Source organism: Ammospiza caudacuta, chromosome 16 (genome assembly GCF_027887145.1).
Source record: "Ammospiza caudacuta isolate bAmmCau1 chromosome 16, bAmmCau1.pri, whole genome shotgun sequence".
Lineage (NCBI taxonomy): Eukaryota > Metazoa > Chordata > Aves > Passeriformes > Passerellidae > Ammospiza > Ammospiza caudacuta.
In genome coordinates, this window is record NC_080608.1 from 12,407,164 (window position 1) to 12,477,999 (window position 70,836).

Below are 70,836 nucleotides of genomic sequence, written 5' to 3' on the forward strand. Positions count from 1 at the left end.
TCACGAAGAAACAATACATGTCCAAGCACAAGGACAAACAGGCAAACCCACGCTCAGTAGCCTCAGTGCCCCTCTCTGGTCAGAGATTCCAGGCAGTGCTGGCCAGTCTTTCTGGGATACAGCACGGGGCGTGCAGCTGCATCAGTGTGGGACTGGGACAGCCACGGGGACAAGGCTGTGCACACAATCCTCAGGGCAGGGTCCCCCTTGCTTGTGCGCACACAGCCCAGCTGGGCAGCCTGCTTTGAGTCTGTGGGCGGTTCCTGCTGTAAGAAACCTTGTTGCTTGGTTTTTCTACACAAATTATTTTTTCTTTTTTTTTTTTTTTTTTCCCCTTGGACTTCTGTTAGCCAGTCAGGGATGTGCTGGTGGGACCAGCTGCATTCCCTCTTCTCTCCCCCAGTGTCAGGGAGCAGACATGAAGAGGGTTTGCACCAGCTGATCCATTCCACGAACAAACTGTTGGCTTGATGCAAGCCCTTGGAGCCAGATCTGGGAGCAGGGAGCCTCTGTACCCCACAAGGGGCACTGCCAGGCTGTGCACTGCTAATCCTTCCACACCTTTCTCCTCCATGACTGCTGCCATACCTGCAGTGCTTGCCCTCCTCCTCCTCATCCTCCCCATGGCCAGGAAGCCTGGCGTGGGAGGAGGCAGCATGGTGCTGGAGGCAGTCCCCTCGGTGAGGAGGCAAGTTAGTCACTGGCATCCCAGGAGCATCCTCCATGTCCCAGCAGTGCCTGGAGCATCTCCCCTCCATCTGCAGCAGGAGCACCATGGAGGGCAGCGAGGGGAAAGATCCAGCCAAAATTACAACCCAGCCATGCAGGGGGGGATGCTGCAAGCTGAGAGTGACACACACAAGCCTCCCTTCAGCAGCGTGTGCCAGCCCCCTGCCCTCTGTTCTGTGTGGAAACTTCTCTCCTCATCCCAGGAGCAAGCCCCGCTAGAACATCACCTCCTCACAGCTCCCATAGTCACTCTCCACCATGTCAGAGCCCTCGTAGTTGGGTGGTGGCAGGGGCTGGGCTCGGATGCTGGGCTGGTGGCCCAGCTCGCAGTCGGCGTAGGAGGGCTGGGCCACGCTCAGGCGCATGCTGACCCGCTTGTAGCCCGGCTCGGACTGGAACGGGACCCCCTCGCCCTGCACCAGCTGCGCTGGGTAGTAGCTGATGGCCGTGTACTCGTTCTGGCACTGGGATGCCCCCACGTCCACGGGGCCCAGCGGCAGGAAGTCCTCCAGGTTCTGGTTGCTGTAGCGGGGCGGGATGGGGGCGCGCTTGTTGCTCTGGTCCAGCGGGAAGGGGAAGCCCCCGTAGAGAGCGACCGGCTCTGCGTCTGCCGGGGGAGGGGGCGGCGGAGGGAGAGGAGGGTGAGAGGAGGAGGCAGGGGGGCCCTGGATGATCTCGTAGTGGGAGTACTCCTGCACATCTGATGACAGGTACCGGGGCGGCCAGTAGGTGGTTTCTGCTGGGTAGACTGGAACGAAAGACAGTCATGTTAGATGCAGCTCTAGCAGCTGGTGCCTCTCTCTTGCCCTCCTGCAAATTCTCTCTGTAGGTAGGCTCTGAGCCTGTAGATGTGGCAGACTAGGAAAGAGAGATGTGGTCGCTAATTTGGGAATTGTGGAAACCTGAGATCACCCCTGGCCGTGCTGAGGCTGTGTCCCCACCAGCCTACAGATATCCACTACTGCAGCACCCAAAAGACACACTTCATCATTATGTTTGGATGCAAGAAACCCATGTTACGAAGGGACTGGGGCAGTGATGCCTTGGATCTCTCCCTTTCCCTGCAGTTACCTTTGTGAGGAACTCCTGCATGGGGTAACCTTGCTGTCCAGAGCCATTCAAGGTGTTTCCCTGAGAATGTGATCCCTCTGCCCAGGAGCACTGATGCAAATGTCTTCACTAAAACTCCTACTGACTTTTAGGATCTTAACTTTTTTTTCCCAATTTTTCTCTTTTACGGGTTTTCTTTTTGACCCAGGATCACAGCTTGCTGTGCATTAATGGTTTCCCTGCTGACTGTGTACAAAACCAAGCAGAAAAAAGCAGAAAACTGGGATGTAGTGGTGAACCAGGAGGAAAGAGCCAATGAAAGCCCTACAGCAGGGCTGGGGCAGCATTTGCCCCTACTTTGTGGAGGAGATCGAATATAAGAGAGATAGAATGTAAGAAAATAAAGATAGTGTGGAAGGTAATCTCACCCCTGAGGAGTTGCAGCTGTACTAATTACCAAAGATTCGGACAGGCCTTCACTTAACAGGCCACAGCTGTGTCCAATAAGGATGAGTGCTATAAAAGAGGGGGTTAGCTGGGTGAGAAGGAAGCTGGAGTTTGTTGGCTGTGCTGTGAAGGAGTCAGTGTGGAAGGAGTCAGTAAGGTAATGCCCATGAGAAATCACCAAGATGATATGGAACTTTTGAGATAAGATGACAACACTACTTTGCTTCAGCCAACACCATTTTCCCTCCATGTTTTCAAACCTCAGATCCCCTTCCCAAGGGAAGGAGGGGTATGTAAGAACAAGAAGAAGCGGTGGCTACTGACCCATCTCCTCCCTGGCCCAGGTGCACTTGATGAAGGACTCGTTGTCGGAGTTGGATGGGGGTGCGGCGGGGGGCAGGTTGGGGGCCACGCTGCACACGATGGTGCCGCGGTGCTTGGGGGCGTTGGCCGAGTTGAAGGTGACGAACTCGGGGGTGCCGGCGCCCTTGCGCGGCTCAGGCGCGGCCCGGTCCAGGTTGTTGTGCGCCGCGTCGCCCAGGATGTTGAGCTCGATGGGGGGCACGGGCTGGGTGCCCACGCCCACGCTCTTGGAGAACTCGCTCTTGGAGAGCAGGTCGGGGTCCTCGCGGGCCACCGGCTTGTGCGCCTTGGCGCGGTGGCAGCAGCGCTTGCGCACCAGCACGAACACCGTGGCCAGGATGGCCGCCCCCAGCACGCCGGCCGCGATCTCCGCGATCTCCTCGGGGCCCAGCGCCCAGTGCGTGGGCACGATGGCCGGGGTGATGATGGGCTGGGTGCAGTACTCCCCCTGGTAATCGGACGGGCAGATGCAGTACACGGAGCCCTGGCTGCTCACGCAGCGCCCGGCGTTGCGGCACGGGTTGTCTGGGCACTCCTCTGCCAGCTTCTCGCACCTGTGCGGAGAAAGGGATGGAGATGAGCCCTGTCAGCCTGGGATGCACCAGAACTGCCTGATCCTGGTCAGGCTCTGGCTTACACCACCCACAGATGCCCTGTCCTGGTCTGCTGTCCCTCCCTCGCTGGATTCTTGCTACCTGCTGATCCTGGCAGAAGATCCTTGAGTATAAAATGATGGTTTTCAAGAGGCCATGTTTTACAGGGTGGTCCTATTTTTCAGTTGTACACCCAAATTAAAATAGGGGGCTTTCTGCCTCAGAGCAGTGTTTGGAATTCTAGGGCTAACACTGCATAGAGAGATGCTCCCATCCTGTTAAATTAGGAAGCCCAGGGTCAGTATGAGGTGTGTTAACCTCTTATGAAGTCTCCCATGTCCTCCAAGCTCTGTGGAGCCTCTGGATGGTCTGTGGATATCTGCAGGTTACAGAAAACATTTGGGAAAAGACCACCATGTGAGATGGTGAATGGACACCCTTGCTGAAGAGGCTTTTTGACATTTTATAGAGCATCTGCAGAACTGAGATGGTATTTCTGATTCTCTGTCCTGGCCCCACCCACACACAACATGAATGTTTGCCAACAGTATAGGGGACCTTTCCTTCCAACAGCAATGGCCTCCCCATGCTGAAGGGAATATACAGTGCTTTAGTGGCTTTTCCTCCCTTTTTTTGCTCTCATTACTGAACAAACTGTGAAGTCTGCACCGCTCTTGTTGTAGTCAGTGATTTAGGATGTGTGAGCTGGTGTGTGTGACATGTACCCACAGGCTCTGGCCGATGTCAGGTATTACACTGCCACCTAATGCTCAGCCACAGGCCTTTATTCCAAGAGCTGAACAGATAATTTCTGCTTTTGCCTTGATCCACAGGACCAGTGTCCATCCTGGCTAAATGGGCAAGGAAGAAGCATGAACTGGGTGTGATGGGCAAGGCAGAAGGATGAACTGGGTTTGATGCTGTTTGAGCCTGTGCTGGGAATCACTGACCAGGCTGGGCTGGAGGCAAGGTGGGGGTCTTAGAGGGGCTGCTGGGCTGGGGTGGTAATGCCCACTGTCTTGAGCTGGGATTTGAACTGGATGAATCACAGCTGTGAGCTGGGACAGAGATTTCTTTTGCATGAACCCCACAGAGTTCCCAGATAGAAACAACCCCTTTAGCACTCTGCAGGGTGGGTGTTGAGGCTACTGAAGCAGGGGGCACCTCACAGCTCTGCCAGCAGGTTCCCCCAGCCCCAGGGCCCCCTCCTGCCGCCCAGGGCAGCGCCTGCCTGTACCCTGCTGCCAGGCCCCCCATAACAGCCAAGATGTTCCCGTTGCTGCTGAACTCAGCTCCTGTCACAGGGAGCAGCAGTGTGTGCCAGCAGCACTGTGTCCCATCACAGAGAGCCTTTGCACTGCCCCACAGCACCTGTAGGCACCAAAATACTTGCAGGAAAGTTTCAGTTTTCCCTCCTGCTCAGAGGAGCAGTGGCCACACGATGGCAGAGTTATTTGTGTCCTGCCCTGCTCAGCTCTGCCCTCCAGCACCTCCTGGCTGCAATGCTCGGGCGCCTGCAGTTTGCAATTAATCCCGGAGTGTGTGGACCTGGTGAGCTCCAGGAAGGTGCAAGGCTCATGTTCTCAGCCCACCAGGGGACGTCACCTGTCCCAAAGCCCCGCCCCAGGCCTTACCTTTCGCCCAGGTACCAGTCAGGGCAGTGGCAGGAGTAGCCGGTGGCCGAGAGGGTGCAGGTTCCCCCGTGCAGGCAGGGCTTGGACTCGCAGGGACTGTCCCCAAGCTCACAGTGCTCACCAGAGAACAGCCCGGGGCAGATGCAGGTGTAACCTGGAGAGGGTGAGAGTGAACATATCCGTGAGGAAAAATGGGCAAGGACAGGGAGGAGCAGAGCCTGGTGCTGATGGCCCCCACAGGGGGCTCACACAGTATCCAGGCACAGGAATTTGCTGCTGCAGCAGATGCTGTGGGACACCCAGGCCATCCCTGGAGGCCTGATGGGTTCATTACAGGACCTGGTGTGGCTGCTGGAGGCTAGGTGGCTGTTCTGGAACAACACAGTGGCACTAGGGAGCTGATTGAGCAACAAGTCAAGCCCGTCCTCTCCTGACACAGATCAGGGATGCAGTCAGGGCATGGCTTCATTGCACGGAGAAGCTGAGGGACAAATCTGGGATAAAGGAAGGGGAACTTGGCTGGCTGATTCACAGTTTCTGACTCTGTTGAGTGCAATCCCCTGTAATTTGTTGTTCTCAGGAGTCTTTGGTCCTGCGAGTTCTCGTGGTATGAAGTGCCTGTCTCAACTTGCCGAGTTTCTCCTGCTTGCAGATGTCTGCTCACAGACAGAGAGAAACCCAGCAGAGCCAGGCACTCGGAGGGGCTCCTGCTGTTTGTGCTTTTGGCTGCTGTTTAGCATAGCCCCAAGCGTGGGAATGTCCCTGGCTGTGCTGAGCTCCTGCTCGTCACCTGGCTGGTGCTGCTGTGAGGGAAATTCAGAGTTTGCACCTTCCAGCACACTTGAAAAGTCTTTGCTACTCATCCACAAGCTGAACAGCCCTGCTTTAGAGCACAGGGCAAACAACCTGGGCCTGTTCCCACATGTGTGTCAGTGCCTGTACCAGAAGGACGTGCTGACACTGGTGCAGCAGGTGCTGGACATTGCCCACAGGGCTGTGTGTGCCCAAACACAGGTCCTGGATGTGGGGCTCACTTGTGTTTGTGGTCCTGGGGTGGTGCTGGGCTGGCCTGGGTGCTCTCCCCACAGCTGTGTTCTCACACGGCCACGTGGTTCCCCAGGCGAGTCCCTGCCTGTGCTGCAATCCCACGCTGAGATCCTGGGCACAGCTCTGCAGGAGCTCACTGAGATCCCTGGGCACAGCTCTGCAATCCTACACTGAGATCCCTGTGGGCACAGCTCTGCATGAACTTGGGCTGCCTGCCTGGGGTACCCAGGACTGAGCCCATGGCACTCAGGGAACCAGGATAACCTCACAAATAAACATCCCTTAGGCAATCCCTTCCCTGCAACAGTGCCCTGCCTGGGGCCATGTCCCACAGGCTCTTTCTTGGCCACCCGGGCCATTTGCAGAAGAAATTGTTCATCTTGGAAGGAAACTATGGGAAAGGTGCTGGATGATCATCAGGTTATTACTGAGAGAGTGATTTTTCACCTCCCCATCCCAACTGCATTCTCTCTGCAATGAAAGCAGGGGATGCCTTGACTTAGAGCAGAGATGTGTTTTCCCCTCCAGGGCTTTGAGCTGCTTCCAGCCCAGCAAGTGAGCTTTTCTGTGCAGAGGGTCTGAAGGCTGAGGTGTGAGTGCCAGCCAGACTAACTGTTCTGTACACTTACACCTGGTGTCAAACAAGTTCACCTGAACCAGGCAGCTGCTGAGTCGACAGGGCTGGGAATCTTGTTCCCAGAGGCAGCGGGCAGGGCAGGGGAAGGTGGTGCCTCCTCTGTCCTCACTTGCTCGCTGGGCAGGGTGTGCTTTGGCAAGGGCCCCAGAGAGCTGCAGGAGCAGCTTCTGCCCCACACAGAAGCGTGGGGAGAGTCCCACTGCCCCTCAGAGGGGCTGAGGCACAGGCAGTACCCATCTCATGGAGGGTGTTATGGGGTGCAGCCCTGCTGTGCTGGCAGCTACAAGGAGTTGTAGGGCAGTGACACAGGGTGGACATCACTGGGAGCAGCTCTTCTGCTCACAGCCCCTGTCCCTGTGACACAGGACACAGCTCACTGCAAGGAGCCCCTCTGAGGGCAGCAGGGACACTGCCTGGGGCAGAGCCTGCATCAAACCTCTTTTGGGCGTGTGTACCCCATGTTAGCCTGGGACTCTAGGATTTGAGCTTACGGTTTTCCCATATCCCTTTGCATAGCCCTGGGGAGTCGCTCACTGCAGTGGGAAGAGTCCAAGATCTTGGCTTGTTTCTGCCCAGATTCCATCACCACATGATTCCATCTTGCCTGATTCCAGCCTTGTTAACAGCTCCTTAAGCAAAAAGGATGCAGAGGGGTGGGTGGAATCTTTTGATTCTACATCCATTTGAGTTTTTGGCAACACTCTGCTCTCCTATGTCATGCGCACTCCTCAGAAACACCTTCCTGCCCTCTGGGCCCGTGGTCCACCGGTGAGAGCCAGGATGATGATCTCACAGCCTGCAGCTGCACTGAGTCACCTGAGGTCCCCTGGGATAGAGGATCTCTGCCTCCCCTCTGGAATAACCCCTCTACAGGGATAATAAAGTTGTTGCATCTTTCCCCCCGCTCAGTGCTTACTGCTCTGCACAGCCCTGTGTGGGATGTTCACGTACCTCCTCCATGAGTTTCGGAGCACATCCCGTTGTTGAGGCAAGGGTTGCTGCTGCAGGCACCGCTGGGGGAGCAGCACTGCCTTATCCCCACCTGCTCCAAGACTTCCTTCGACTGCCCTTTCCCTGGGAGGAGAACAACTTCTCTGCCGTTGATTGCAACCAGGTCCAGGCAGCCCCTGAACCCCCGAGTGACCCTCTGGGACTGCAGCGGCTTTGGGAGGCCCCCAAAGACCAGGTCTCTCCTGCCCTGGGGGACACCACAGGTCCCTGGCAGCTGGAGGGAGGCGTTGCCCAGGCCATCGACGAGCAGGCGGACGGAAGAATTCTTCACCTCCAGGAACACCGAGTGCCACTCGCCGTCGCTCACAAACCGTGAGGAGGACAGGTTCCCAGAGGAGCTCCCCTGGCAGCTGTAGCCAAGGTGAGGCACTCCATTAACCATCTGTAAAACATACAATCACAGGTAGCTGTGACACAGGTGGCTGAGGACTCATTTCTCCTGCTGCTTCATCCCCCTCTCCTGGCCTTCACACTGGCAGTTGAGATTACTCCCAATTTTCTGATTCCAAGAAGTACCAAAATGCAGCCCCTTTCACCTTTTTTAACCTATGTCTGGATGAATTAAGTGACTACAACTCCTTTATTTTGCAGAACACCCTCACCTCTCTGTCACAATTTCACCCGTGGTCCTTCCTGGCAGCCTTTGACCAGCATGCAAGGAAGGAAGCCCATCTTTCCATGTCATAGAGCCATGGGATCATACAGCTACTGCTGCAGCTGCTTGCCCTTTCTCCCACCCTCCTGAGCCTGATCAGAGCCCTGGCATTCAGACTATCCATAAGAGCATCACCAGTGACAGATGGGCTCTTGTTCTGCGCCACGTGGCTTTTGTTCTGTTCTCACTGTCTCATTGGTGGTGGGGAAGGTGCTGGAGCAGTTGTCCCTTTGGCAGGGCTGAGGGTGGTGAAAGAATCTTATTGAGGAGAAGCACTGGCAGCTTTCTCTGGGGGAAAAAGCAGGACTTGGGAGGCAGAGAAAGGAATTACTGTTGTACCCATGCTGGAAAACCAGGCCAAAGTTACTGATATGTGCTGCAATCCAATCCTTGATCTCCAACAGACTGGAGAGAGACAAGGTACTGAGCTGCTAAAAGTGAACCACACCAACGTCCTTTGCATTAAACTGGGACATCAGAAATTCCTATTTCTGGCCCAAGATTCATCTTTAAAAGTCATATAGACAGAGAAAGGAAAAGTTAGCTGTGTTGCTTCAGGGTGAAGTCAGAGTTAAACCCCTTTTTCACCTCTATCTCCCCAGTGCTTTGCTGATAAAACCTCTCTCTCACAGAAGCCAAGATCCTATGGAGAAGGACAAAAGGGATGGAATGAAGTGTTGGTGGGAAACCTGCAGAGCCTGCTATGTAACATCAAGCAACTGACCCTAGGCAGGAGAGATGTCCATGGGGGACATTAGAGACAGCAAGGAGGGTCTGATTCTTGGAAGGGGTTAGAAGAGTAGCAATGATTATGGGCTACCCTGACTTTAGAGAAACCCACACACAATATGAAGGGACTACTCTGGGGCAGAGCAGAACAACAGCTAACTCTTAGAGAGTTTATACCCCATGGTATACATCAATACCAGTGGGAGGAGATGGCAACTGCTGAAGAAAGAAAGAACAAGAAGAAGCTGGCACATGGCATGGAAGGGCCTCAGGGCAACATGTGTGTAAATCCCTTTGCACAACTGGCAAGCACACCAGAGAGCTTTGTCACTTCACTTCATCTGCAGGAACATGATTTCTCTTCAGATGGGTCTGTAGATTTGGCTTATCAATTTCTGGGGCTGGGAGACAGCTGAGAACTTGATTCCCTGGAGCAAGAACTGACACACTGCCAAGCCCTTCCCAGCTTGCCAGGTCTGCCATCCTCTTCCTGTAACCTATTTCTGAACATCAGGAGAGCTTAGAGAATGGAAAAGTGGTGATATGCATGCTCTTGGGAGAGCTCATCCTCTTCATCAAATCTACAAACCATCAGCTATGGTCCTTTCAAGGCTTTGGCTCATATCTGGAGTACTTCAGTCTAAAAAGTTTAAAATCTTGAGGGATTCCTTCATTTTTATCAGGCCAGGTCGTTTAGAAATCTTTTTATCCCTAAGATTTGCTAATAAAGTGAGTCAGGAAAGAAATTATTTACAGGCACTTTTATGGAGGAGGCTTTACGAATGTTTCCTATTGAAAAGATTGTGGAGACAAGCTTGGCCACAGGACATCATGGGCTCACTGAACTCCACCAATAATGAGTGTTTTCTCCCTTGACTCCCTGTGCTGGCCTGAATCAGTGGAGTCTCTTGTCATCTTGTACTTCCTGGGCACCACCCAACGTGCTGGATTCCTTCTGATGAGCTCTTTGGTGACTCCTTCCCAGAGGTGAGGTAGAAAGCATGAGACCCTTTATGAGAAGTTTTTCACACTGGCCCTTTAGAGTTCAGCCTAAAGTCACTCTCAGAGATGGGTACAGGACACATGCATGATATTTCTCTTCTCCTGCTCTTCAGGAGTGATGGCTGTGGCAGCTGGAGCTTGAAATATGTGCAAAAGGCATGTGCGTGGGGGTTGGCTGCTGTGCAGCTCCCTGTCTGAGTGGGTCTGAGTAACTGTGGAAAGATGGAACAACAGGAAGATGGGGTTGTGAAACCATGAGAAGGGATGGGGAAATCCAAGAACAGGATGAACACTTCCAGGTAGGTTATAGTGTGTAGATCTCAATGTGATCAGTCTCAAGGACAAATCTCTGTAAGCTAGTAAGCAGGTGCTGTGATCTTAGTCTCCAGTTAGTCTGAATTCAGTTGATGAGGAATATATAAAACAGCTTTTCTTTAGTAATTTGCTGCTTTCCTTCTGTTGGCCAAGTGGAAGAGTGAGATGATCTTTGAATGCTTTGGTAAGTTCAGTGCTCAGCTGAGGGGAGGAGAGTAATCAGAATGAAATACTCCTCTCTCTGCAGGTGTCTAAAATAGTGAAACCGTCTGAAGAAAGTGGTTGGAAAGAGGGGAGTTTGTGTGAAAAATACAATTTTGGATTCCTGTTCTTTCTTTTCTGTCCATTAGTGTAAAGAACCTGTAATTTGAGGTATGGGAGAAAGTTTGCCCTTTGCTAAAGTGGAAACAAACTGGTTTGGGAACAACTCCACCTGATAAATTCTTTGCCCTGAGAGGTGAGATGCAAGAGAGGAATGAAGAAACCAGAAAGAGGGTGATGTAGACCTGCTATGAGTGTCTGATGACTTCACCAGAAGTCACACCAGAGACCAATACATGCATTTACATGTATAGAGAACGATTTCCTGTTGTAGTTGCAGCAATTGCCAAACTCTGCTTGGCTCTCATTTGGTCTTCCCAAGTCTTGTATTTCACGGATTACTAAGGGTACATATTTTTGCATATTCTTTCTGTGATTCCCTTCCCTGAGAGAGTGAGGTTTTTGTGGCTGTGGAGAGCAGTCCCCTGCAGTGCCATACCCACCTCCAGCGTGGCGTGGTCGCTCCCGTTGGCGTGGAACACGACTGCGTGCTGCTGGTGGGTCTTGAGGCGAAAGTGCATGTGCCAGGAGCCAGCCTGGGAGTGCTGGTACCAGATGTAGCTGTGGCCCCCAAACCTCACAGCTGTTCCTGAAAGGAGAGTGAAAGAAAGGTCTCATCTCTGTGGCACTTTGAGGCTATGCACGGTATCAAGCCTTGCCTCTTTTGCTAGCCTGATGCCACAGCTGTTCAGGAGCTGTCCCATCCACAGCAACCCATGGATCCCTGCACTGCATCTCCCACAGCCCCACCAGGAACTCCCAGTATTTCTTCTATGCACTCAACTGTGAAGCACCCCTGAAATATCAACCTGGCTATTTCTGTCCTTCAAGGTGCCCTCAGTGTGGCCTACAAAACCCTTGAATTTCTCCGTCCTTAGTAAGTTTTTATATTATTCTGTGGTATCCCCTTATGTTCCTGCCCTAATGTCACTGATCTCTGCTCCCTCCAATTATTTCTTGAAATATCCTAGAACCAGTGTAACAAATATATTTTATTTGGCTTTCCTCAAATTTATTTGTTATTCTGTGCTTTGGTCCAGAATCAATACAAGAGATAAAAGATAAAAAATTCTAATCGCTGACCTTCATTTCCTGCTAAATATGAGTGACTTTTCCCAATCAGAGAGACAGATGTTGCTGCTATTAAATGCTACAGGAGATCAATTTTTAAAATGAGACTATATGAAACTTTCGGAGTTTAAAGTCTTTGAAGTTGTGGGCAGAACTGTTGGTCACTGGGCAAGCTAATTCCATGGAAAATCCAGGTGCTCTATAATGTACTGAAGGAGAACACAACATGCCCAGGTTTATAGAAGGATTGCTCACCATTGCACGAGCAGATCTGCTCCAGGCTGTGCCGTGGGGTGAGGACGCTGAGCCGGGCCGTGCTGTACGTGGACATCATGCCTGGGTCCAGCTGGATGGTCTCCTTGCAGACACGGTGGGCACAGTCTGACCCGTGACAAGGCACATGGATTGCTTTCTTCATCCGGAGCCCCACGAGCTGGTCCATCTCCCCAGCTGATCCAGTGAGCTTGCTGGCCAGCACCCGCGGCTCATACAAGGAGCCGTGTGGCTCTCCGACAGCCAGGAGCAGATCCACTCCATCCGAGGCAGCTGCAGGCTGCAGGCTGGCCATGTGGATGTTCTGGCGCCGGGTGACAAGGATGTTGCCCAGAAATCTCTGCAGGTTGCGCCAGTGGTCCCCCACAAACTCCTCGGGGGAGAGGTATCGGAAGTGCAGCACCACGGCCTTGTCCAAGGCCTCCTGCGTGAAGCACCACACGTGGACACTGACGCTTGTGGTGGCTGTGAACGTTCCGTCGCTCACTGTCACGTTCAGAAGGTAGTGCCCGTGGGGGAGCTTGTCCCCAGCAATGATCTTCCCATCTGCAGCCCCGACTGAGAAGAGCCCCTCCTTGGGCACCTGTGCCACCAGAGTGTACACCAGCGTGTCGTGGGGGTCCCGATCTGTGGCATGGATCTTGCCCAGAACGCCGCCTCGGAAGGCCTCCTCGTTGGTGGTGATGAATATTTCCAGGGGAAGGGCTGAGGGGGCGTATTGGCTCTGCTCAGTCACTTGGATGTTTATAAACGCAGATGAGGAGAGGGGAGGGATGCCGCTGTCAGAGACCTGGCAAGGAAAAGAGGAGGATCTGTTACAGCCACACACTGACTAACTTTCATCTCACCTGACTGGGGAGGTCTTGCAAAGGAGAGCGCCTTTCAGGGAGCAGTGAGGGGAAGCTCTCAGGCAGCAGGCAGGGAGTGAAGAAGGAATGAGAAAACTTGGCAGCAGTGTTGGAGCTCTGCCTGGAGAAAGCCCTAGGGAAAGGGCAGCTTCCCTGCCTTGGGGAAGGATGGAGGAGACTGAGGAGGCCTTGGAGACTGACTGAGGCCCTCTGCTAGTGATGGGGTCACACTCACTTCCCTTTGCATTCAGCAGGGCTGAGGCACCTCTGAGTGGCTCTGAATATTCCTGAGGGTTAATAATTTTTTGTGATGTTGCCAATCTTTGTGGTTCCTCGTGTAACTGAGTGTACAGAGATGTAAAGCAGTTATGCACATAAACACATTCGCTCACGTTCCAGGCTCTTTAAGCCCCTGTCCCACCTCTGACAATATCTGTCTAGCATTGAGTCAAGGAACCTCAAACAGAAAAATGCAAATAATCAGATTATGGGATAAATTTCTCCCTAATGCTAAGCAGTTAGAGGTTGAGGTTTGTAATATAATAGTACCCAGCTTTTGCAACAATTGCCATTACTGAAAAGTATGTACTTTACATGTTATTATCCTTTTGTTTGTAATGGACTATCCCTACTGATAACGTTGAAAAATAATGAATTCATTCTGCAACAATAGAAATCCTTTTTGAAGAGGAACTGAAACCACTTCTTAAATGACAAGGATAATTAGAGAAAGCTTGTAGGACCAGATCCAGGTCTCACTTTAAATTGCAATTCACTAGAATGATTATGGGGAAAGCATCTGTCTAAGGAAACTGCTGACAGAGTATTGTTCATGATCATATTATCTGATTTTATCAACACAGAAGCTGGCCCCCTGCTTCTTGTGGGCAGACTGTGTGGAGAAATGAGCTCTGCAGCTGGCTCCAAGCTGCAAAATTTGTGCCTGGATTGGATTTCTTCAAAGCCAGAGATGTTTTCATTTAGCTGGGCCATGCTAATCGCATTTTATTGCTACTTAAGCTCACTGGGGAATTCAGAGACCAGGACAGTAAGACAGGCTCTACCTGGACTTGCAATAGGTACTGTTCTTTCACTCTCCTGTTCAGGACAGACGATGTCACCAGCAGACCATTTTGGGTGACTTCAAAGGCTTTCCCATCATTGCCCTGGGTGATCTGGAACGAGTATGGTGGTCCATTTTCTGGAGAGTCTCTATCGCTCATAATCAGCTCCAGGACACTTGTCCCCACGGGAGCATTCTCCTGAAATGGGGAACAACACTATTGGAGGAAGGAGAGCAAAGAGAAATGGCCCAGGGGAGCCCACAGTGCCCCAGGAGCTGCTGGATCAGGAACAGGAAAACAAATCCCACCCTGCCCTAGAACACACAGAGTACAAAGCAGCGATGTGATTCATCACTGTCTCCCCACTTTACTCCAACAGCAGCCTAGGAATGAGTTCCTGAGTGCAATGACAGGGATTGAGAGAACAAACTGTCTCCTGGCTTACCTGCACCACCACACTGTAGTTGAGCTGGAAGAAGCGAGGAGGGTTGTCATTGACATCAGACACATGGATGTGCACAGGGACATCACTGAACTGAGCAGGCTGGCCATTGTCCGTGGCTCGAACTGTCAGCGAGTAACTGGGGATCTGGAGGATTTGTAGTGCAGGATTACTTGGAGAAATGGCAGAATGGTGGCTTTTTCACATCCCACTTTTATTCTGCTGCAGCTTGTTGAAATGCCCGAGGTCATGCGCCATGGCCACAACAGCCTTGCCTTTGGCTAAGGCTCTCCATCCATAAATCTCACTCAAAGCTCATTGCTAAACTAAATCAGCCTCACAACAGTTGGAGAAAAGAGAAACTTGGCAAAGATGGATGAAACTAAGCTGGGCAAACACCTGTCAATAGTGGTTTAAGAATCATACAATCACACAATAAGCTGAGCTGGAAGGGACCAATGAGGATCTTCTCCTGTTCCTGCACAGGACATCCCAAGAACTCCATCATGTGCCTCAGAGTGTTATCCAAAGGCTTCTCAACTCTGGCAGGCTGAGACAAGCTGCTGCTGTTTTATGAATAAGAGATTGTCCAGGTCACCTTTCTTCTCCCCACACCTGTTTTCTCTAATGCAGAGAAGCAGAACCCAACCATGTTGGTGTCCACAACCAACATTCTCAATATTGAGACCAAAACTCAGAGCTGTGGAAGGTGTCCCTGCCTACAGAAGGGGTTGGAAGTAGATGATGCTCAAAGTCCCTTCCAATCCAAACCATTCTATGATTCTATACTGCCTTTCCTAAAGCCCAGCCTTCCTACTGCAGTATCTGTGAGTCTAGAAAACAAATTATTGCCTTATCTTCTACCTACAATATTGTGAGTAAATAATTCAGAAAAGAGGAGGTAGCTGAGTAAGCTGTTCTCCCTCAAGACTTTTGGGGCACATCTGTTTCAGTCTTCCCATTCTCATTTTCATGAACTCACCTCCTCCCTGTCCAGATGCTTGGCAATGCTGATCTGCCCATTTTTGGGCTGAATGGCAAAATGTCCCAGTGGGTTCCCTTCCACAATGGAATATGTGATCTGATTGTTCATGGACCCATCCAAGTCATCAGCTGACACCTGTTTGGAGGAAAAACAACAAAACACTAGGATCCTTGGGCCAAAAAGGACATGCCATGGAGAAATGGGACCAGTTTGTCATTTTACGGTATTGGTTTGACCTTGCCTAAGTGAGGAGGGGGAAAGGAGGGTAGTTCAGATAAGTGTCATCCAATAGTTTTTTCAAAACAACATAGTTTCCTCAGCTTTCTCCTCATCCTTTTCCTGATTTTACCACCCCTGTGATGGTTATAGGCTGGACAGGGAACTCCACATCACCTTGGACTCTGCTATTCTGCCCAGGGGAGCCTCTGCCTTCCCCAAGCCACAAGAGCATCGTCCTTTTTCAGGCATTTTTGTTTTCTTGGGATGTTCTCTCAAAGCTCCTAAGCCTATCCTTAATTTTCACTTAAAGGTGTCTCATAAGGCAAAGCCTGCGGAGTTTCAGGAATTCTGCCAATCATCCTTTTTTAAAGTCATATTTTAATCTTAGATGCTGAACACCACAAGCCCACTGAGGTCATTGTGTCCAAGGAAAAGAAAAGTGCACAAGAGGAGTGAATATTGCATAGCACAAATAAGGAGGAGGTAAAGACAGCTGGCGTGGTTCAGCCATACCGTGAGGATGATCTCTCCAATGGCAGCATCCTCCCGAATGTCAGTGGAGTAGGGATCCTGGATGAACTCTGGTGCATGGTCATTAATGTCAGTGATGTTGATCACCACCATGGTCACATCACTGAGAGAGGCTGAGCCCTTCCTCGTGCCCTCAATGGACAGGTAATACTCATGACTTGCTTCAAAGTCCAGGCTCCCGTTGATGTATAAGGCACCTACGTTGAGAGATGGGGAGGAAAGGACAGAAAATACTTCAAATGAATGGCACGTGAGATTTCTTGGAATACTGCAGGTATGCCAAGGCAACTGCCAAACTGCCAGCTGAAACAGTAGTTGACCTAACTTTAACCCCCTTGATGAGGAAGAATTAGCAAGAGCCTTGTGACCAGAGAGGCTGAGGAGCCACTGATGAGGATGTTACAGCGAGGGCAGAAGGTCACTGCTGATGCAGCCAAGGGCTTGTTTCAGGGAGTTAGCACTGGCCTTCTGATAACAGCTCTTATCACATTGCTGTGCAAACAGTATAGGGCTTTATTTGGCTGGTAATCATGGGCTCAACACCTGCCCATGGTTAGAGTGCTATTATCTATGTTCATTGAGCACTACTGAATAAAGCTGCCTGTAACCCTGGGCAGCAGGTTCCTTGTGGGACCTTGATGGAAAGACTTTTTAAATGAAAACACTTTCTCCTGAATTTTGAAGTGGGAAAATTTTCTCATCCTGTTCTCCATGTATCCCTCATTCACACTGGACCTGTCTCAGACACACAGGAGGAATCTTTCTATCAATTTCAGTAAGATTTGGATCACTCCTTAAGTGACTTGAATGGCAAAATCTGAAGTAGAAAAGAAGACTGTATTCCCTACTCCTGTGCTGGGTAAAAACAGAGGTAAGCAGAAGTGGGAGCCAAACGGGGAAGAACCAGAGAAGATGCACACAAAGACATCCTTTGATGTTGGATCATCCTGGACCTGCTAGGGCACAAGATCATTTTACCTGTGTTTGAGTTGAGCTGAAATTTCCCGTGGTCATTGCCGTTCACAATTTCATACTTGATCTCTCTGTTTTCTGCGTTGTCCCTCGTCAGGACTGACAAGTTGAGGACCTCGGTGCCAACAGCCACATCTTCTTTCACCATGGCCACGTACTCAGGGGCCAGGAAAACAGGCAGGTACTCGTTGAGATCCACAACAGAGACAGTGACAGTGCCCAGGGAAGAGAGGGGCTGCGGGCTGCCCCGGTCGGTGGCACAGACTGTCAGCTCAAAGGCCGAGTGCTGGGAGTCCTTCAGGGGCTTTTCCAGCCGGATCACCCCCGTGGTTTCCTCAATTGAAAAGTGTCCATTGGCAGAGTCAGACAGAGAATAGACCACCTCAGCGTTGAGACCTGGAAGGGAAACAGACTGCAATAATTCATGGGCAGGGATGCTGTTTGGTTTATTTATTTATAATGCATTAGGATTATATGAACAGAATGAGCTTCAATTCCCAGGGAAAATGGAGGCTGTATGAACATCATACCAACATTGAGTGTGCTCCTGTCCATCTGCAGGTTCAGCCATCTAGCCAGCCCTCACCATTACCCACCAGTGTCAGCTGTCTGCACTTACTAGTGTTCCTCATTTTTAATTACCTTGTTTTCAAATGTAATTTCTCTTCATATCTGCTTCCAAAGAAGAGAAATATGATCTTTCTGTTCTAAATTCAGCCTCTGCTGGAGAAGTTCACTGAAAGTTCCTTTCTTAGGAGCCTTACCTATACTTCTGAGAATCTCTGTGTTTTCCGGAGGACCTCCCCATCCATATTACCTACCCCACCCATATCTAAAGCTCCTTTTCTCCTTTATTACACTCATTCTCAGTCCTCATCTTTGAACAAGTTTCTGTCCAGTTTGGATCCCTGCGTCACAGTTTGTGCTGTGCATCACAGCCACAGTTACTGAGCACATTCTCAAGGAAGGTCTGCATGTTTCTACAGATACTGTGCTCCCATCAGGGTCACAAAAATGCTGATGCCAGCCCAGTAGTCAAGAATATGTCAGCGATGAGATCCAGGCACATCTTCGCCAAGATTCAATCATCTAAACCCACTGCGGTAGCACTTCCCTGCATTTCAAAGGCTTCTCTTCAGAATGAAAGATGAACTCTACCAACACGTAAATCCCATTCTGACTCACCTTCATCAAGGTCCCTGGCAGCAACCACAGCGATGGGTGTCTTGGTTGTGGTGTTATCAAAGACGGCCACGGCGCAGTGGCTGGGGAAGAACCTGGGTGCGTTGTCATTGGTGTCCTCGATGATCAGTGTCACATCAGCCTGGCACGAACGGCCCCCGCCATCAGTGGCTTTGGCTACGAGGTGGTACACGGGCTTCTGCTCACGGTCCAGGGGTGCAGATGTGGTCAGCTCCCCTGTGGGAAAGAACAGGAGGTGGTCGTGTCTCCAGCAATCACAGCTGAAGCCTACAGGACCTCAGAGAGGTTCAGCTGTTTTCCTGGATGAACCGTGGGAGACAATAATTGAGCTAATAGTGGTGATGTGTCCACGCCACATTGCCCAGGGCTATCCTCGGATCATTGCCAGTCAGGGCCCTGGCAAGGCTTTGCATGGGCAGTCCTGCAAGTTCAGCTGAACTTCATCCAAGGGATGCCATCATGGGATAAAACTGTTCAGAAATAAATTGTACTTCTAAACTCCACTGCACTGAGCTTTCTGCAATGTAATGAACCCAAGTGATCTCTAGAACAATCATCAAGTCTGTTTGAGTAAATACACTGACCAAGACACAATAAGAGGTGTTTTGGGATTTAGAACTTGTGTCTTTGGCTCAAGCCAAATACTTGCTGCTCTTTCCTCCTTGAGACCTGGCTGCTAGCAATGGTGTCTGCTCTTCATTTTAACAAAACAGATAGAGCAAACAGGATGATGTAGAATTCCCTCTCCTCTATGCTGTGGCCATTCCTTCCTAGCTGGAATAAACATCTCCTTGTGTTGGCTGAGAGGAGGTCAGTGTAGAGCCATGTTGGGAGCTTGCATTTCTCAGGGGAGGGTAAGGAAGAGGATGAAAGCAGCCCTGCTCTCACCTGTGTGTGGGCCCAGCCGGAACTCCTCAGCACCAGGGCCGTGCAGGCTGTAGGTGATCTGAGCATTGCTGCCCACGTCGGGGTCGCTCGCTGATATCTTCAAAATTAAAAGACCTGGCCCAGCATCCTCAGAGACTCTCCCAGTGTAGAGTATCTGGCCAGGACAGAAGAAATCATTTGAGCTCTCTCCAAAATACCTCCACCCCATCTGAGCTCTCTCCAAAATACCTCATGGAAGGAGAACAGACCCACAGAAGCTTCACAGAGGATAAACTCTGTGTTTTATAGGGGAACACAATGTGCCTCCCATTCTTGGCTGCTGGGGTGTGGACTGGGACAAGTGAGCTCATTTCACACAAGCCTTTGAATCTCCTTTGGGAAGTAACCACCTCTGCTTGTTCTCACCACGGGTGACGTCCACACCAGCGATCAGCTCTCTACAGCAGCTAACCTCCTGATGGGAATCTCCCAGTTTAGCAGGATATAAAACTCAGTAATTTACATGCCCCTTCCCAGGAGGCTTCCTGGCATTGTTTATCTCCAAAAATTACTCTTCATAATGCTTAGGCTCTCACTTGCTGCTGGCAAACATGCTTGGAGGCTAGATTTAATATTCTTGCTTGACATGCTGCTTAATTAAAATTGTTAAGCATAATCAAAGCAACAGGATCGTGTGAGAAGAATTATGACAAGCCAAATCCTTTAACATGCTCTGCCTGTTCTTTCTTCTTTTCTATTGTTTTCTATCCCTCCCAGGATCTCCCTTTATGCCCCTGATGTCCCAGAACAGATGTCTTACCTGGCCACACTCAGGGCTATTGTCATTGATATCCAATACAAAAATTTCCACTTCCGTGGTAGCCTGAAATTTCCCATCAGAGGCCATAACCTTTAGGAGATATTTCTCTGTATCTTCTCTGTCCAGAGGCTTCTTGGAAGAAATTGTCCACTCGCCCTCAATTTGATCAACTGTGAACTGTCCCAGTACGTCTCCTTCTAGAAGGGGGCAGGAAGCAATTAAAAAAAGGCATTTACTAAGGGCTGAAAATCAGAAGGGGTAAGGAAACAGAATATGGGTGCGTCCACTGATGGCTCCTTGGGAGACCTGAAGGACCTGGATGCTCCTAGATGTCTTTTCCAACCCAAATGATTCCATGACTGACTCACACTGGTGGTGCAGAGAGGGCACTGGTGGCACATCCAGCAGGTGAGGAGCTTTTGGTCAACCTCACTGCACAGCTGGGAAATACCCTGCACAATTTAAGTTATTCCCCGTCTGCACATTACAGTGACAGAAGGAAACAACTGATTGCAGAAAAGTCAGTAATGTTCTGCAGATGTGCATATTCATTGACTCAAAACCACATTGTCTCACCTTCCCAGAGCCTGTCAGTCTTTTTTGTGCATGTTCCTAAAAGGATTCAAGAGCTGTAAACACCCTGCAGACACGGTTTGGATCTTACTGTTATGGTACCATGTACAGTTGTATTTCCTCTAATCTGTAGAAGTATTTAACATATAGCTTCGTTTTCTGGGGCTACTTTTTGTTTCTGTAAGAGCCAAATTATGAGAGACAGGTAAATCCAGACTAGGCATGCTCTCTGGTACACCAGATCCCTGCTGCTCCTACTGTTGTTACACATGCTGGATTTTAAACGGGCTGGATGCTGCCACAGGAGAATCCCTCTCTCCTGGGAAGGAGCTGGTGCTCTCTGCTGACCCAGGAGGAAACACAACAGGCAATGGGGGTCAGCGAAGAGAGCTGGCTGTGGAATCTGTTCATCCTGGACTCTGAAGGGTCTCACACAGTGGGATAAATTAAATACATTCCCTTTCTGCTTTCATTTGTGCTGCAGTGATGAGGTTGTGGAGGCACAATGGCACCTGATGCTGGGAAACACCAGCCCATGCCCAGATTTAGTTTCTGTGTGTTTGAAATCAGTGTGGACAGGGGGAAGCTGGACTCTGTGTTCACCTAATCCTCTCTTTTGCTGCATTTCCATGTTTATTTGTGAAGTCTGATCTGTGTTTGTACATGCAGAGCAGAGAGCACAAGGTGTTCACCCCTAACATAAGTGTGCATCCTCTCAGGTTTAAAGTACTTGAAAGTCACTACTACCTTTAAGATGGCAGAAACGTGAATACATAATGGATTAAATCTTTCCTCTCAAAGGCTTGCAAATACCTAGGCATGCCATAAACCAAATGAAAGCACCAGCATTCCTCCCCTGTTTCAGATGGTTACAACAATAGATAACAGGCTGCAGCATGATCTGGCCTAATGTTTTGACCCTGAAGGGTCCTCCTTTGAGCCTGAACAAACATTTTAATTTGAAGGATCTGCCCCAGGTCTTAGAAGGACCCTTTAGGGTCAAAAAATACCATAAAAGCAAGCTTCTACTTGTGCAAATGCAGAACAAACATTCCAGTGTAACTTTTTTGTTATTTTACAGCAGTGGTTAATTTTAGTTGGCATATGTGATGTTTCAGGGATGCAAGAGTAATTTTTAGTATTTCTTGTTAGCCAAAACCTTTTCTAAGATTGACGTGATAGTCTTAAATATTTCCCAGTGCAGAGTGACTATCTGCAGCCTTGTTATTAAGCCAACCTCCAAGTGGTTTTGTAGGAAACAACACTTAATACCATGAAGTTATACATAGTTATTAAAAAATACAAATAGGCTACAGGTACATATGTGATGTATAAACTGACTGCAGTGCTGGCAGGAGAAAAGGCTGGGTCAAATAACTTAAATACAGATCACAATATCTGTGTGAAAAAAATCTTCCTCCCTGCTGTACTGCCTCTCCTGTCCTTCCATTAGGCATTACAATTACGCTGTCTTAAATATTCCTCTCTTAAGAAAATGTAAATAAATATTTCTACAGTACAGTGTAATTACTAATATGTATTTTATTTATATTTTTTATTCCCAGAGAAATAGGACGATTCAGTGGTGAGACAGTTATTTTAATGATAATTTGTTTTTTAATGATCAACCCACTGCAGTTACATATAATTACTTATATGTATCTTATTTATTTATTCCCAGAGAAATAGGACAATTCAGTGGTGAGATAGTTATTTAATGGTCAACCTACTGCAGTTACTAAAGGGTTTTGTATTCCCCAGATTCATTTGAGTCCAGCTCACGACAGAGCTCAGCCACCATCTCCTGCATCTGACAGAACTGTCAGCGTAACACTATTTCTGTACTAACAACCTGTAAGACAAGGTCTCAAACCCTCACTTTGAGATGACACTCTCCCCTTGCCCACTGGAGATTTGAAGTCAGGAACTACTCACCGGTGATGTAGCAGGTGACGCGGCGGTTCTGCTCGGAAATGTCGGCGTCGATGGTGCTCAGGGTGACAACGACCTGCCCCGGCTCCGCGTTCTCAATGACCGACCCCCTGTAGAACTCTGAGGTGAACTGCGGGGCGTTGTCGTTTTCATCAGACACCGTGACCTCCACCAGGGTTTGGGAAGAGAGCTGCACCTTCCTGCCGTGGTCAGTGGCCACCACGTAGAAGCGGTAGATCTCCTGCTCCTCGCAGTCCAGCTCCTTCAGGGTGGTGATCCACCCGCTCTCGCCGTCGATGGTGAACAGCCCGCGGAGGTTGCCAGACTCTGCTTCCAGACTGTAGGTCACCTGCCCGTCACTTCCCATGTCCTGGTCATTAGCTGTCACTTGGATGACTGTGGTTCCTGAAGGCATGTTCTCCATGACAAATGCTCTGTAGGGATCTGCCTCAAAAACAGGCCTGTTGTCATTCACGTCCTGCACTTGGATATTCACAGAGACCAGAGAGACCAGCTCAGTCTCCAGATGTGAGCAGTGAGCCATGACATCCACCTGGTACCATTTGGTGGTCTCATGATCCATAGGTTTTTTGATTCTCAAAGCCCCTGTCTGTTCATCCAGTGTGAACACCTCGTCCTTGTTACTTTCTGTAGTGGTTCCTTTCACCAGGCTGTATATAATGGGGTCCTCTGCAAAAGCTTTGACTGACCCTATTTCTGACCCCTCTGGAAGATCCTCAGATGCAGAGAATGTATAAAGGGGCTCAGAAAACCTTGGCAATGTCACCTCCCTGGGGACAATCTGGAGATTCACTGGAACAAGGGAGTTCCAGTGAGGAGGTCTGCCATCTTCTGCCTTCACCTTGAAGTTAAAAGCTCTGTTTTCTAAACCAATAAGACTCTCCTTGACCTTAACAACCCCAGTGGCAGCATTGATCTCCACAAGGTCTTCTGCCACATCTTCCACAGAGTCAACAGAGTAAATGACATCTGCATTTGCACCTTCATCAGCATCATAAGCCAGCACCTGGATTACAGGGGAGCCTTTGCTGACATTGGACTGGATGGACAGGGTGTATTCAGAGGCTTTGAACAGAGGCGGGTTGTCATTCTCATCTGTAAGGATTATTTTGACAGTGCAGAAGGCCACCTTCCCACCCCCATCCTTGGCCATGACTTTAATGGCAATGACCCTCTCTGTGGAATTTTCCCTGTCCAGTTTTTGCAGTGTGGCAATACAGCCCTTACTGTCTATGGAGAACTTCTCATGGGCGAGTTTATTTATGATGGTGTAGTCTATGGTGCCATAGGGGCCACCATCTGGGTCAATTGCCAGCAGCTCAATCACTTTGGTTCCTATCTCAGCATTTTCTGCCAGCTCTGCCTCGTACACATTCTGCTGGAAAGAGGGGCTGTATTTGTTGGCATTTGTGGTATTGATATACACAGGCACAGTGCTCTTGAAAACTCCATCTGAAGCAGAAACTCTGAGATTGTAAGATGGCTCCAAGTCCTTTTTGCAGCGGTTGAACATGGATATTATCCCAGAAGTGCTGTTGATGGCAAAGTGCCTGTTGTCATTACCCGAGAGGATCACGTACTCCAGCCGGGTGGTGTCTCCACTGTCGGGGTCCAGGGCCTGGACTTTGATCACAATGTGCCCACACGTAGCCATTTCACTGACCTTGGCTTCATACTGAAGCTGGCTGAACTCAGGGGGATTGTCATTGATGTCTGTCACATCTACAATTACCAGGGCATCGCTACTGAGTGGAGGCACCCCGTGATCCACAGCTCTGACTTTCATGCGGAACTGTTGATTTGTTTCATAATCAAGTGCTTGAGCTGTTGTTATTTGCCCTGTGCTGGCATCAATATTAAAGAACTTGGCAGCATCTGAACCATCATCCATGATCTGATAGGAGACCACTTTATTTCTGCCAGAATCCTTGTCAGAGGCAAAGAGCTGGACAACAGGGGTCTGTGGTGGCAAACTCTCTGAGACAGACGCTGTGTAAACAATCTGAGAAAATATGGGAGGGTTGTCATTAATGTCCTCCACCTCCACCTCTACTCTGGCTTCTGAGAAGGATCCAAGTGCTGTGTCTGTGGCTCTGACAGTGAATGTGTGTTTTGTCTCTAGCTCATAGTCCAGCTGCCCTGTGACAGTGAGGACACCAGTTTTGAAGTCGGTGTTGAAGAGTTTCAGGGAATCTTCTTCCACAATGTTGTAGATGAGGCGCAAGCCTTCGGGGCTGCGGGCCTGGATGTGGAGGATAGATGTGTATGGGGGGACGTTTTCTGGCACCTTCACTCGGTAGTACAAACTCTGGAACAGAGGGTTGGATCTGTTCCTCACACTGATCACAACCTCCTCTTCAGCGTGCAGGGGAGGCTCTCCTTTGTCCTTAGCAATGACCCGAAGGTTGTATTTATTTAACGCTTGATAATCAAGAGGCCTCTTAAGGGATATGTCTCCAAGGTAAGGGTCAATCCAAAAGTATTTGTATTCCTCTGCAAATGAGTAGGTAACAGCTCCATTATCCCCTATGTCTTTGTCTGTTGCTGACACCTGAAAAAGGACATCCCCTGGCTCTGTGCCATCCTGCACCGAGGCGTAGTATGGCACATTCTCAAATTGTGGGGGGTTGTCATTGACATCCTCTACATAAACTCTGACTGTGGCTTGGGACACTCTTGGTGGCTTCCTGTTGTCCTTCACTTCCACAGCTACCTCGTGCATGTCTTGCATTTCGCGGTCAAATTTCACACCCTTGGTCTGAAGAACTCCAGAGGCCTGGATCATTTTGAACCTTTCCTTTTCATTCAACAGTGAGTAGAAAAGGGGCTCATTTAGCTGATATCCTTTGACCCCAAGAATGGTTAGAGTCTTCTCATCTGTAGAGTTCTCCATCACAGTTGCTGTATATACGTCTTGCTCAAATTTCAAGCTGGTACCTTGTGCCCGAGTTAAATTTAGCTTAACCAGAGCAGTGCTCTTATACAAGCCATCACCAGCTCTGACTGTGAGCTCTTGGTAGCTTCTCAGGCCAGTTGTGTTATGAATGGAGATGAGACCTGTTAGTGGATGGATATGGAATGCATTGTCAAGGTTCCCTTCCACGATGCTGTAGGTCACCTCCGAGTCTGCATCTTTCGCCTGCACTGACAAAAGCTCCATCCCTGGGTGGGCAGGTAACAAGACAGAAATGTCATAGGTGTCTTTGAGAAAGACTGGAGGTGAATCATTGACATCTTTAACGTGGATTGTGACCTTGGCAGGCTTGGATGCAAACAAGCTGGGACTTCCACTGTCATGCACATGTACACTGAAGTGGAAAACTGGGGTGAGCTCATAGTCTATATCAGCACGACTGGTCAGCGTCCCTGTGCTGGGATCCACGGTGAAGTATTTCAGTGCCTCTGGTTCCAAAATCTCATAGGTCAGCAAAGCATTGGAGTCTTGATCAGCATCTGTTGCATAGGTGACGAGGGGAGCGTTGCTTTCATCCAGAACCATGCTTTGGGATGGGGCATTCTCCATGATCCAGCCAACGAAGGAAGGCTTAACGAAGACTGGCACATTGTCATTCTCATCTATGACATAGATGAGCACCACTGTGTCCATAAATGCTCCAGCCATGTTGGTACCACGGATTTTCAACTGGTAAAAAGACACCTGCTCAAAATCTAAGTTCTTCTGAGTAGAAATAAGGCCTGACTGATAGTTCATGGAGAACACTCCATCTCCATTTCCATCTTTTATTTCATAGCTGACTGGTGACAAGCTTGTGGCTGAAACCTGGATCAGAGGAGAGCCAATAGCAGTGGATTCACTGATCTCTGTGATGTATTCAGCCTCTGGAAATTTTGGAGGGGTTCGATCCGAGGGTCTAATGTGGACATGTACTGTGGCAGAATCTTTAAGCTGAGGAAACCCCTGATCTTCTGCCTTTACAATGAGAGTAAATCGCTCCTGCCTGGATGGGTCCAGTTTCTGGGCAACTGTAACAATTCCAGAATATGGGTCGATGCTAAAGAAGCCTTCCCCATTACCTGCAAGAAGAGAAATTACAGAGTGAAGAATGCAGACATCTTACTGGTCTTTGTTTTCTACAACTCTTTTTCATAGATTCTCCTGACTACAGACCTGATTAACATCTGTTTCTTCTACTGAGAGAAATTAATTCATTTCTAAATAATTTTAATTGTAAGAACAACAAACCCATTGAGATCTGTGAGCTAACATTTGAATAAATCAAAATGTAAATTGGAGATAAACACTCTTCTAATTTAAACATATTTAGTGGTGGCAGAGCATGTGCTTGAAGCTTTTGCCTCGTGTGCAGAACATGGTAGCACAGACAGTACTAGTTCCTTCAAGCCCTGTCATGCTTGTAATTACCAATACTTCAGGGGCAATTAAATTCCTCAGTCCTTGATCTAAATTGCAGTGAGAAAGATGGAGCAAAGGATGGCTTGTCTCCTGCAAAGAGTTTACAGGCCAAATAGGCCGTGTGGCACAGACATAAATACTTCAGTTTTAACCTTCATAGTGAATGATAAAATATTTGCCCATTGAGCATGAATGACTCAAAACCACCACCAGTCAATGCTGAGAGGGTTCTCACCATTCCTTGAGGATGTATTTCTTGGTAGAAATAGTGGAATGGTGATGACTCCTGTGGGAATTGGGAGTACTTTTGCCTAACAACTGAATAGTTCCCATGGAAAAAGAGGAGCAGATTTTAGGCTGTTCTAACTCGTCCAGTCACTATTTTTCTTTGACCAGTGACTCAACATTAAGCTGTCTTCTTAAGAAAAGATGCTAATAATCCATAATATGGACATTACCTACTCACTCTGGATTTTTTCTGGGTAGGAAGAAAATCACATTTTAGAACTGTGCAACCATTTGATGTTCCTTGCAACAGCCAGAGAAAGCTGGTCAAGTGGCCACCAGTTAGAGCATGGTAATGCAGATATGATCACAACCTAAACCATCTTGTTGCATGGCTCTCACCTGCCTGAAGGGAATAGTGGATTTCAGCATTAGCTCCCTGGTCCTGATCAAGGGCTCTGACTTGTATGACCTCTGTGCCCACCACGGCAGAGTCCAGCACTTCTGCTTCATAATGGATGCTGCTGAACTGGGGAGGGTGAAGGTTGCAGCTGTCCACGTGCACGATGACTCGGACAAAGTTCCGCTTGATGGGCACCTCCTGGTCTCGCACCTGAATGGCAGAGAGAGAGCAGGAACAGTCACACCCAGGGATGAGCCAGTCTTGCCTGCACCATATTTCAAGTAACTCATCAGCACTCTTACAGAGATGGCTGTTTTGCAATGGTACCAACCACTTGGCTGGGAATGAGCCTGGAAGTTTCAGAACCAAACCTCAGCCTTGAATTTGAAAGCGAACATTAACTATTACACACTGTGTTTTCTTTTGTAAGAATCCAGTGGCCCTCCAAAGAAGGTGGTTAGAGGAATGCAGGGTGTTACCTACATTTAGCCATATAGTAAAGGTTAACACCCTGCTTTCCTCTTCCCTATTGCTCCAGACAAATCCTTCCTCAAAGACTAGAACCACTTTTAATTTCTCCAGTGACCCATATATCCTGGCCAAACCGGTGGACTCAGCTTGGCTGGGCTTGGTTAGGACTCACCATCACTGTGAGGGTGTGCTGAGGCATGGGCTGGGAACTGAAGCCTTCTGCTGTTGTGAGGGCTCCATTGCCTGGATCCAGCTGGAAAAGTCTTGTGCTTTTGGGGTCCACACTGCCATGGATGGTGTAGATAAGCCCCTTTCCTTTGTCCTTGTCTGTTGCACTGACTCGAAGGATTTCTCTCCCTGAGGGAGTATCTTCAGGAATCCTCACCTCGTAGTGGCTCTGAAGAAAGTGGGGACGGTGCTGGTTGATGTCAATCACGTGGATAAATGCCTGTGAGAGAGACAGCACAGTGAGTGCAGCAACTGGACAAGCGGCCATGTAAACTCTCAGCTCCCAATCCTTCCTGGGTGCTGACACACTCTGAGTGCCATAACCATCACAGTTTTCCAACTCTTGGAGCTTTGCCATCCGTGATGACCGAGAGCCCCTTTGTCCTTGATCCCAAGGAAAACCTGCTGTGCTTTCCCCTTTTGTGTTTTTCACTTTGCTTCCTCTCCTTGTTCAAAATCTCTCCAGTCTCTGGCAAGGCATTCAGAGTGAACATGCCTGCACTTGGCACATGGGGAAGCAGTCAGAGCCTGCCATGGAAAGCAGCAGCAGCTCAGTCATGGTGCCAGCTTTGCTGCTGGCTGGTGCCTACACAGCAACCCCCGCTATTTACTCAACAGAAAGCTGACAGAAGGGGATGTTTGGTTAAAGAAGGGAGGGTCTGGCCTATCTCAAGAGCAGCAACTGTGTGGAGAAGCAAAATTTCTGTTCTACCCTTTTTAGCCAAGTTTTCCTCTCTGCATTGAACAGCACATGCTGGGAATCCTGAATCCTGCTGGGGAAGTCACTGCTTTCTCCTGTGTGGTCTCCTACCCTGGCTGTCCTGCCCCTCCTACTGATGTGCCTCCTGCATCTTAGGAAGCCTCAACCAAGTGTAATAATTTGCTTCCTTCAGCAAACCTGAGCATGCCATGGGGGTTTTACACAAGCAGGTTTCTTGACATCTGCTAACGGCCTTGAGTGCCAAAATAAACGTGGGGATGAGATGCAAGGTGGCATGGAATGCACACTAGGCAAGGTGGGGCTTTGTTTGTTTATTTGGAACAATACTTGAAGACAGTTGAGACATGTGGCCATCTGTTAGCATCACGTTTCACAGGAATGGTGGAGTTCCTCACTCATCATCCCCCACAGAGAATTTCCCATGATAAGCATTACTGACAGGTGACTCACATCCTAGGTCTTCCTGTGCATTGAGGGCTGGATTTTTGGCTGCTTCTTATGCATGGAGAAAATGACTAGTGAAAGATCATGCCTTGAACACCCCTCCTCAGGGTAGTAAAGATGGGCAAAATCTCATCATTTTAGCCGGGGCTCAGGGACATGCCTGAGAGTGAAGTGCCTCCTTTTGGAGCTTGGCTGGTGTGGATGTGTCCCTGTGTGCTGCCTGGGATCAACAGGAAAGATCCAAGCTTTCCTAGACCAGCTGCGTTTCCAACAACATAAAAACAATCATAGCTCGGTGTAAGATCTGTGTACTGCAGGATCCTCCATTACACTGTCACTGTGTAATGGAGGATCACAGTGTGAGGACATTTCTGTGCCTGGCACGTGATCCAGAGCTCAGCAGATCCAGAGGAAAGGATCCCTTTGGCATATGCTCCTTCTCAACAGGGTCTCCACTAAAGAAAAAAACATTACCTGGGTTTTGATCGTACTGGACCCATCAGTGACTTCTACTGTGAGGTTATAGCTTGACTTCTTCCTTGCATCCAGAGGTCTTGCAATGACCATGCTGCCTGTGCTCTTTTCAATGTCAAAATCCATGTCATCGTCACCACCTGGGGCAGGGGGAGACAGGGAAACAGGAGGGCAGTTACAGTCAGCCAGACTGGGGACAGTGCCACAGGTAAGGTTCATTCCAAATCTGGAAACTCAAAATAACATGAGATAGATAGATGACAGATAGATAGATAGATAGATAGATAGATAGATAGATAGATGGATGCACACAGGAGATGGGGAGGACAAGGCAAAGAGGCAAAGCTGGACAAAGGGACAGTCACAGATGGTGACCAAGGAGTGTGAAAAGGAAGATGAGGGGAATGAGAGAAAATGAGGAGGAGGAGAAGAGAAGGGGAAAGGATGCACTTATGCATGTGATATCCTGGCTAGACTGGCAACAGGCCCATTTGAGCATTGATTTATTTGCACAAGGTTTCCAGCCATGCACCATCACTAGCTTAGCATGGAGCAGGGACCTGCTGGGCAGAACAGGGCTCTTGCTGGCTTCTGATTCAAGGTCACACTGTGGGCATATCAGCAATGGTCCCCATCATCATGGCTGGGAGCCTGTGAGCTCCCTGAATTCTCAACACTTCAACAGTTGGGGAGGCAGACGGTGCTTCCAGGGTGAGCAGAGCCTGTTGACTCCAACCCAGCTGGCTGAGAATGGCCAGGAACAGCAGGTCTGAGCAGCTCAGCAGCAGAAAGCTGTCCCTCACACTATTGCTGCTCAGCCCTGGCATGGCAGCTCCTCTCTCATGCCTCACTTGCTGGGGCCTGTTGGGCCCCTCTTGCACATTAAACCCTGCAAAGCTGCTCTGAGATATGGAGAAGCTGAAACAGTTTCCTGTAATTTATCTCAGGTCTCAACTTCTTCCTTCCTGGCTACTGGATGCTCTGGGTTCTGCTTTATTCTATTAAAATCTTTGCTGGTTGTAGAATTGCAAATCTTCCCTTGCTGGAGGAATGCAGTGCTCACCAGCCATCCAGACCACTGCTCTCTTGCTGGGAAGGAGACAGAAAGAAGCACAGACAGAGGGAAGAGAGACCCATGGATGTCTCTCCCCGAGAAAAGACAGAAGAGCACCCTGTGCACAGTGTCCAATGGAAAGAAGACGCCCAGAAAAGGAAAGAGATGAGGAGTGATGTTGCTTTGTCAGAGTTTTTCCAGACTCCATCAATCCCAGTGACAAAGTGATTGTGGTCTCGGGAAGCTTTGAATGAGATGCTGAAGGCTCCTGGACCTCTGCATCATCCCCTTGGTTGCCAGCTACCATGATGCTTTCCTTCCCTTGCAGGAAAAATAAAATCCTGTCCTTTTCCAGCAGGATAGAAACCAAGACAGCCTTCAGCATCACTTGGAGCTCTAGGAACTGGGAAAGATGAGGTCAAGCTACGCTCCAGCACTTAGCAGGGAAATGATGGGATAACATTCAGAGGAATACACCGTTAATTCTGCAGACCCAAGCAGACTCTACTAATGCCAGATAAACCTTGCACCGATATTTTCTTGCTTCTTGTAGTGTTGTATCTTTTGTTGGTTAATTGTATTTATACACCATTATCCTTGCCCTAACACAGTAAGGGGAGAAACTATTCACTTGCCCAATTAAGGCTTTGTCTGACAAGGACAGGCCCTGCAGGCAGTACCAGAGAAAGGCTGTGCAAGGCTGATTAGGGCACCACTTCAAAACATCAAATTACATGAGCACAATTGGCCCTTGTTGGTAGGACCAGTTCTGCACACAATGCCTGGAGAGTCCCCTGGGGGGACAGCCCACGTCCCCTCTGAATCCTGTGTCTTGAAGGAGGCCCTAGAGTTCTACATTCCATGTCTAAATCACCCCTGGGATGTGGTGAGGAAGAAGGGAGAGCCCCACAAGTTAGGGCAGACCAAGTCTTTGAGGAATGCTTCCTTCTCCATTCCCTGCTCAAGACTCAACAGGGAGAGAGATATGGGGGGTATCTGTAACACTCAGCCACACACCTGGATCCTCGCTGGCAGTTTTAACAAAACCAAGAGTGTCACTTGACTCCAGGAGGAGCTGGCACTGGCATGCCCTGCCTTTCGTGCGACATCGGAGAACACCTCAAACACAGGCAAGTTCCAGACTGCCATTAAAAAAATCATGTTGGGTAATTGCACTTGGCACCTGAGGCCTTGGATGGGCAGCTTTGTCTAATGGCTGTTTAAACCTCCTGGTGCCTGTGAGAAAGCTTTCCCTGTAGCTCACCTACACTTAAAGCAAACAATTCCATTAGCTCAGGCATGCGAGCGCTGAAAGCCAAGGGAGCCAGAGCAAACGCTCATGGACACTGCTCTGATTTCTGTGCCTCACCTGTGATATTAAACCACACTTGGCTGGGACCCATCTCGATGCTGATCACTCCCACCATGTGGTTCACAGGATCTGTTTCCATCACAGCGAAGTTGAAGTGGGGCTCATCAAAAGCCAGAGGCTCTGAGGAAGGGCCGGGCCGGGTGACCCAGCTGATGTGGAGCCTGACGTGGGAGGAGAGCGGGGGGCTGCCACCGTCTGTGGCCTTGACCTGCAGAGGAAGGCATGTGCACCCAGGGAGAAAGCTGAGTTAGCTCATGGGAGCTCCAGGGAAAGTTTCAGCTCCCAGTGTGCCCAAAATCCCATGAAACAGACCCTGAGGCAGTGGCTCATGCTCTGGTTGCTTCCAAGACAGAGCCATGCAGCTCAAATTCCTCTTTACTGTCAAGTAAATCTGCCAAGCTCTATCCATAGCAGAGACCTGGATCACAAGCCTTGTTTGCAAGTACTCACAGATTGTGGGAAGGCTTTGAACCCACATCCAAGCTCCATGACCTGATCAGAATGCCATATAGAGGCATGATGGAACCCAAAAACTGCTCAGGTTTGGGTCCACAGCCATATGGGATCATGGATCACTGTATTCCTCTCTGAAGATAGGTTGGACAATTAATTTTACATTTATTGTCCATTTTTAATAGCTTCCTACTGTCTGCACTTCCTACCATTCCCACTTTCTCTCCCTTAACACATTTGCCTTATTCAAGCTCTCCTCCTCTCCACTGCTGCATTCTCTCCATCTCTTTCATCTTTTCTCTTTCTGAACCCCTTTCTCTCTTTCCCGCTCCGCCTGTCTCTCCCCATCTGCTCTTTGCGCTTCCCCCTTCTCTCACCGTGAGTATGTTGTATTCAGAGGCAGGAAAAGCTTTCCTGGAGAAGACTGTGCCGGTTGTGGGGTTGATGGTGAAGATGCCCTCCTCCTCCTCCTCGATGGTGTAGGTGACCTGGCTGTTCTGGCCCTGGTCGCGGTCGGAGGCGATCAGCCTGTACACGGGCAGTGGGGTCTCTGAGGCCTCTCTCTCGGGGAGCTGCACCATGAACAGCTTGTGGGGGAAACTGGGAGGGCTGTCGTTGGCATCCAGCACCTGGATCACGACTCTGCTGGTGGACTTCAGGGCTGGCTCTCCGTTGTCAGAGACAGCCACCTGTCAGCAAGCAAAGGGAGTAGGTGACAGGGCTCTGAGGTGACCTAGAGTGTGACCAGCAAACCTCCATCCTGGAGAGCAAGGACTCAGCAACCAAAGGGAGTGGGTGACAGGGCTCTTAGGTGACCTAGAGTGTGACCAGCCAGCCTCCATCCTGGTGGGCAAGGACTCAGCAAGCAAAGGGAGTGGGTGACAGGGCTCTTAGGTGACCTAGAGTGTGACCAGCCAGCCTCCAGCCTGGTGGGCAAGGACTCAGCTAGGGGGTTTTGTGTGGGTCTGCATTTGTATCTCAGCATTTTCAGAGGCACTGCTCCTCTCTGCAGGGCAAAGCCTGGAGGCTGCAGCTGGCACTGTGCAGGGCCTGTCCATGATGAGTTTGCAGGGTTCCTGCCTCCAGCTGCTGTGGGCAGTGGGTCAGGTTGGTCTTTAGAGATCACACACAGATTAGAGATCTGAAAACATCTGTACTGCCACGGCTTGGCCAGGCACCAGCCATCCTCACCCTGCCCTGCCTGTGCACGCTCCCAGCATGTTGCACTGCAGACAGAAATGATAGACCCTGATAGGCTCAAAAACCTCCAGATCTCTCTGATGGGAATACTCATAGCTGTGAGCAGCTGGGGATGGGGGCTGGTGAGCAAAGCTACACAGCAACATCTGATACAATGAGATAAACAAGGGTGGGTTTCTCTGGCTTGTTCTTTCCCCCATGATGTATAAACCATCCTGCTAGAGGACAGTTCCAGTCCCCTTCCTGCATTCCCACAGCTTCCAGAACAGAACTTTTGCTCCAGTCCTCAGCAAGAAAATAATAAACCCTGCAGTACTGCTGCAGCTGTCTCTGGGGTTAACACACACCATTTAATTAAGTTTCCCAGCAGTTGGGAGCTGATGGGATGAGATTCTTTCTTTGTGCTCCAACTTGCAAGGAAAACCCTTTGAGGACTTAATACACTTGTAGGTAAATAAAGCTAATTACAATCATCATTACCCACCTCTAGGATATGTTCAGCCTTGTATTCTCGATCCAGCTGCCGTGAAGTCGTGGAAATCAGACCTGCCAAGAAAGACACCCTTTGAGCTCCAAGACTCAGCATGCAAGAAAAGCCGGGGCTGATCAGATCCCTGAATGCCCAGGATGAGCCTGCCCACCTGTCCCGTTTCAGGCTCCCTTTGTGATCAGAGGAGAAAAGCAGATACCCCCAGAGGGTAACCCATCCCCTCCCAGCCTGAATCCCTCTGTGGAGGTGTTGCTGCTGCTCTCTGATCACAGAGACCACGGAGGAGGGGGAACACCTACCAGATGCCTGCATCAGTTGAGGGTTGGCAAGGCATTAGGTGAGAAAAGCTGCAGGACCACGAAAACAAAACTTTTCTTATGCCTCTAAGTAAGAAACATTCTGCATGTGCTGGCACAAGTCTGGCCTCTTAACAAGTCTCTACTCCTGATTTTCCTCTGCTGAACCTTGCTCTCTGTAATTTACAGTGTTTTGACAAAAGTTTGTCTCCTGTCTTGGGAAATACCCTCTACTCAACTGCTAGAACAAATGCATTCAGGCTAAAAATAAGGTACACAGTAAAAAATAATGTTGGTATAATATTTAAGCCTTGCTGAGACAGAGGGTGAGTCCTCCAACAATTGCAAGATTTGAGGGATTTCTGAAAAATACACAGTAGTTTAGCCACAGGGAATAGGTTGGTTGCAGGAGGGAAGAACTTTGAGTTGAAACAAAATAGAGTTGAAACAAAAACATCATAATTGCCCCTTTTTGGCCCATCAATGACTAAGATGAGTAGATGAAAGAGTGAAAAGGATGGAGTTGAGGCTTCTCTTTCCATGTCTGGTTTCACAACACTCCTTGCTGAGTGCCTTGACTCTTCACTTTTGAGGAAAAGCAGCTCCAAATCATTTTACAACTGCTTTACCAACAATGAAAATTGCATATATAATATTTGAACTCCTGAAAGTCATCAAGGCTGACACAGGTGAGTGTTTTTGTCCACTCCCAGTTATCACCGTCTCTCTCTCCTGTGAAGGGAAGTTCTGCTTTCTTCCTTCTTCACACCAGCAAAAGGCAGGGTGAATTTCCCTGAGCACAGCAAGCACTGACACAGGTTCATGCTACCCTGGGAAATGCTTCCCATGGGATGCCATGTCTGTGTGAGCACGTGCCATGAAAGACTTGTACATCCCAGCTGCATGAATCCATCTCTACTCTCATTTCTGATGCAAAACCAGACAGCTTTAATTAACAGTGTTGTCTTCAGGTGTACCTTAGTTTTTGTGTGTGTCTGTCTGAGCATGACAGCAGGAGAAAATTTCAGATGGCTGCAGGAAACACGAGGCAGCTGAAGGAGGGAGGAAGGAGCAGCTGCTTGGAACACGACTCGTGTTCACCGTTTCCACTTGTTCTCTGGGATTATTCACATTTGGCACCAGCCATGGTGATAAACATTTATTTGATGCCCTTACAATCATAAATCAACACTCCTTAATGCGTTATGACAAGATGGCTTGAAAAATTCTGTTTGCTTGTCTGTCATAGTGGGGTTTTTTCTCTCCCTAATCATCCTTTTAACATCTCAGCAGGTGAAGAGGACTCAGCAGAGAGCCCGCTGGCTGAGGAGCTTTTAAAACTTTCCCAGGTTAGTGAGAGCCCGTATGGCCCCATTAGCAGCAAAACTCATGGAAATGCTCTTCTAATGGGGGCCTGGAGAAGGAATTGCAGCAGCAGCTCACTGAGATCTCTGATGTTCCTGTCCTCACTACCAATAAGTTGGTAGTGAGGACAGGACTGCTGCTACTTCAGGGAATGCTTCATAATTTTGCCCACAGGACACAAAGATATTGAAAACAGACACTCATGTGCACACTGGGGATGTTTCTGGTTTATCAAATTCCAAAATCCAGTTGCAGCAGACTAACACCTAGTCTGTACTGGATTACTGCACACCAGCTGATGGAAGAGAACTTAACCACTCTAGAGTAACTATCTGGATTTGCTTGGCCACAGCCTGAAATTCTTCCATGACTCAATGAAAAACATGAAAGAAAGCAGGATCATAGCTCAGCTTTCTAGTGCTGGAGAAGGACTGTAGTGAAGGCAGATGAACTGGAATTCAATGACACTTGAATGTTTGTATCACTGAAGATGCTCATTCTCCTGGGGAGTAAGAGCTGACTCTGCTCTCTGTCACATAACCTGTGCTGTATCCCAGCTGAGAGTCTCACCAGATGGATTTTTTTTGCTTTATCTTCACATCTGCTGAGCCACAAGGCAAAGGGTTGGCTTCTCCTCCTGACCCCAGGCAAACTCTGTCCCTTACTCCTGGTTCCCCGCTCTGGAGCCAGTCACCACTCTGCCCTGGGATCTGAAAGGCCTTGTGGTTAATTAATTAGGGTTAATCACCCTAATTCCCGTTTGGAGCCGTGGTGCTGAGATGCACAAACTGACAGCAGTGTTCACACGGGCACGGAGCACCTGGAGCTGGGGAGATGGACCCTGCACACAGCTCCTGAGAGAGGCAGCTGGGATTAATGCACATTTTCACTTGGTGCTGCTTGCTTATACACCCTGTGAGGCCAGAGGGCTAAAATGCAAGTGGAAGCTGTTATTAAAGGGAGCTGCCATCAGCTTTTGTGGCCTGGGGACACAGTTCCTTGGTTCTTTCTGCTGTCCCCTACAAGGCCTGGGAAGTGCATGCTTAGTTTTAATGAGTGTTTTGTGTGTGCATGTGCATGTGTGTGAGTTATCAGTGCCCTGCCCTGCTGGAAAACCCCATCCAGCCTGTCCCATGGGACTGTGATGGAGTTGAGTGGGTGTCCTGTATTTGTGTTCTTGCATGAGGCCCTGATGGTTTCTGCTGAATCCTACAGAGACTGAACAACACTGTCAAAGGTCTTAATTGCAGCTGGCCAATTAGCCAAGCTCTGCATCCAGGTGAGGGCCCAGGAACAAAGCCTTCTGCTGCCTGTATGCAGGCAGGCATAGACTGTGCTCCAGCAGCCTGTCCACACACAGCAGTGAGGAAGGATCTGCCTCTCTCCTGCTTGCTGCCTGCAAAGGGCAGAGAGGAAGGCTGGTCATGTTGGAACAAGAGCACCAGAATTACCAGGGCACTGTTGTCAGGGAACAAAAAATAATAATAACTTCTGCTGGCAAGAACAGGGCTGGAGGTTGCTGGCCCCCTGCCCTTGCTGCAGGGGGGAAAATCTAAGATAGCTAAAATAGGCAGAATCAGGTTTGCAGGCACTGAGGCTTTCACAAGAGCTTGAGAAGGGAAGAGGTTGTCCTCCTAAAACCCTCTTTCTCTTGTCTTACTCCTGTTTCCATTTAACCTTTTTATTCTTCTCTTCCTACCACCCCACCTCTTGTTCTGACCCCACTGTGCACTGCTCCATGCTCAGCTGTGTGCTATGTTAATTTTGGGGAGCAGCCATGCAACCATCCCTTGGGCCTAAAGAGCAGGATGTCCCTCCATGCAGAGAAATCTTTCCTTGCAGGGAACGACAGACACCCTGGGGAAGCCAATGGACACTGTCACAGCACAAGAAACACCAGAAGAACAAGCACTAGATAAGAGCTGGAGACAAATAACCCAAAGTAAAAGGACTCTTCAAACAGCCTTTCAGCAGGATGAATGGCTTTGTCCTGCCACAGCCTCCCAGTTCCTCCTGGTCTTGTCTGCATTCAAACCCCCTTCACATCAAATTCTGAACAAAACAAGCTGAAAACCTTTCCAGCACAAGAATACCCCAAGCCCTGCTACCTGCCCATCTCTCCATGCATCCCTCTACCCCTGTCTCCCACAAACCCTGCTCCACACCAGCTGCCAGGCTGGGCTGGAGAGATTCCATTGCCCATGGCACAGAGCTTTCATCTCAGTGCACAGTTTTGTTCCCTCTTCTCATCAGCCTTTCATGTACTTTCCTCCTTTTCCTCCACCCTCTTTAGAGAGCTCGGAGCTCGGAGATCCTAGAGCCTTCCTGTGGTGTTTGGGAATGCTGGAGAAGCCAGGACAGTTACCATGGCTGTTCTGGCTCCCCTGCAAGGCCTCAGGAGAAGTCAAGGGCCCTGCTGGTTATATCTCCACAATCCAGCCCATGTCAAGGCACTGAATCAAACACACAACCAGGGACCAAATTAGGTTACCTGCAATAGTGTGTCACTCTGCCCTAAATGATTATCCAGGGCTATTCTGCAGGGTAATTCTGGGTGTAGATACACCTGTTGTAGCAGCACATCAGGACCTTAATTCCTATTAAGACACAGGATGAGAATGAGCTTCCTCTTCCTCCTCCTCCTCTCCCTTTGCCTAGAGGCCACTACCAGAAATGTCCTACCTAGGAGAGACCCAGACTCACCTCTGGCCCTCTTGTGTTCTTATTTCAGTGCCACTGTGTTTATTTGTCTGTCTTTTGATGACAATGACCATGTGGGATAGGCAAAAAGGAGATGTCTTGATCATAGTCTCTGCCCTGCAGTGGGATAACCCTTTTTATATATATATATATATATATATATATAATCCTGCACTAATGGGGATGACAGCAGTTCATCTTCCAGCACTGCACTACCAAGCTGAGACCAAAGATTATGGTTTTATTCTACTTAAGGGAACAACAAGCCTGCAGAATGAAAATACTACTGGGTTTCCAAAAGGCTGCCTAGGGCCCTGAACGTTAGACAAGCTGTGATATTCCTCCTGGCAGCAGCAGCAAATGATTTCTCTTTAGATACTGTAAACATGAGGCTATAACTGCTCCATTTGTGCCAATGTTCACAGGTATTATAGGCTCTTTTGGGTGACATGCAAGTAAAATAATGGATAACTGAATCCTCATCAGGCTTGGAAGCAGGACTTAAACAACCTCCAAGCTCAGGGTTTAAAGAATAGACTTCCAGCAACTGTCCAAGAGATAAGATCAGCCCATGAGTTTCTTTCAGAACTGACAAACTTATAACTCTTCTCATGCAAATCACTCGAGTATAGGGAGAGATGGAGAGGAGATGACTCATTCCTGAGAGAGCTTTTTTTGTCTAAGGTAGGATTAATGGGATGGCTCAGAGGTGAGGTGTCTCATTAGCAAACATTTGGATTTTGCCAGAGTCACTCATTTTGCTGCGGAACAGCCTTGGATCGTGACTTTGCACTCAAATGGGGCTGGAAGCTTTGCCTGCAGCATAAAGGCTGCATTTTCTGCAGGGTGCATGGCTGCTCAGCTGAAGAGGGGAGCCAGCTCGGTGTCCTGACAGCCATCCTGCTCCACATCCCATCAAACAGGCAGTGGTTTTATGCCACAGGGCTTCTGAAGGAACATTTCTGCAGAACCCTGCATTGTGCAAGCTGTCCTGGGGCTGGGTTGTGCATGGCAGTTTGGATTATGTGGGAAAGTTGGATGCAGAGCTATGTCCTGACCAGGCTAAAAGGTTTCTGGCAGCACAGACAGCTCCAGCTGTGGGCAGCAGTGGTCACAGTTAGCTGACATCTCCAGGTGCATTTATACAGTGCCATGTAAACACACCCCGTGAGGTTCTTGTGACAAAAATAATTTAGTATTTCATAATAATAATGATTTCTTTCTTCCATTCCCCTCCTAGCCAGCTGTAGAGCACTGCCAGAGAGCCATCACACCACTGGAAACACATAGCTGAGAGCAGCTCTAGCCTTTTCCAATCCACCCAGCTCCTCATCTGAGAGCAAGCTTCCATCCCGCTGCAGCAGCTGAACTGCTTTTATCATCTCCAGGAGATCAAAGTCATGCAATTAATCCTCTCCCATACTCTGTGTCCTCCCTTCCCTCCTCTCCCAGGAGCTGATGGCATGAAGGGCTCGGCACAGCTTTCCCTGCCAGACTGGCCCAATGTCAGCTCTGCTGGGATTGTTTGAGGAAGCTGTTTACACAAAACATCAGCGGGTTTTTGATGGCTCTGGAAGATCTGGTAAATAATCCTCAGATGAAAGATATAGTCTAGGAAGATGGCAGAAGAGGCTTACTACACTTACTACATTAATGGTGCTGGAGGATGGGTGGAGCCTTTAAGTGCAGTGGAATTCATTTTTGTTAATCCTGCCTGGGTCTGTGTCAGGAACAGTCACCTCCAGAAGGGTGTTGTTCCCCGGCTCAGGATGTGCAACAGTTGCTTACAAGGGGGAAGATTAAAAGCAACTGTTTATGGCTTTGAAAGCAGCACATTTGTGTCATTCTAAGAGCCATCTGGATGCAAATGGCAGCCCTCAGGTTGAGGGTTTCAATCCTCAGCCGACCCACAGAGTGTATTTGGAGACTGGGACTTTTGCTGCAGCAGAGAAGTGTGACAAAGGCAGCTGTGTGGGCTGTTTACATTGAATATGCAACATCCTCTGGGCACTTGGAAGCCTCAAAAACAGATGCTAAGCTGGGTCAGTCTTACCTGTAATGAGGTTAATGGTGAAGAATTCTTGAGGATTTCCAGTCAGGATGTGAAAAGTCAGTTTTCCCTCTGAGCTGGAGTCTGGATCAAAGGCATCAAGCTGAAGGACAGATGTGTTTGGTGGGGAATTCTCCATCACAGAGGCATAGAAGACAGGTTTGGACATCTGAGGTGGGTTGTCATTGGTATCAGTGACTTCAATATAAATTTCAGTCACAGAAGACAGAGGAATTGTTCCCAGGTCAAGGGCCAGCACAGTCAGCCAGTAGTGAGATGTTCCCTCTCGGTCGAGCGATCCTATGGTCCGTATGGTGCCTGGGAGAAGGACAGGGAGTGTTTGTGAGGGATTTAAGGAACTCAGACTGCTTAGTCCTTGATGACAGAGCAGTCTCAAGTCTGCTTCCTGCTCTTTGCTGCACACACAAACTCTCACACCCACCTTGTGTGGCTGTGAGATTGTGTGAGGGGCTTGCTGTTGCTGAGGTTAATTTTTGGTACACAGGTGATAGAGAAAACCTTGGTATTTTAGGGGAGGATAGACATTGATGCGCTGTTATTTTAAGGAGAAAAAGCCCTAATCCAGGGGTAAGTTAGTAAATCCCTGCACAATCAAGAATGGCTTGAATGCATAGAACATTGTAAAGAGCCAAGCCAAAGAGAGCAGGTAGTTTAAGCCTTCAAGGTACATTATTAAATGAAGATGTCCTTACCTGTGTCCTTCTCAATGTGGAAGACAGACAGGCCAGTGCCTTCTCGGAGGAAATACTGAACCTCTCCATCTTTGCCCCTGTCGATGTCCTTGGCTGTGACCATCATCACAGACGTGCCCTTGGGGCTGTTCTCCTGCACCCAGCCTTTGAAGACAAAGGAGGCAAAGCGTGGTGGGTTCAAGTTCTCGTTGACATCGATGACATTCACTTCCAGGTGGCAGAGGGAAGAGCGAGAGAAGGGCTTCCCACCATCACTGACCTGCACGGTGAGATTGTAAGAGTCCCTCTTCTCATAGTCAAGCTCCTTGTCCAAACGGAGCGCCCCGGTCAGCTTATCCACATGAAACATCATCTCCTCATTGTTGATGAGGCTGTACCTCACCTCCCCACCAGAGCCAGCATCAGGGTCGAAAGCTTCCACAAACAGGAGAATGGTCCCCACGGGCAGGTCTTCGGGGACCTTCACACTGTTGAGGGCTGGGAGGCACTGAGGGGTGTTGTCATTGACATCCTCCAGAATCACAACGAGGTCTGTGACAGAGAACAGCTGGAGGCCTGTTTTGGGCTGGTCCCTAGCTTCTATTTTCAGCACATAGCAAGGCCACAATTCTCTATCTAGAGCACCTGTAATTGTCACTTCTCCAGTGACACTGTTAATGGCAAACTTGTCCGTGGGGGTTAGGAGGGAGTATTTTACTCTCCCATTGTCATCAGTATCAGCATCTTCTGCTTTCAGTTGAGCTATTGTTGTCCCTGCTGCTACATGCTCTGGTATTGCCACCCAATAGGCACCTTGAGTGAATTTAGGAGTATTATCATTGGTATCCAACACATTCACAGCCAATAGTTTCCAAGATGATTTTTGTGGTGTGCCAAGGTCATACACAGTAATGTTGAGAATGTAGAAGCTGGTTTGCTCATGATCTAAAGGAGAAAGGACTTGAAGGAGACCCAGTTCCAGGTCAATTGTAAAGCAGCTGTCATCGTTTCCATCTGAGATCACATAAACCAATTTTCCATTAAAACCAGTGTCAGGATCAAAGGCTGAAAGGTCAGCAATAGTTGAGTTGATGGGAACAGTCTCTATGATATCAATGGATCGTGGAAAGCTGTCATCAAACTTAGGAGCATTATGGTTTATAAGGTGCAAGTTCAGAGATGTTTCATCATCCTGCCCATGGCCTTGAGACTGAGACTCGATGGAGTGTATGATGGTTTCTGTCAGTTGCTTCAAGACTCCTGTTTCCTCACAGTGCATTTGGACGGGGAGGCCTTGGCTGACCACAGTGATGTTTACAGATGTTGGCAAAGCATAGTTCTCTCCGTCTGTTGCAGTTATTTTCAAAGAGTAGAAAAGTGGCTGTTCAGAAGGAAGATCTCGCAGAGATATTCTAAGGGATATTACTCCAGAGATGGGATTCAGTTCAAAATGCTGCAAGTCGTTGCCAGACTTGATTTCGTATTTGATATGCTGCAGCTCATCGCTGTCGATTGCAGAGACCGTGGCCACAGGGCTCCCAACTGGAAAGTCCCGTGGGATGGTGCCACTGCAGCTTGTCTTCTCAAACACAGGAGCGTTGTCATTGACGTTGCTGAGCGTGAGGGAGACGTACACCTCGGTCTCGTGGCGGAAGGGTGAGCCCCAGTCTGACGCCCACACCCGCAGGTGGTACCATCTCTGCATCAGCTCGTAGTCCATCGACTTGGAAGTGGAAATGACACCAGAATAGGGGTCAATGACAAAGGGAACTGATTTCTCGTTGGCTATGCTGTAGGTGACAAAGCCATTGTCTCCTTTGTCTTCATCTGTAGCCCTTACTGTTAAGACGCTGGTGCCAGGAGGAACATTTTCATCAAAGGCCCCACGGTACGAAGACTGAGTAAAAACTGGACGGTGATTGTTGCAGTCAGTGATGTCAACAATAACAGTGGTGGATGTGTGACTGTTGCTGCTTGTAACTTCAAGCTCAAAACTAGACTGCTCATGGAAGTACATTGCTCTGACTGTAGTTATCAGTCCAGTGTGAGGATTGATCTTAAAGCTTGTGCTGTCAGGAGTAGGTCTTAAAATGTATTTAAGATTTGGCACAGCTGGTGTGATCTTCACCATAACAACTTGGCTTCCAGCTGGGGAAAATTCACTGAGCTGGACCCAGTACACTTCTTTCTCAAACCTGGCAGAAACATACTTGGAGGGAGGTATGTGGACAACTCTGACAGGAGAGAACAGTGGTGGCTTGCTCTTGTCCTTGGCTTGCACACTGAGGTTGAAACCAAAGGGGTAAAGTAACCAGTTTATCTCTTTGTTTGACACAATCATGAACTCAGTGCTCCCAAAGTAGGATCTGATGGCTCTGAAATGTCTTCCCGGATCTCCATCCACAAACTCGACCGAATCAATCCCTGCTTCTGAGTCGCCACTTTCTACAGAGAGAGTTGCATAGATAAAGTCTTCACCTGAGTCAGGTGATGTCACCTTCACCGAGGAGATAGAGGGGGGTTTCCTGGCAGATGGCTCCACCTGGATGGTGAGACTAGCCAAGTTCCCAAAGCCATTCCCTTCTGTGATCTTTCTCATTCTGTCCACAGCCAAAACCTGCAGGTTATGCCTGCCTCGATGGGTGCTGTTGAGCCTGCCTGTAACCATAACTGCCCCCGTGGTGGGGTGCACAGTGAATAGGTTGGACTTGGTGTTGAGGGCATAGTAGAACTCAGCGTTCTGGCCAGCATCAGCATCAGTGGCACTGAGTGTGCTGACCACTGTTTTCAGAGGAGTGTCTTCTCTGATGGACACTTTGTAGGAGGGGGGTGAAAAGAGAGGTTTCAAGTCATTTCTGTCCAGAATATGGATCAAGACTTTGGCCCAGGCTTCGTAGGCAAAGGTGCTCTCTGTGGCCTTGATTATTAGCATGTAACTGTCTTTGACCTCGCGGTTTAAAAGTGCTGTGTTGCTGCTCCTGGTTCTTATTCTCAAGAAGCAGAAATCCCCAATCACATGCTCCTCTGTTTTAAACAGACCAGTGTTGTCCCCAGAAGCTATTCTGTACCTGATGTCCCACTCAGGCTCTCTCTTGTAAATACCCATCTTGGCGTAGCTCTCCACATAGGTCTTGGGGGCTGAATTCTCATAGATGGTGGCATTGTAGAAGAAGTGGGTGAAGTGCAGAGGGGAAGTGTTGCCCTTCTCACAGCTGGCCTTGTGGACCACACAATGCATCAGGAAAACAGCAACACTCAGGAAGTGACTCCTGATGGAGACTTCCATGGTGCGGTGTCTCCTTGAGCCCTGCAGGTGTCAAAGGAAGAACATTGGTAATTCTCATTAAGGTCAGTGTGTTACAGATAAAAGTCTGCAAGGGTTCAGCCTCACCTCCCTGCTCGTCTAGCCTGACCTTCATTGGTACAATTGTTATGTTAGCTCAGCTCTTCTTCCCTCTGTCCCAGTGACAGACCTGTCCTCTCACATCCCCACGCTGGCTCAGATTTCTTCACTTTCTCTGCTTCAGTTTCTGCCTTTATAGAGGAGGCAAAATGTGCTAAGTCACGCAAAATGCACTGATCAGGCTGACTTGGTATTTTGTGAACAATCTTGCCCTCCCTTCATTCTGCTTTCTCCTAAGTCAAACAGCATATCTACACTCTCCACCCATAATCCAAACTTCCTCTTCTTTTGTTTCTCCAGCCTCCCCTTTCCATCTTAACTTCTCTCTCCACTGAAATTTCTGAAAATTATCTTTGAGAGTCAAAATACAAACTGATTTATGTGCCTCTCTGCGGTTGCCTTCCCTTTCTCTCCCTGTGCTACAGGATGTGTTATCCTTCCCCAGCAATGATGGGGAACACATGCCATGTTGTAAAAATTCCTTCTGAATGTGCAGCCCCACAATGTGGCCTTTCCAACAGCTTTCTCTCACCTTCTAGTCAAGCTCTGTCTCAATTATCTCAAAGCTCTTCTGATTCACAGGCCTTACCCTGCTGTCCTCTCTGAGCTGACTGAAGGGAGCAGGTTTCCAGCTAGACACTTTGCCCATGTCACCCTCAGCCCTTGAGTAATCTCTCTGGCTGCTCCCTTGTCATGGCAAAGCCCAAGGGTCAGGATTCCTGTGGAGGATCTGCTGTCCATGACCACCTTCCATCAGCTCCCTTCTCCAACAGCTCCTGAGCACCTGTGGCTCCACTGTTTATCTCTGTGAACAAGGTGTATCAAAGGAGGAACTGGGGAGCACACATGTGATTAACAGGGATGCAACTTTATTAGGGAGCTTTGCAGAGCTTGTTAAAGGATCAAGGACTGTTCTTTTCAAAAGCTGAGTGCATGCTGCTGTGTGTGCAGTTAGGGGTTGAAACCAGGGATAAGCTAAATATAGGTGCATATATTTCCCCTAGATATCCTAGGAGATCTTTATCTAGAACTGTTTCTTCCTGTTTTAAATTTAAATTATATATCAAGTACCTGCCAGTCATTTGGCACATTCCTAATTTAAACAGGGAAGACTTGTTTTTCCAGACACTTTTTCAAGACTCATCTCTTTAAGAACCAGAACTAGTTCAATTTGTAACTCAAGTTGAATGTTAGGAACAAATTGTTAGATCCCAGCTAACAGTATGTGTCATATTCTCTCACCGAGGTATCTAATTACTGATAAATACAAAGCTGTAAATTTCATATTTGCTTCAAATCCTTTTCTCCTTGGTAAACAGAAGCCAAATATCCAAAAATCACTCTGTGGTCATCCCTTTACGAAACAACTGCTCTGAAGCTGAAGTCAAACTAGCAAAAGTTGGAGAAAAATCAACACAATTCAGTTTTGACAAAATTCAGACTCATTTTTCATGCCATCATTTCACTTTTAGGAAACACAACATAATCCCAAATGTACTTCAAATTAAAGAAAAACTTGGGGGGGGCAGAGATAGGTGACCCAGAAAGGCACTGTGGCTCCTTCTGAGAAGTCGAAAACCATGCTCTTAAAAGCTCTGCTTGCTGCTTGTTACTTAACAGCCCTTGAGAGCTGTGCAGCATGTAGGGACCTGCCTAGAGCTACTCCCTTGCAGCATTTTCAACTGCTGAACCTGGTGAGGAGACGTGGGCAGGCTGCGCACGCGTGGCTGGGGCCAGGATCCACACAGCCCAGAGTGCAGCAAGGCACCAGAATCAACCAGAACCAAAGCAGAGCTGCTCCACCAGCAGCAGGCTTAATGAATCCGATGGCTTTGTATCTGGGCTAATTGACTTTTTAATTGAATTGTACTCGAACGGCAATGTGAACTCATCTCTCATAAGACATCAGAGAAGCCGCAGAGCAGAGACGTTATGAACTCCACAACCACAAGAAAAGCTGGATCCAGAGCACATGCCTTCCTGGGCACCAGCAATTCAACATGGGAGGATAACCTTCAGCAAGGAGTGGGTTTTCTGGCATTTAACAAGATGCAAGCTTTCGTCTGAATCTCTCCTGGAATGTACTTAACCTCACTCTTCCCTGTGTTATTTCCTGACATCTAAGAAGGGCTTCACTTAACATTGCTGCTTTTCCCCTCTCTATTAGCAGGGTTTTACTCCTCTGTCCAGATAATTGTTGTTCAAAACCTGTTGTGACCTCAATATTTCTTAGAACTTTGCTCTCAATTACCAGCTGGACTGAGAGCAATCAACGGCTTCAGCAATTATTACAAGGGATGGAGAGTGACTACGCATCTGGGGCATGAGGCAGAAGCCTCATTTCCTCTGGAAGTGATCTGAAACTTTGAAAGAGACAGTCAAAACCTGGGTAGAATTGTCTAGGAGGCATCACCATCAACTTTTCAAGAGTTTGTGTTAGGACCATGCTCAGTATCACAGGGAGTCTGTGTCCCCTGACAGCAACTTCCCACCCTGGGCCTGGAAATTATCCCCTATGACCTGCCGCTGCAGTTTCTCCCTTAGTAGGCTGCACTGGGAAGCAATCATGCTCTGAGGGTCTTGTTTCTCTTTTTCCAGCATGGTTTTAGTGCAATTTGAAGTGTAATAGATCCCCCAGAAGATGTCTGTGATGTCCCTGGTATGTCCTCTGCTTCTGCAGTCATTTATGCCACAGTCATAATGCAAAATTATCCAGAAGTGGCATGGGGACATTTCCAAGGGCCCTGGGGAAGCTCAACAGAAAAATGGGGGAGAGTGCCCTGAAGAGAGGAGAAATCTGGTGAATTGGCTCAGCTCCAGGGAAAATCCTGTTGGGACTGACCCTAGAAGATGACGGCAATGAACCAGCAGAAGAGAGGGTTTCTATGACTTTTGTTCCATGGGTTGAAAGCTCTGCATAGCATGAAACCAGCAAAAAAAAAGTCAATTTACCGGCCCTAATTCCCAAATGCAGGTGGCTACCAGGGAGGAGCAGCACTGCCAAGCTCAGGGCTCCCTGCCACAGATTTCAAGGATCTTCAGATGGAAACTGGGTGAAATCAATCAGATTTTTCATGCAGATTAAGAGAACCATTCCTCCTGTCCTTGTGCTGTCAGTAATTAGTGCATGACCCATGGGACCTGTGGCAAGGGCCAAACACACCTCAGGGCTGCAGATCAGCTGCAAGCATTTAACACTTGAAGACCCTCACTTGCCTCTGGTCTCTTCACCTCATGGGACCATTTGTTCATTTATTTGAGTGCTCTAATTCTCTTTGGTGGCCTGCTGGAGCTGCTGCATTGAGGGCCAGCAGTGCTGGAGAAGCCCTCGGTGGGACGGAGTGAGGAAGGCAGGGCACGCTCCCACTGAGGGAAATACCAGGGCATCATTATGTGGTGATTCAGCCTCCTCTCCTAATCACCAGGCGAGGATCAGAGAGCCTCGGGGGGCTTCCCCCTCAGCCCCGTGGATGCAAACTCCCCGCAAAGGCAGTAAACAGCCCGGGTATCTCTAATCAGAGCCCGAGCGCGCGGCTAAATTTAACATCCAAATTGTGAACCTCTGTCAAAGACATGCCCAAATCTGTCGGGCTTGAAACGAGGGAACAAACACAGCGCTGAGATTCAAAGTGTGTGCGTGGGGAGACCCTGGAGATGGTGATTTGGAGGGCTTGGTGCAGGGAAAGGCTGTTCTGGCCAGCTGGGGTCAGGGGCTGGGGCAGGGCCAGGGGGTCTCTGGGGGCCCTCCCAGGGGTCTCCTGCAAGCTGTGGGCTGCTCTGTTTGTTGGCCATATCGCAGCAAAGTGCTGCAGCCTGCCAGGAGGCAGGTGTGGCCCCAGCCCCACCTTTTGATTCCCTTCAAGAGGAGCATTTGAAAGCAATAAAAACCCAAAACACAAAACAAAGCGAGTGCTGAGTGCACCCAGAGCAGCATTCCCCTCACGAGCTGTGGTGGGGGCTTCGCACAAGGTTTTGAGATCAGAAGCTTAAAGAAAAATCATCATTTTCACTGGAAAAGAACAACTCTTCCCTTACTACTCTTTTGCCAGCATGCATCCCAAGTTTTCCTTCTTCCTCTCATTTTCTTCCCTCACCTCCCTCCATTTTCTCTCCCTTTTTTTTTCAATACAATAAACAGCCTCTTCCCCATGATAAGGACCAAGCAAAATCATCCCAAATCACATCAGCTTCTTTGTCAGAGGCTGCAAGAACAGGGAAAGACAGGAGATGAGACTGGCTGTTCAAGTAATTAGTTTAACAATGCATTTCCATGGCCAGTGGGAAACAGAGAGCAAAGGGAGCAATCCTGTAAGATGGTGAGTAGAAGGTTTTGGGAAGGCAATAGGAGATGGGACACTGTTCCCTTGGCTTGGTGGGGCAGAAGGGGTCCAGCTACAGATGGGGCAATGTCCTTACAGCTGCTCCCAAACAGGACTGACCAGACAGCAATCCCTGGGATTTCAGTGTGGCAAAGTCACAGAGTTAAATGGACACTGTGCTGGCCATGTCTGTGAAATGTTTTGCTTCCCAAAGCTGAAATATCCTGTGCTCACCCTGCAGGGAGGCTGTGCTGCTTGGTTAATGTTCGCCCTCTCCTCTGCCATGGTGATTTTAGTGGGGATTGGATTCTTTTCCATTGGGGAGCTCCCTGATGGCTGCTCACAGTCACCCCGTGGGGTTTGAATGCTCTGTGGAGATGGGTATCTCTCAAACTGTTTTCCTGGACTTTGAAAAAAACCAAACAAAACCATCCCATCCTCAGAGATCCTGCTCCTGCCTTTGGTTGTGCAGTCTCTGCTTGGTTTTGCAGTGCACAGGAGAAACACGTCCTGGAGGTACTACACAAAGCCAGAAAACTAATGAAAAGAGCCCCTGCAGTTACGGTGTTTCCTTCTTGAGTGTATCTCGGGGTTTTCCAGCACCTGTGGATGGTTTTGCAGGGCTGGTGCTTGCAGAACTGCCTGCACCAGCCTGCTCGGGGGCTGTGCTGCTGTGGGTGCAGCTTTCTGCTGGACTGGCAGATTCCATCCAGGCACAGTTGGGCTGTTCCTTCCCCATCTCCACTTTCCAATCTCTGAATGGCTTGGACAGAGTTTTGGAAATTGTTTCCAGGTTGCTGGGCAGCCTGGAGCAAGGTGGCTGGTCATGTAGAACCTGGAGCACGTGCCCTTCACCTCCAAGGACTGTCCTTGCTCCCAGTGTCCCATGAAATGCTGCCAGGGCAGTGCCAGACCTGTGCCACAGCTATTCCACGGCTGAGCTCTGTTCCTGGGGGAAAGGGGCTGGGTATTGATGGGGTGGGCTCTGCTGAGGGCTTCTCAGCTGCAGAGCCATGGAAAGCCATGGGTTAATGAGTCTCATGCTGGCATACAGAGCAGAGACTCTCTCCTTGGCCTGCCCAGCATGGCAGGAGGTCACACACACGTCCCACACACCCGAGCACGACAGGCAGAGCCCTAAAGCACTGCAGATGTTCCTTCATCATCTGCCATCTGAACCAGGCAGGGGCTCTAACCCAGGGGGTTTGGGTACCCCAGGGAGCCTGGGATGGCAGCCTCTATGGGGTTTCGGTGAACAGAGACTCCCTTGAAGGAGTTTGGGGGAAGCCTGTGAGACACTGAGTGGTGTGGGGCACTCTGGGCCCTGGCTGAGAGGGGGATCTGGCAGAGATAACCTTGTTCTCTGTACTGCTGCAGGGCTTGGTGAAAATGCTTCATTCTGAGGCAGCCCTGCCTTCCCCAGACCTGGTCTGCTGTGGCCAAGAGATCTGTGAGGGGTCCTACCAGGACCACCCTTCAGGACTGACAGTGGGAACAGGGGGGATGCTGCTCCTTGAGTGGTGCAAGACACAGATGAGTAGAGCCAGAGAGGAGATGGCAGGATGGCCTTCCACGGGAAGGGCAGCTGGGAAGCATTTAGTTACTCTGATGTCCAACTCCTCCTTCCCCCAAATTCCACAGGTTGGATGCTCAGAGCCAGACTGACTCTAAAGGCACCTTGCTCCAATGTGGCTTCCTCCAGCTAGCCACTCACGCCCTTCCCCCTGGGACATCTCACCCATTCCTCCATCCTTGGGGCTTTGGCTGTGCCCTGATGCTGCTCCTGCTGTGACCCTTCACTGGAGCAGGCAGCTGCTGCGTGTCTGTGCCCCCAAGCCATCCTCTGTCCCACAGCACCACCAGGTATGTGAAGCCAAAGGCCACCTTTCTACCTGCAATGTGCATTTCTGCCTGCTCTGTGAGGAACCCAGGGAGAGCTGGATTTTGCACTGCTGCCAACACCTAGGCCTGGCCCAGATGTGTCACCTAGCTGAGGGGTCACTTTGTAAGCTCATCTTTAGGCACAGGACAACCTGAACATAGCTGAACTCTCTGCAGAGTTGTGAGGGTCAATGATCTCTCTCTGTTTGGCACTGCAGCATCATTCTAGAGCAAGAGTTAACTGAGCAGCTCCAGAGCTATGGAGCCCTCAGTGAGGTTTGGGGGTTGAGGGAACCTTGCAGTGCCAGCTGCCTTACTGCTGGCTCCTGTCCCAGGGCAAGCATGACAGGAGGGAAGTGAAGAAGGGCTGTGCAAAGGGAACCATCCTTATGCATCATTCCTGATCCCTTTCCTCTGCTCTCACCAGCTATGGGAGCAAGGGGGTAAATCCTGCTTATGATCCAAAAGCTGTCACTGCACAGACAACGAGAGGAGGTGTTGAGGGGTGGATAAGGACAGCAGCTGTGACAGCCAGGAGCCAGGGAGAGACAGCACATCCCACTGTGGCTGTCAGGGGAGTGGGCACTGCTGGCTGGGACAAGAAGCAGCCCTGGGGGCTGGAGAAGGGGCAGCCAGTGCTGGTAGGAAGGAGATTTGGTGGGAGCTGCTCACCAGGCAGGGTGTGAGGGGCCCTGGGGTTGGGCACCACAGTGCAGCAGCCCAAGCATGTTGGCACAAGAGCCAGGTGGAGCATGCCAGGATCTCACATGAGTGTGCCCCAGCTCTGCTGCTGCTGCTGGGACTGTGCACCACTCACCCTGTGATTCAGCTGCCGTGGAGGCTTTAGCACCAAGGACCTCATACCTCAGTCACTGCAAACTATCTGTGAGAGCCCACAAGGGGTCCTGGACTCTTCTCTGATTGCTTTCTCCTGCCAAAACTCATCCTGAGCCTTTCACATTTTCCCCATGCTTGGGATGCAAGTTAGCTTACACTGATAACCATCCCCCTGTCTGCAGACTGCTGAGGGATTTGGGTGTGTGGGACCACACTGTCAATCCTGCTACCCTTCAGATCCACTGGCCAGCTCCAGCCACATTTAACCAGATAGGCAAAGACCTGAAAGGAGTTAACTTTGCACAAGCTTGTGAAAAGCAGCAGGACAGAGGAGAGAAATCCAAATTAGGACTCCCAGCTGGAAGAAAAGCTCTAATGTGAGCCCAACCCGATTATTAGACATCAGAGAATCCACACAAGAGGGAGCGCCGCAGGCAACCCAGCTTCATGAACTGTGCTGCTCACAAACCAGCTGTTTACTGGGGTGCTGCAAAGCTGGGAGAGCCGAGGTCCCACACACAGCTCACACCTGACCCAGGGACACCAACCCAGTTCACCCCAGCCTGGGGAGAGCAGCAGCTCTGCCCAGTGTGAAGGGGCTCTGACCCTGCCAGTCCTCACTGCCACCTTAACTCAGCCTGGCTGCTGGTAACGAGGCCGCTGCCCTCATCACCTCCAGTGCCCTTTCGGTGATTACCCGTGGGGAACACACACGTTATCCTAAAATCGCTGAAATTCCTTGGGAAGGAGCCCAGGAGCACCTTGGTGTGAAAGCTGGTGAGGGACCTTGTGCCCCTTGTGCTGGGTGCAGGTGAGGAGGGACAGCCCAGCCTCGTCTGCCCTGCACACAGCCCTGCCCACTGCGCTCCTCCCTCACCTTGTCCTCCTACCCGGCAATTCCATTCACCCTGCAGACCTGTCCCTGCACTGATCTGATGATTTCTCTCCTTGCTCTGCCCAGATCCTGCCGGTCCTTCCCTCCTGCAGCCCGCAGGTGAGCTCGGAGCGCAGCTCTCCGCTCAGCCCCTCTCTCTCCGTGTCCATCTGTCCGCCTCCAGCTGCTCCTTCCCGCCCCTTTCCTGCCTTTGGAGGCAACGTGAGGACACAGAGGGCAAAAAAAAAATGAATGAGACAATCAGGGCATCAAGGATGGCTGGCCAGCACGCCAACAGCCGTGCCACAAAAATTCCCCGCAGCAGGGATTCATTGAATGCAAGGGTTACCTGCGAGCTGATAGAAACCCTTCAGCTCCCAGAGCTGCCCGCAGTCTCCCACCTCCTGTGCCGTGTCCAAGCTGCTGCAAGGCCAGCCCGTGCCCTGGGGAGCTCGGTGTTTCACCGAGAAAATAAATTAACCCCCAAGACAGCCGCGTTTGCCCAGGCTGGCCTCACTGCCACACTGTGTCCTTGTCAGCGCTCCCAGCACAGGTCACTCCCTCCTGCTCCATCCTCTCTGCTTTGAGTGTATTTCTGAGATCTGCCAGTGCAGCACCTCTGTGGGGCCAGCAAGGGCGCGTGGACGCTGCGTGGAGCACCTGTGACAAGCAGGCTGGGCACAGAGTGTCCCTGTCAACCGGGGCCATATGGAGCGGCTATTCGTGGCTCAACCCGCGTCTCCCGGGCTGCCTGAGTCACAGCTCCTGTCACACGTGCAACCCAGCCACTCAAAAATAGTCACACAATGGAAGAGCATCCAAATAGCCCTGCCTGGCTACCTCTCTGTTCCCCTCTCCCAAAATGGCCAGTTTTGATTGCTTAGTGGAGGAGCATAAAAAAGAAGGCACAGGTAGTGAACTCCTTCTCCCACTTTTCAACATCATTGCAAGTACCTGTCTGATACTTGGGCTACCGCATTTAAAAACCTTCACTGGGGCCATCCATCCCAAATGGATCAAAACCTTGTTTGAAGCCAAACACAACTTTTGGTGCCTGCAATATCCTGTGGCAATTTGTTCCCCAGTTAATTACGCCCTCCATACAGAAAAGGAAAGTGTTTCCTTTGGTTTGTTTCAACCCTGCTCCTTGTCCATTTCGGAGCTACAAACCTTCCAAGCAGCCCTTGCAGCCTGCCCCTCCCTGGAGCTCCTTCTTCCAAGAATTAGAGAAGAAAGTTTCTTTGCTAATAAAGCACTACCTGCCTCATTGCCAAGGAAAAAGTGTGGTTAGAGGAAAAAAATGCTTGCTCAGCAGATCATCTTGTTAATAGACAATGCAGCATCCATGTTGCCAACCCAGTTTAAAAAATTTAAAAGGGCTCAGGGGTATTTAATCCTCTTATGTTTGTCCATGATACAAGAGGAAGCCCGGTGCTAACAGCTCGAGGTGCAGCTGCACTTGCATGCTCCACACGTGGCACGCAACAAAGCGAGGTGCAGGGAGCAGGGAATGCCATTGCTGCAGCACGCAGGGAGCTGGAACCATCCTGCAGCGCTTGCCTCGGAGCAGTTGGCAGGAAAGCAGGATGCAAAATGCATTAGTCCCTAACAGATGTTTGATTCCAGGTGTCGTGCCTCCTTTGAACTCTCCCTCTGTACATGAGCGGCGCTTGTTTGTTTGCAGGGTTGGGAGCTGCACTGGTTTGGGAACATTAGGGTTTGAAATGCATTCATGGTGCGAGGGAAAGGCTCGGGAGGGAGAGGAGCGGATCCTGCTGTGCTCTCCCCTGCCCAGGCAGGGTACCTGGGCTCATTTTGGGAATGTCCTAGAGCACGCTGAGCCTACCGGCAAGGCTGGGAGAAGCAGAGACCGAACCCCTGGCTGGGTTAGAGACCTCTCCCTGCCCAGAGCCTCAGGAACCCCAATCCTACAGCACACGGGTGGATGTCCCTGAACCATTCCTGATACAGTGAGGGGTGCTGCACATTAGGAGATGATAAAAGCACACAATGCCAAGCCTGGACACTTTGCTGTCCCAAATCCTGATACAGCCCAGCCCTGCTCAGGAGCCCAGTACAGACTGTTTGCTTTCCATCCCAAAGCTCCAATAACCTGCCAGATATCTCTAGCTTGACAGCCTGGAGAGCCACAGCAGCTCCCTGCACATCCCCTGCCTGCTCTTTGCCCCTCTGAGTGCCGGAATGGGGGAACAGAGCAATCCATGTGCCCCTGCCAGGATCCAGGGCCAGCAGCAGCCCGCTGGCCACAACCCTGCCTGCCCAACAGAGCCTGCCCAGCTCGTACCACCACACAGCCTGAATTTCCACACCACCTGGGAACTCTCAGCCCTCCGCAGCCACAAAGGCAAAGGAGCAGGAGATTTCTTTGAAGGTTTCCTCTGAAGCAACCCCAGTCGCGTGACCGCTGATCTTTGCCCCTCTGGAGTGCTGTGCTCCACCGAGTCCAACTCCAATTTCCCGGGAGGCTGATTAGCTGATAACTGCAGTTTGGAAGGGTTGGCTCCCAGTGCCCAGGCCTCCCTGCCTGCATTTCCACCTCCTTTATCAGGGCTGCACATGTACATAGGAAATAATTCCTGCATGCCCTGAAGTGGGACTGGGCTTGCTCTGTCTGGGGTTTCATCCCATAACAAGGCACTGGCAGTGAATGAAGGTGCAGACACAAAGGGTGGCTCTGCTGCCCATCGTGGAGGGGCACAAGGGCAGGTGAGGAGCTCCTGGAACCTGGGTGTACAGGGAAGCCGGGCAGGGGAAAACCAGCGCTGTGACTGCACTTGGGGATCCCCAGAGCACAGCCCAGGGGATCCCCAAAGCACAGCCCAGTTCAAGGCAACAGTGGAAGTGGCTCAGTGGGGCACGTGGGGACAGAGTTTGGAGCTGTATCACCTCACCGTGGTTAGCAGGGCTGGACATGGCCAATAGCTGAGCCTACAGCCAGACGCCATCGCTGCTCCTGCCACAGCTCATCCATTTACTCCAGCACAAGCTTGCTCCCTGCAGAAATCCTGCCCTGCTCCGACACCTGGATTGCTTATGTGCTGACTCCCTCCACACCTGCCTTGCTCTGCAGCGTCACTTTTGCTTTGATACCTGGAGCCCACCTGCTTGCACTGGCTGCAGCCTGCTGAAGCTCCCCAGCTAAGCCAGATGCAAACAGGAATGAAACTTTTCATGCCTCCTTCCATGAGCCCTGTGCTAGGGCTGCCAGAAGTGAGGAAGAGATGAAGAGCTCTGCATCCCAAAGCTCTCTCTGTAGGTGAAGGCTGCTCCCAGCAAAAGTTACTCACATGCAAAAGCAGTTTCTCGATTAAATCTCTGCATCCTCCATGCCTTCCTCCATCCATGCTGCACAGACTGCTCCCTGAGTCATTCCCACTCCCCACACCGGCCAGCAGCGTGCCTTACCTGTTGCAACAGGAGAGGCGCCTCTCCTGAAGTTCACTGCTGCCTCTGCGCTCCCTGCGCTGCGAATCCTCTCCGGCAGCAGCAGCAGCAGCTCCTGGCTGCCCGCCGGGGCTCCATGGTGCGGGCAGGTCAGAGCAGAGGGCTCCGGGAGATCCCTGCAGCAAGGGCTTCTGCCGGCTGCAGCTCCGGCGGCAGCGCTCGGCAGCGGCGAGGGAGAAAGTTGCGAGGGGTGGAACTGGCTCGCAGGAGCGCCAGCCCTCCCGTGACGGGCTGCGGGAGGAGGAGGAGGAGGAGGAAGGGCATCGCCCGCTCCCTCCGTGAAGTTTGAGTGTGCCTGTGTCAGAACCGGGCAAGGACCCAAGCCTTAGAGCCAAATAATTGCAGCGCTTTTTACTGTTAGATTAACCTGAAATCCAGGGCTTCAACTGCAGGGCGGGGGGCGGTGGTGGGCTGGCGGAATATGTCGGGTAAATCCCTCCCAGCACACCTGAAAAACTCAAAGATTGTTTTTAGCTATCTGCCAGGGTGGGTGTTGTGAGGAGGGATTGGTAGAAGGGGGTGGGGGAAACCTGAATCTGCCCTCGGAGCAGCTGCGTGCGAGAGGCACTTTGAAGGCTGTTGTTGTTTTTTGTGTTGGGGGAGCCCCCAGAAACGCCGGCTGGTGCCAGCGAGCCCCGGGGGCTCCGTGCTGCACGGAGGAGAGGGGATGAAGAGGGGGTCCTGCCCTGAAAAGGCAGGAGGCAGCGAGGGGGATGGCAGCGTGGGGAGATAGACAACGTGCAGGAGCTTTGGGGGATTTATCTTTGTAGAGCATCCTGGCTCCGGAGGAGTTGTTCAGGGCTGGACCAAGGAAGGACACGGACTCTTCTGTGAGGGTCCTTCAGTCCTCTTTGTCCCCTTCTGCCTCCTCTCTTCCTTTCCACCTCAAACCCCAGTAAATATTAACGTTCCCCCTTTAGATTGAAGTGAGGTTTGAACAGGGTAGTTCTCAACATGGGAAATAAATGTTCAGCTTTAAGTGAAGTTTCCTTCCCCTCTGGTGTGTTTTTGCAGATGAAATTACCAGAAAGCCCTCTGTATAGTTTTAGAGGGAAATAGTATGAAAATTGGACAGTTTTAACATCAAACTGTCCACATAGGTGCCTGGCTGCTCCTCATGAGGCTACACCCAACAATGGCACAGGAATGGGTGGAGGAGAGAAGGCAGGGTCTGTTCACATCCCATTTGAGGGGGAGTGGTTGGTGCAAGCCTGCACCTTACTGGTCACCAGCAAGCCTCACAAGACAGGAAGGTATTGATCCTCTGGCCACATGTACAGCCTCAACTGGAACTTGACTCAAACTAAACGCTGTCAATTTAAATCACACAACACCAATCCCTTGGAAAATCCATGTGATTTCATGGTGCAAGTCCAAAAAGATGTGAAGAAGTTGACCCATGGTATATTGAGACTATTTGGAGTTGTTGGTGGAGATGGGTGAGAGCAACATGGTAAATTCACCAGAAAAAGCAGTTTTGATGGAATCAAAATTGGTCAGGAATTTAGATTAAATCTGGGGAATTTGTACCAGGAATGAGAGAAGAAATGTGCATGGCATGGTGAGCCTGAACACTCTCCCAGAGGACACAGCTGGGTTTTGGGAAATCTCTGTAGCTTTGGTGCTTCAAATGTTCTTGTTGGGTGCTCTGCTCACAGCATTTAACTCCACTTGGAAAGTGACTTTGATTTCCAGCTCATCATGGCCTTTCAGAAACAGTTTGAACTGAGTGGGAAGAAGGGAAAAACTTAGTTGGATTTACATGTGCAGCTTATCCATTTTTCCAGCTGGTTTGTTCGGATAATTTATAGGGGAACTTGTAGTGAAGTTTTGAGGATTATGAAAGTGACAGTAGAAATAGTAGTACCTTGAAATTGCAAATTAGCTGCTTTTCAATGACATCTCGTGAGAGGAGGCCAGATCAGCCAGTGGTGGCACTGGGAGGTGCATTTGGGAGGAAGGAAAGGAAAAGTTCCTTCACACAAGCTGCATGTCTCACAGCTGGGGAAGGCGAGAAAATCAGGTATTGGTGGCAGGGCTGACGCAGGGCTCAGAACAATACCTGTATTATATTTAGACACACCAAGGTGCAAGTGAGCAAACCTCTGGCTTCAGGGCATCAGCTGATTGCTGCAAGAACCAGCATTTCCCTGAGTTTGGAGCCTTTCACCACTGCAGAGGTGCCTTGTTCCCTCTGGAGCAGTGGGGGCTTGGTCTCATCCTGTGGAGCCAGGTGTGAGCCCTCAGCTAGCAAGGCCAGCAGTGCTGATCTCAGCATGCCACCCACGAGCCAGCTCTCCCTGTCTGCACTGTCTTCTTGCTCTCCCAGGTGGTGACAGGGGCCCTCCTTCATCCCTTCTCTTTGCTGATGAAATGCTCTTTGGGGAGGCTGGTGCTCACGGATGAGCTGTGTATCAGTCAGGCCCTGCAGAAAAATTGGCTGTGAGCTGGTTATTACCTGATCCCCGTACAGAAAATGTACAGTATCCAGTGAATGCAAAAGCCACTGACAACTCCACCTTGTTGCCAGCAGGTTGGTGGCACTGGGTGCTCCTTCCCACAGAGGTGGCAGAGCATAGTGCCGCTCTTGTTGGCTGCAGATACCTGAGATCTCAGAAAAAAACTTCCTTGGCTATGGAGCAGCAGACCATGAGAGACATGACTGAAGGAGGGCTTGGTTATCCAAAAGCCCACCTGCTTTTCCAAATGTACCAGATGGTTTAATAACAAAATTACCTTTCCTAATTAAATCACGGCTTTGGGGTAAGCAGCAATCTAGCTATGGAACCCCCAAAATCCTCATAGCTAGAATACTAAGATGGACTTCTGCCTTCCTTACAAAGACAAACATGGTCTCTTAGAGCACATTTGGATTGATTACTGTCCCAGTGATCCAGGAAGTACAAGAAGCAGAGGAGAGCTTTTCCTGAGCTCCAGCTGTTCATTCCATATCAGTGGTGAGTGAGAACCTGGAACTGGTGAAAACTTTCTGGCTCTGCCTCCTCAGCTCTCCTGCTCAACCTGAAGTCAGGCAGGGTTGGGAAGAAAAGTGTTGTCCCAAGTTTATCCCAAAGAGCAACTCCTGCAGAAAGGGGTGGGTTGCAGAATTACCTGTGGTTGCAAGCAGAGAGGATTGGCCTGGCTGGGGGAGCTGTGCCAGGAGGAAAGACAGAAGATGGGGCTGTGCATGGTGCCTGGCTTTGTCCTTCTTCACACCACTCAGACAGTCAGTCAAACAAGCCAGCAAGGTTCCATAAGCTGCTGTCAACATTTCATGCCACCATGATCCCTTTACAGAAAATGTACATGTTCTGCTGTTGGGATCTCACCCTGCCAGAAGCAATGGAACCTTTCCAGGGTGTGGGGGATGTCAGAGCCCCATCCTTGGCTGGCAATGGTGCTTCTTTCTCCCTAATCATGGGGAGAGATTTCATTTCCTGGTTCCACCCAAGATCTCCATGTAATAAAGCCAAGCTGTTCTGCTGTGGGTTACCTGCATGCAGAGCTTTCCAGAGAAGCAGCATGTTCAGGCTGGGGTAGGGAAATCACCATGGGCCTCTCTGGACCAGCAAGAAACATCTACAGGGGCCTCCCTGCTGTGGCTGGACTCACTGCCCTGCCTGTGCCCTGAAGATCTGCCTGCAGGCCCATCTTGCAGCTCATCCTCCCAAACACGTGCCTTTCCTGGCCAGCACTTGCAGCTGCAGTGTTGCCTCCATGGCCCAGCAGGTCAGGGCAGTGCTGTTGAGACGTGGCACTGGATTTGTTTTCTCCAAACCCTTCTGCCGTCAGAAACAGCCACGAAGGTGTGACCCCCTTGATCGTCCCTGCTGAGGGTGAGGGTGAGCTGGAGCTGGAATGTTCCAGCTGTGTGGGTGAGGGTGGGCAGCAGAGTCTTGGTGCAAGCTCAGGGGTGTGCAGGGATCTGTGAGTTCTCTCCCTCGGGGACAAACAGCTCCTGTTTCCCCTTTGCAGGGAATAGAGCCCGTCTGTGTGTCTGGCCCTTCAGCCCTGCATTGCTGCCGTGCTCTGTGGGTCTGTTTGCACGGCAGCGTGCAGGGACTTGCCGGGGAAGGGGCGATTATCTGCCTGGAACGGCGTCGGCAGCGCTTCCCCAGGCAGCAGCAGCGTCTGCTCCGGGCAGGGAGGATCCACTCCTGGGCAGGGATCGGCTCCCCGAGCCGGGTCTGGCTGCAGCCTCCTTGACCAGGGCTGCTCCCATGACTCAGGATGGTTCATGTAAAACACCCTGCAGCTCCCAGACAGGCAGGATCATTGGGGAATGAGGGGGTGCTGCCTGGAGAGGGACGTTTGGGTGCTTTGGAATCTCCCAAGGGGCACAGGCTGGATCCATCTCTCCCCTTGCAGCAGGGTGGTAATCACAGCCCTTGACTCATATCTCTGTGAGCACACCTCATTCTCACTCTGAGACTCACCCTTTGTACCCAGTACAAATCCGAGCTGGGATTTCCTTTGTGCTCCAGGTTATCCTGGCCTGAAGTCCAGGAGGAGTCCGGTGATGAATGAGTTTGACTCAGGCCGCCCATCAGACATCATTTTGGGAATAAGAGGCTGATGCACACTGACCACTCCCCTCCATTCAGTGTGGGATCTATTAAGACATCTTTGGCTTGTGAGGCTGAGTGCTGGGTAGTCCTTGCCCTTAGACACTCAGGAGGGCATCACATGGAGCTCCTGTTGGTCCTCCACTCCACAAGTTTATTGTTGGGACAGATGAAGCATGACGCATGGCTGAGAGTGAAGGGCATGAGGCTGTTGGAGTGTTGGAATGGAATCCAAGCCTCTTTGGGCCCTGTGTGGGATCATAAGGACGCTGTGGCATGCTCCCCATGTTGGCTTCCCACCAAGCATGATGCACATTGATTCCTACAGGGCACTGCTGACAGATCCATTGCCCCTTTAAAAGAGATGAAGTCATCTCCCTCCGAAGCCATCTGGCACCAGGACAGAGTCAGGAGCTCAGTGCAACAGAAGGCTGGGATGCCAGCCCACAGAGGGGATGTCATCGCTCTACAGACAGATGGGACCCTGAAGGGATGGGGAGAGGTGCTGCTCAGGGCCCTGGGGGAAGGCTTGGTGTCCAGGTAAGGCCGTGAGGACACGCTGGCAGAGTACCAAGGTGTGCCATGGTCCCACTGCCATCATCCCTGCGAGCAGAGCCGCACTGGGGGCTGGAGCTGCAGGTTTTCCTGGCAGGACAGGGGGCTGTAGCAGGCCCTCATCATGGGATGAGCTGGTGAGTCAGTGTGTCTCCTCCTCCCCTCCATCCCTCCGTGCATGAGCTCATCCCGAGCCGCTGGTCCTGCCTCGTGTGCCGGATGGCTCAGGGATGGCTGAGCTCAGGGATGGCTCATCTCAGGCATGGCTGACCTCATGGATGGCTGATCTCATCCCTGGCTGTGCCACCAGCCCTCACTCGGAGCGCTGTGTCACCATGTCAGCACAGTCCCCAACAGGACACCGTGGGAAGAGAAGCCACCACGTCCCAGCGAGGCTTGGGGAAATGATCTCAAGCAAAACTGCCCACCAGGCTTGAGTGAGTGGTGGGGGATGAGGTGAGTTCCTTGCTGGCACGCTCAGGGAGCAGCCTCTCACTTCCAGCTCTGGCAGGATGTTTCTCTATCAGTATCCTGGCCATTCCCAGATACCTCGTGTATCACAGACCCCTAAACCCTCCTGGTGTGACTCACTGAGGGACTGGTCCCCTTCACAGGACTTTGCTTGATCATGCTTTTGTGCACCAGGAATGGTGCCACATTAAAGTCTTTCTGAAGTTGCTGCACTGGACCCCTTCTCCCCACCATGCACTGCAAGGCAAGCATCATAACATCCCCCTGGGATAATGGCCAGGGCAGGGACATGGTCAGTGCCTTCTGCTGGCCCAGCTTTGCAGGAAGGAGCTGGGGCTGTGATGGGTGGGTGAACACAGATGTGCTTTTCCACCACCCTGAATGAGAAACCAAACTTCAGGTTGGTGTTTGTGGAAGGGATTGGTGGGGGTGGCAGTGGATAATTGGTGGGGGTGGCAGTGGCAGAGGAGGGGACAAGGTGGGAATTGTCTGGGTCCTACGAGGAGCTGGGGATAGAGGACAGTGGGTTAAAGGGTAGAACAAGGATGAGAAGTTAAATTACAGCTCCATAGTTCAGGTGTCTGTCCAGGGAGAAGGAGCCATTCCCAGAGGATGAGTCTCTCCCCTCACTGATGCCACACAACCAGCTTGGACTGGATGTTTAACTTTTAGTCCAGTGCACTGGATCTAGTGCTGGGGATTGCACGGGCACTGGGAGATCAGGCACAGGCAGAGCAGGGTCTGCCCACACTCTTGCTTCACCCAAATGTCTCTGGTTTGCCTGGCTTGAGCAGAAACTCAAAGTGGAGGTTAATTTTGAAATAGGGAAATAATTTGTGCTTGTTCTGGTCTGGCCTGAAAAACCTTGGACCACTAACTCTTTTCCCTGGGAAAGACCACTCCTCTCCTGCTTTGTCATGCTTTGGGGGAAAAGTTCTGTTCTTCTCCAGCCCAAATCCTTTGTACTCTCTTCTTTGCATTGCAGTCCGTAAATTTTTATTAATGTTAGCCCATTGCAGTCCATAAATGTTTATTAATCTGTTAACCCATTGCAGTCCATAAATGTTTTTAATGTGTTAAGCCATTGCAGTCCATACATTTTTATTAATGTGTTAACCCATTGCAGTCCATATGTTTTTATTAATGTGTTTACCCATTGCAGTCCATACATTTTTATTAATCTGTTGACCCATTGCAGTCTGTAAATGTTTATTAATCTGTTAACCCATTGCAGTCCCAGACTTCCATGCTCCCCTCTCAGATCCTTCTCTCTCCTTCTCCTTTGCCTTGGTGCTCAGACCTGACACCCAGACCTGCCTGGCAGAGAAACCAGGCTGGAAGTTCCTTGCTCCGAGGGCATTTTAAAGAGGCGCCGTTGTGCAAGTCCCAGTCCCAGGAACACAATCCATGTGATGATTATCTCGATACCATCCTCCCTGAACCAGGGCAGCCTCAGCCAAAAGAGGAATTTAGAGCTAAACAGCTTTTGTTTACAGGAAGCCAAGCACGGTGTCTGGGCTTGTACCAGTGCAGCAGGAGATGTTGCTGCTGTCTCAGACTGCAAAATATTGATGGATGTGTGTCCCTGAGATTTCCCAGGGACCTTATGGGAGCAGTCTCCATAATTTTTGAAGTGTCTAGTATAGGAGCCAGAGGGGAAAAGTGTTTCCTTTGGCTGACTGGACAACCAAGCAAAGGTCATCAGCTTTATTGACTGCTGTGTTTGGCCATGATCACCACAGGCTTTGCAGCACTCTGTGCCTTGGCATGGAAGAAAGTTGGGTCTCAGGTGTGTTCTAAAGGGCAGTGGTCACCAAGGGACACAGCACCAGCAGCCCAAACCTCCATGAATCTGTACTACTGAAAAAATCCATTGTAAAAACACACACTGATTTCTCACAGGCTAGCAAAAGAGAGGAGACAAACTTCTCTCCCAATACTGAAGCTGCTTTTCAGGGTGTATTATTTTCTTCCTTCTGGATTTGCAAAACCACAATGTTACAGGAAAAAATGCTGGTGGACTTCTCTGCAGAAAGAGGCAAAGAACCTCATCTCCAAGGCTTGTCCTGCTCAGGACAAGGAAACAAACAATTGTGAGAGAAAATCAAAATGTCTGACTGCTCTCCAGATGTGAGGGAGGGCTTGCCCACATCTGGCAGGGAGTGTTTCTCAATGGAACAGCTTTCCTCAGCCCTGGGCACACGGCTGGGGGTGGCTCTGGTACCCACAAACAGGATGGTCCAGTTCCTGTGCAGGCAGATCTGTTGGGGCAGTTCAGTGAGTCAGAGAACGTTTACCAGGAGCTTTTTGTGTCAGGAAATGTGTTTTGGTGAAAAAAGGAAGAAGTTTATAATAAGTTGAGAGAAAAAAAGGATTGAAAAATGAAAGAAACGCAGATCGCAGAGGCATTTCCCAAACAGCAAATCCCAGTGCTGAGGGATACCATCCAGCCCAGTCAGGATGGTCTTTGTGGGATTTACTGGGGGCCCACTGCCTGATTTCAAGTGAGCCATGTTTGCTAACACCTCATGGGGCTACAGCAAGGCCTTCCCTATCCTTGAAGCACTTTGTCCAACCATTTGGAGAAATATCTGAGAAATTTACCTTTGGAGTTGTGCTGCTCAGATGTGTATCAGTCCCAGGCTCCTTCCCTTCCTTCCTGGAACAGGGGATAATGATGTCTGTAGTGCTGACAGTCTAAAATGTGTGCTCAGAACAGGGGTGGCAGAGCCTCAGTGGTGTTGGGCTGGGTCCATGGCATCCCCCAAATGTCTGTCATCTCCCAGTGCCTGCATCCTTCCAGGGAAGCAGGGGCATCTGTTAACCTCCTTTTCACTGGTGGGGAAACTGAGGCACAGAGATGTTCAGCCATACTTGCAAATATTTTAAGCCAAACAGGGAGTAGATGGATGAGGGGAAGCAGAGGAAGGGAGCAGGGACCTGAGGACTGGAAGGCAAGAAGATACCAGATGTGGAAATGCTGCCTGGGAAGGTGAGCCTGTCCAGCCTCCTTTGCAGAGCCAAAACTTCTGTTTTGTCAGGGCTGGGGAAGGCACTGCCCTCATCACCCTGCCCAGCAAACCTTCCCCAGTGAGCTGGGCATGAGGGCTCAGCTCAGCTGCTTGAGGTGAGGGCTGGATACGCTGCTGGACAGCAAGGTTGGTCCCATCTGAGTTTCTCCAGAAAGGAGATTTCTCCATATCCTGCTATGGCAGCACTCTGCACCCCTGATGCTTGTTTGGGGCTTTTGCTGGGGACCAGCTCTGAGTGCCCACCCTTCCCTCCTGCCCTGATCTGTGCAGTTTGGGCATTGCCTGAGCAAGAGGAAGGGGCAACCTTCATTGGAATGAGAGGCAGTCTGCCAGGAAGATAAACAGAACAAGGCCTGGGTGAGAGGTGTGGAGAATCCCTAAAGCTGAGGGGCTTTGCATTAATTATCATATTAAACGTTCAAACTGCAAAAAATACCCATCTCCATTTTCATGTGTGTTCACTTTAAAAAGAAATAAAAATCCAGCTTAATTGCTCCACTTAATTCATTAAAGGATTAAGGCAAAGACTAAAGGAAAAAAGTGAAGTATGATGATGGGCGGTTGTGGCATCCTGCTCCAAACCATCCCTGAGTGTTTTGGAAGGAGCCAGGGTGTGAACAGGACTGCTCTGGCCAGTGCTCCTGCCCGTTCCCAGCATGGTGGTGAGCCCTGGAGCTTGAGCAACCCCACCAGTGGGACCAGTGGGACGTGGGGACACAGCCCCAGGCCATGCTCTTTGCTCAGCAGATGCAAATCCTCCCACTGAGCCCTTTGCAGGAGCTTTGCAGAGACCTCAAGGCATTCTCCATCCTCCTTGGCTGCATGTTTGACAGATGCTTCTGACCCATGGACAAAACCTCATTCTGAGCCATCCCATCACCCAGGGGTTTCTTTTTTTTGGGTTTTGAAGTGCTGCAGCAGGAGGCAATGTTGGCTTTTGCAAAATGTCCTCTGTGTTTGTTTGCATTGAGCTTAAAAGTAAACCTGGGAGGCTGGTTTATCTCTCAGGCCCATTTTAATTTGAGTTCCTGAAGTTTAGAGGTCAGGTTGGTGTGGGTCTGCCTGCATCACACCTGGGCAGGAACTGTGCTGGCAGAAAAAGGATATGGGGAATTGTGCAGGTGGGGATTTGCTGCCTGATAAAGGGGAGGGGAGCAGCTGGCTGGAGATTAAGGTTAAGGTTAAGGTTAAGGTTAAGGTTAAGGTTAAGGTTAAGGTTAAGGTTAAGGTTAAGGTTAAGGTTAAGGTTAAGGTTAAGGAAGCCTGGCTTCCACTCCCTCCTTCCTTTGCTCTTCCCTCTCTGGTCTCATCCCTGACCACAGGTGGTAGCAGGTGCCTCACACAAAAGCCAGATTGGAGCTGCAGATCTGTGTGTGTGTGTGAGGGGGAAAACAGCAAATCATCCTTGAAACAATGTCCCTTTTCAGAGCCTTGGCTCCTGGCAGGAATGATCTGTCCTCCCTGGGCAGCTCAGCCTGGCAGCAGCTCTGCCTAATCCTGCCCAAGTCGTGGCAGATCTGTGGATTGCTTAACTGTGGGGTGACACGAGAGGCTTCTGCAGCCCCTTGGGGGGCTTCTGGGGCTTGTGGTGGCTCTGGAGGAGGCTGGGAGGAAAGAGCAGGTGATGTGTTTATATAGGGAGACACATCTGTACAGGCAGGCACATCTGTATGGGCAGGCAGGAGTGCTGGTAAGGTTGGGGTTGTGCTCTGCTCTTAGGACAGCCCCCACGGGGGATGCTGAGGGCTGATCCAGGGTGGGGATCAGGGTCCATTAAGGAATTAACCTGGATGGGGATCCATTGCTGGGTAGGGAGAGCACTGACTGCTGCTTTGTGGGTCACTCTTGGGCTGGACTCAAAGCAGAGACCCCAGTCCTGGTGTGCTGCAGCAGCTGGATGCTCTGGAATGCCCTGGACACAGCTGCTGTCACCCACAGTGAAAAATAAGGGCTGTTCAAAGATTCTCAGTGACTTAATAACCCTCAGTGACTTAATAACTCTCTTTCCCCAAGGAGAGGAAGAGGCAGCACGGTCCTGCTCTCTGGAGCTGTTTGCAATAGTGCTGCTCAGGTTACTGGGGAGGGTGTGCACAGAGATTTAATTTCAGGAGTTTTCAGCACTGTGGGCTTCTTTCTGCAAGTGAATCTTGTGCTGTTTCGGATGTAATACTCATTGTTTGAAATGCCCTCCCAGAGCTGTTCCCCTACCAACTTTTATCTGTCTCTGTCATCATAAATATAATCTCATTTTATCTCTCAGATGGGCCCTGGAATGAAGGCTGTGGGCTGTCTTGAACCCCAGACTGGGGAATTCAGATTTTATTTGCAACATGCCAGGAAATTTTGTTTTCCAGTAACGACTTGTGCTGTAATTGTGAACTTCCTCTTGTAACAGAGATCTAACTCCCCACTTCCCTGGAAGGGAGGCTTGAGCACTGCTGGTGTTTTCTACAGTCCCCTTGGAATTCTCAGTTTCAGCAAAGCTGGTGCAGGACAGGGATTTGTTCACCTTTTGATGCAGGAAATTTGCATTGGGTGATGCAGGAAGGGTCATTGCAGCTGGACCTGCCCTGGAGGAAGGATGGGAGGAAGGATGGGGAGTTCCTGCTTACCACCTCCACCTTTCCTTCCCAGCTCCTGTTTTGCTCTTCCTTTACCTCCTCCCAGTGTGTCTGACCCAGCCTGGCCCTGGGTCACTCCTGTGGCTGTCAGAGCCCAGCTGAGCCCCTGGCAGGGAGGGCAGTGCTGCCCTGTCACTGCTGCCAGCCCTCAGTTACCATGGCAGAGGAGTTCCTTCAGCCTGTTCCTGCCAGACCCCAGGGTGATCAAAGTCGATGTTTAAAGGCAGAGATGGGGCTGGGGAGGGATCAAAGCCATCCTGCCTGCAGAGCTCTGGGCCATGCAGAGCGTGGGGCTGTGCTCTCCAGGTGATGCTCAGCACTCCTCATGCCCTGGCACTGCTCTGTGCCACCCCAGTGCCAGCCCTGGCTCCAGACGTGCTGCAGGGGAGGCTCTGGGCTCTGCTGGGCACAGGCATCCCTGCACACAAACCCCTCCTGCACTGAGGCACACGGGAAGGTGGCTGTGCTCCCTGATGTTTGGGGGCTCTTTGGGCCCTCCTGGGGGTCACACAGCACCCAGTGTGCCACCTGCAGGGGCAGAGCTGCAGAAATTGCATGCACATTAAAATGCAGCTTGTGCTGCCTGGCAGGCGTGGAGCAGCCTCTGTTCCCACGGACTCATTTACCTGCTTGGAAGTGGAAAGTGTTCAGTACCTGGCGGGCTCTGCTGAGCTAATTAATTTATTTAATAACAATTCTTAGCTGCTCTCCAGGCCCAGCTGCTTTGCATCCCAAAGGGTAATCATTTTTTTAAATATTTTTTTCTGAAATTCCCAATGGACATGTGCCTGGTTTATTTATATAGATAGGTATTGCCTTTTTTTGCAGTTCTCCATTTGAACAGCATGTTGCACAGCAGGGCTCTGGCTCTGTACCCTGCTCTGCCATGCTGTTGTCATGCCCATAGACACTGCCACCACTCTGGGGACACTGCTCTGGGGATGCTGTGGGCTCTGCCCTCTGGGACAAGGGGTCCAAGGGCTCCATGAACCAACAGGGCTGCAGCTTGAGCTAATGATCCAGCCTGATTAACCTGAAATCCTCCAAGGACTGCAGTCATTAGAGGGAGATGGGGGACCCCCTCTGCTGGTCTGGGTGTGGGAGGTTCATGGTGCCCTGTTTCCCTTCCTCTGCAGTCCCCAGGAGGAAATCCAGCTGGTTTGGGGGGATGCAGCTTTCCATCATGACTTGTCAGCTCAGCGTTGCGGCTCTCAGCCAACACCCTTCCTTGGAAGTAGGGATGGGGCTAGGGACACACATTTCCTAGCAGGAATTGGGAAAGTCTTGTTACCTGACGGGGAATCTGTGCCCATTTTCCTGCTGCCCCTGGCAAGGCTGTTAGGACAGCTGACTCCAGGGAGTTTGTGTCTTGTTTCAGCACAACATGGAAATGCTGATCAGGGCTGCCTTGCCTTCAGGGACAGGCAAGAAAACATAGGTGTGGGAAAAAGCCTGTTACCCTGTAGGGCAGGTGCAGGGCACACCACTGGAATTACCCAAAGCAGTGCCGTAGGAGCCTCTGGGTGCTGGGGACACTGGCTCAGTGCTGGGGCACAGGGCATGACACTGGAATTACCCACAGCAATGCCCATGGAGCCCTCTGGGTGCTGGGGACACTGGCTCAGTGCTGGGGCACAGGGCATGACACTGGAATTACCCACAGCAATGCCCATGGAGCCCTCTGGGTGCTGGGGACACTGGCTCAGTGCTGGGGTGCAGGTGCAGGTCTTGCTGTCCCAGGGACTGGGCAGGGGAGGAGAGGAGCAATGTCAACGGGTTGGTTTTCCCAGAACCTGGCAGTGCCACTGTCAGGGATGAGAGTGACTCCATGGCAGAATTCAGCAAGGTGCATCCAGCCCAAACCTCCTGTGACCATCCTGTTCATGGGGGGCTGTGACGGTGTTCACAGGGGTCTTGGGATGAGGGAAGAGACGAGGATCTGACTTTATGTTTCAGAAGGCTTGATTTATTATTTTATGATATATATTATATTAAAACTATACTAAAAGAATAGAAGAAATTATTTCATCAGAAGGCTAGCTAAGAATAGAAAAAGAAAGAATGAATAACAAAAGCTTGAGTGGCTTGGCTTGGACTCTCTGTCTGAGCCAGCTGACTGTGATTGGCCATTAATTAGAAATAACCAGCATGGGCCAATCACAGATCCACCTGTTGCATTTTGTTCCTGAGGCCTCTCAGCTTCTCAGGAGGAAAAATCTTAAGGAAAGGATTTTCCATAAAAGATGTCTGTGACAGGGAGCTTGTGTGGCTGCATCCTGTCCTGAAACACAAAGAGGAGAACTCCCATGGCAGAGTGAGGAGCTTTCCCATCGAGCTCCGGCAGGGCTGGGGTGCAGCATCCATGGCTGAGGAGGCTCCCTCAGTGGGGTGGGCTCGCTCACCGCGCCCCATTCCTGCAGGAGCGCGTTCTCCTCTCAGCGCTCTGCAGCAGTGCGTTCTCCTCCTCGCCCCGAGACAGACCTGGGTGTTTCCGAGCCTGCCGCCCCCGGGTTGTGCCCCGGCGGGCTGCTCTCCTCCCCCGTTCCCCGCTGCTGCCCCACATGCCATTTTCCGTGCCGTTCGGTGAGTCACCCGCGCTGTTGCAATGCTCACCTGGCCGCGACCCCAGCGGAGCGCTGTCCCTGCACGCCGGCGCTCGGTGATTCAGCCGCGATCAGAGCGCTCGCTCCTTCTCCCTGCGCCCAGCTGTGTGTATCCAGGAAGGCATTTCTGCCTGCTGGGCAGTGAATCACCCAGGAGTGGCTCACCCAGCCCTGCCTGCTGCCAGCGGGACGGGCCATGGGAGGAGAGGAGGAGTGCGGGCAGCCTTCCTCCTGCACCGGGGCTGCTCGGGATGCAGCACGCAGGTTCTGCAGAGGGGGAAGAATCAGGGATGCAGCACTGGCTGCTCGTGTGCAGCCTTGCAGGGCGCTCTGGTGGCTGTCAGCCCCGGGACAGAGCAGAGCCGAGCGTGACGGTGTTCACAGGGGTCTGAGGATGAGGGAAGAGATGATCTGACTCCATGTTTCAGAAGGCTTGATTTATTATTTTATGATATATATTATATTAAAACTATACTAAAATAATAGAAGAAAGGATTTCATCAGAAGGCTAGCTGAGAACAGAAAAAGAATGAATAACAAAAGCTTGTGTCTCGGACAGAAGAGTCCTAGCCAGCTGACTGTGATTGGCCATTAATTAGAAACATCCACATGAGACCAATCACAGATGCACCTGTTGCATTCCACAGCAGCAGTTAACCATTGTTTACATTTTGTTCCTGAGGCCTCTCAGCTTCTCAGAAGGAAAAATCCTAAGGAAAGGATATTTCATAAAAGATGTCTGTGACAGCAGAGCAGCCCAGCCTGCGCTGTGCTGGCTGCAGGGGCTGCAGATTGTCCCCAGCCCCGTGGTTCATCCTCTGCTGGTGCTCCAGGCAAGCTGGA

The 70,836-nt window shown here is 50.3% G+C and overlaps 1 protein-coding gene across 1 annotated transcript; it reads right to left on the bottom strand.

The window, feature by feature from the left end:
* Positions 1 to 944: 944 nt before the first annotated feature.
* Positions 945 to 44,653, bottom strand: FAT2 (FAT atypical cadherin 2). The gene is made up of 23 exons (XM_058815288.1): positions 41,389 to 44,653; positions 40,679 to 40,993; positions 34,259 to 34,320; positions 32,952 to 33,263; positions 32,119 to 32,329; positions 29,696 to 29,835; positions 28,001 to 28,276; positions 27,357 to 27,567; positions 22,337 to 26,389; positions 19,829 to 20,025; positions 19,030 to 19,183; positions 18,124 to 18,357; positions 16,945 to 17,334; positions 15,949 to 16,163; positions 15,214 to 15,351; positions 14,235 to 14,378; positions 13,790 to 13,987; positions 11,860 to 12,667; positions 10,977 to 11,122; positions 7,452 to 7,893; positions 4,817 to 4,970; positions 2,551 to 3,143; positions 945 to 1,477 (listed from the first exon to the last, which is right to left on the bottom strand). The coding sequence occupies exons 1-23, from the start codon at positions 44,651 to 44,653 to the stop codon at positions 945 to 947; spliced, it is 13,191 nt and encodes a 4,396-aa protein (XP_058671271.1).
* Between the last annotated feature and the right edge of the window lie 26,183 nt (positions 44,654 to 70,836).

Coding starts and splice junctions, on each gene's coding strand:
- FAT2 (XM_058815288.1), bottom strand. CDS start 44,653: ATGGAAGTCTCCATCAGGAGTCACTTCCTGAGTGTTGCTGTTTTCCTG. Junction 14,379..15,213: donor AGCATCTGGACAGGGAGGAG/GTGAGTTCATGA, acceptor CAAATCCTCCAG/ATCCCCAGTTACTCGCTGAC. Junction 13,988..14,234: donor ACTACAGTGTGGTGGTGCAG/GTAAGCCAGGAG, acceptor TCCCCATTTCAG/GAGAATGCTCCCGTGGGGAC.